Raw genomic sequence first — 69,509 nt, 5'->3', positions numbered from 1 at the left:
TTGCAACAATGACTTTGGAAACACACAGCACTATCTACATTTTCCTAAACTTATCCATAACAAATCAACACTGGCACTGTTTGAGAAATTTCTGATTTCAATGCCACTTTTCTGGCAAACTTCAAAGGAAGAAAAAATCATTTTTAAAACAATTGTTACCTTCCTTTGGTTCTGTTGTTCGTACACTGATGTTCCTACATGAATCAGTGTAGGATCCATGTTTCCCTGATGTGAGGTCAATTGCATGTTCTGGGTGTATTTGGAATTTACTAGAATGATGGTTGTTTCAGGTATGAGAATGAGTTAGCCCTGCGCCAGAGTGTGGAGGCCGATATCAACGGGCTACGCAGGGTACTGGACGAACTGACCCTTGCCAAGTCTGACCTGGAGATGCAGATCGAGAGCCTGACTGAGGAGCTGCAGTACCTGAAGAAGAATCATGAAGAGGTGACAAAATTTAACTCCTCCGGGAGGAGGGGCAATGTGCATTGTGCTCATGGTGCAATCATTGAATCTCTTTGTTCCTCAAACAGGAAATGAAAGACCTTCGAAATGTGTCCACTGGTGATGTGAATGTGGAAATGAATGCTGCCCCAGGGGTGGACCTGACTGAACTACTGAATAACATGAGGAGCCAATACGAGCAGCTGGCTGAACAAAACCGGAAGGATGCTGAAGCCTGGTTCAATGAAAAGGTCAGTTCCCTGTGCATAGTACAGTCCAGGCAAGTTTCCTCACCACGTCAGGCTTCTTCTCAGCTTTTCCCCTGTTTCCATACTGCAGAGCAAGGACCTGACTACAGAAATCGATACCAACATTGAACAAATGTCAAGCTACAAATCTGAAATTACTGAACTGAGACGCAACGTTCAGGGTCTGGAGATCGAACTTCAGTCCCAGCTGGCCCTGGTATGTCTTCTCAGTGACTTCTCCTTTACCGTTTACTAAGTTCCATGTTCATGAAGAGCTGGGGTCTGAAGGAAAACAATCGTGAGCACGGGTGTAAAGATGCTGGAATTGGGTGGTACCATTAAATATAAAACGAATTCCACCCATTTTCTTTATTCTGCCACATGTCGTCTTACTAAATAGATTTCCCTATCTGCAGCTAAACAAGGTCATAAACATTTTCTTTCCAGAAACAATCCCTGGAAGCCTCCTTGGCAGAAACAGAAGGCCGCTACTGCATGCAGCTCTCACAGATCCAGACCCAGATCTCTGCCCTGGAAGAACAGCTGCAACAGATCCGGGCTGAAACCGAGTGCCAGAACTCTGAATACCAAGAACTCCTGGACATCAAGATCCGCCTGGAGAATGAAATTCAAACCTACCGTAGCCTGCTAGAAGGAGAGGGAAGGTAAAGAGCAATACTGAGAATTTATCCCAGTGGCCTTCTTCACTATTCTGAAGAGCAAATCTCAAACCCAAACCTCAAGAAAATGCCACCAGGTGGGGAAAATGTGCATGTGGGGCGGTGCCCAGCATTGGACAGAGGAGGCAGAGTACAGAACAGATGATGTAGACAGGCTCAGGTTCTCCAGTATTGGGCCCAAAAATGATTCTTGGATTGGCTATGTATGCCAAGCTTTTTAAATGATGAGTGTTATCACATAGCTAGCAGAGTGGTAGTCCCTAAAACACGATTTATTTCCTAAAATGATGATCTAGAGAGCAACTCGAAGACTGTCAATGCTAAAGGTAACCTCATCTGACCTTTCTCTCCCTCTGTCTGGTTCCAACAGCGGCCGAGGCGGTGGACGGGGAGGCGGAAGTTCCAGTGGCGGCCATGGAGGAAGTTCCGGTGGCGGCTATGGCGGAAGTTCCGGTGGTGGTTATGGCGGCAGTTCCGGTGGCAGCCATGGCGGAAGTTCCGGTGGCGGCCATGGAGGCAGTTCTGGTGGCGGCTATGGCGGTGGCCAAGGCGGCAGCTCTGGAGGAAGCCATGGTGGTAGCTACGGTGGCGGCAGCTCTGGAGGCGGAGGCCAGAGCGGAAGTGGCGGCTTCAAGGGTCCCTCTTCCGGTTCTCCTGGTGAATCATCTAAGGGACCAAGGTCAGGGGACACTAGTGGGGTGACCAGAGGCAGCTTGCGTTTTCTCTCCCCTGTGCTTGCTTTTTAAATTACCGAGCTGCTTAAAACGAAAATCTTAACGATGTTTTGCATTGGCATCTTGCAGCCATCTATAAGCTTTGATGCCAGTCTTAAATAAGTGGGCTGTTCTAAATGCCACCCACAGCTCCCATAGTACTTGGATTCCATAGTATTTATTTTAAAACAACATGAAAAAGTTGAGGATTTTCTTTGGAAATATTCAATGTATTTTTAATTAACAAGCATTCCTAAAAGTGGCTTTATTTGAATTCTGTTTTCTGATTGATTTTCACACAGATACTAGCAAAGCCAGAGTGATCAAGACAATTATTGAAGAGGTGACCCCTGATGGCAGAGTGCTTTCGTCGATGGTTGAATCAGAAACCAAGAAACACTACTACTGAGCTTTTCACAGACCATTACATACAGAGGCAGGAAAAGAGAAATGTCCGAGACAACCCTGCCATCTTCATGCTCTATGAAGACAGGTTCACCCCTTGGAAATAAGCTGTCTAAAAGGTGTTTGATGATTTACTTATTTCTTCTTTTTTCTTCTCCAGAAAGTGTTCCTTCTCGGAAAAAAAGGAAGTCTTTCTGTTCCCATTCACTAAACTTTTCCCATTCAATAAACTTTTCTTACTGATGCAAACTATCCAAATTTGTCAGAATTTTTATTTAATAATGCGGGTATGCTCAAGCCAATATGAGAAATTTCAGTTTAAAGTTGTCCAATGCCCATATCCCACACCTTGTAAATGTTGTACTTTACTTAAAAAACAAGACCCCACGGTGAAAAGCGGCGCAAGACCCCAAGATGACAAACGGGGCAAGACGTCTTTTTTAAAAGAAGCGCCTTTCTTTTAGCTGGCCCAGCAACACAGTGCAGACGGAATTTGCAAAGCTGTGCAAGTGAGTTAGAGTTTTGACTGATTTTTATAATTCATTTATGATTAGCTCATTGATCATTAAGTACATAGTGATGAGAAACAGAAATAAGGTGGGCCTTTGTTCCCCTTTGCTCGAGGTAAGAGGCATTTCACAGTGGGTGGTTAGCCAATTCATAGCCCTTGGTCTTCCAATTCCAGGAACATTTGTCTCTCATAAAAGGAACAATGGTTGACACAGCATCATTTGTCTCTTACAAGGGGAACAAAGGTTGACATAGCACACAGGTCACTAAGGTAGGGGGGGATGACGCATTACAGAACAGCAGAACGACGCGGTCAGTTAATTTATAACTGTGGTTGGTGCTTGGTTACTAGGGTAATGAGCTCAGTACAGAATGACAACATTACTAATAACTATATTTTTAAGTAACTGTTTTTGTTAATTATCTTTTAACCAATTATTTTAATTTTTAGCATCTTAGTATAACATTCTCCACTGATTTTTGTCAGTGACCCAACTTATTGGCTCCTGGAATTTTCAAGCAGTGGTATTTGTTCATAAACTTGTGTCCTTAAAACCATGAGTTTTATTGTTTGAACCTGGTCTTTGACATAATTTACTAATCTGTTTATAATGCAAGGTCCAATTGTTAAACAAGTAAGTAAGATTAACAGAGGTCTGGAGGCTGCTATGATTAACGTTGTCAAGCAGGGAGATAGAGAAAACCATCGCTCAGACCAATTCTGTTTAGCTTGTCTGGCTTGTTGTTGATTCTGTAGCCGCCTTTTAAGGCTGGTCATACTTTGTCTGATAACCCCAGAATGATTGGCATACAAACAACAATTTTTTTCTAATGCCAGACAGAGGCCTCCTTCCTTTAGGAACAGGAGATCTAGACCCCGCCGGTTTTGTAAAACCATCTCAGTCAGTGAACTTAAAGAATCGTCTAATTTGGAGACAGAGTCTACTAAGGGCTGCTAAATCTTGGTCAATGAGTGCATGTAAGTGTCTATAATTTTGGTCTTTTGACTATCAGGCTGGACACTCTTAAACCTATTGACCTTGTTATCTCAATTTTTAGTAATACAGGTAGTAACACAGGATTTTTTTCGTTCTTACTGGACTCTTTAAGTCAATGCTAGGGAACAAGTGACTCCTACCATTATCTCTAGAGTATCAATACACTTGGGAAAAGATATGGCTAATATGTAATGCTCAGGGCACTAGGGGAACAGGTGATGCATGGAACAAGGAGTTATATTAGAAGTACAGGCAAACCAGGCTCCATTGGGAGCAACAAGGTATTGATTAGCAGGATAGGAAAAAGTATAAAAGCTGAAGAGGCAGGATTACAAAATGCAGCATAAGGGGAAGTGTGCAAGGAGTAGGAGGCAGAGTAAACACAGGTTCCTGGAGCACCCTGTACATTGTCCAGTGTGAGCAGGGGCTTAGCATCCCACCAACAAAAGGTGTCGTCTCTACAGGAATTTAAAGTTGATTTGCCATAAGCAATGTCTAGAGGCAAGAAGGGGCTAGAGATGTCACAGAAATCGCAGAGGGCAAAAAGGTCTCAGGAGCAGGAAGTCTAGTGGAGGAGAACAGAAGATTGGGGTCTCCAGAGTGAGGAAAAAGGTAACGACCCCCTTTATTTTTTTGTCAAGGAAATAAAAATTTACAACCCCAATGTCTACAAAAGTATTTTATCTCTATGGACTGTGAACACCTATGATCAGAGGCTGGCTGTTGCTTTTGGGGACAAAGATACCAGCCAGTGGACTGTAATTTTTTTTGAATACATAGGTCCCTATAAGTCTCTATTAGCAACCAATCAGGCAGCATGACATGCAAACCCAACAACATTTTTTGTCTAATTTTTGCGGGGATGTTATCTAATAGGGAACATAAATTTATCTTAATTATCTCATAGACAGTAGCATTGGCTACCAATAATTTACCAGTGAAATAGTCAGTAATTTTGAGTTTTAAACAGTGGGTTACAAGGTATCTCCTTGGGGTCTCTATAAGGCATAGCACTTAAGAACAAGATTATCAGATACATTTGGCAATCTTAAGATTTAAAGAATCCTTGGAGGGAACAACAGTCCACTTATCTGTAGGTTGATTGATGTCAGAGGCCAGAACTGGCTTGAGGTGGCAATGATGAACCAAGGCAGGCTTTTTCATGACTTTGACGGCAGTCAGAGTGCTGAGGACCCTGGTGTAAGGGTCTTTTTACCATGGTTTGAGAGGCTCACGGTGATGTCTCTTGATGAGTAGTGTCCTAGGTTTTACTGCAGGACATTTACCCTCAGGATGGGCTGCAGGCAGAGGTTGTTGTTCTCGGAATAACTGGTGGATGAAAGTCAGAGCTAGCTGAAGGGCCTGCAGGAACTTAACAAGATCTTGATTAGCCCAATCAGCTAATTTTTTTTTCTCAGAAATCTTAGGAATAAGAGGAGGAAGTCTCCCACATAGAACTTTAAAGGGGAAACAACTATAACATAGGGGGTACATTGCACATGCAAGAGGGCAAAAGAAAGGAGACTCACCGAGTTCTCACCAGTTTTTAATGCCATCTTAGTTATTACCATTTTTAAAGTCTGGTTTATCTTTTTTTACTTGTCTTGAAGTTTAAGGCTGGTAAGCACAATGGAGTTTTTAATCAATCTGCAAAGCTTGGGTTAGTTTTTCAGTTATCTGGTCTATAAAAGCTGGGCCATTGTCAGACCCCATAGATAAAGGGAGGCCAAATTGGGGAAAATGCTATCAGGGCTGACTCAAGACTTAGTAGGAAAAGCTATCTACCAGTACTCATTCCCTTAAAGTTCAGGCTTTTTTATTTTTGTGAACTCTATTTTTCAATGTTTTTCAGGCATAGCCCCACAATACCAAGTGGTTTCCATTTGTTGTGGTTGCTTAGGATTTACCAACTGGCATTGAGGTCTTCTAAGGCTCACAGACTGAGTAAGCTTCGATAACTGAGGGATAAAGGAATGATCTCAAAAAGAGCAGCAAGTTTTGATCCTCCCATGTGAGTGGACTGATGAGCTTGTTGGATGAGTTTTTATCTCAAGCCCTCGTGGAGGAGGACCCGATTATCAGGCAGTTGGTACCAGCCCCCAGGGATATCAGACTTTGCTTGGAGTTGAGCTGCCAAATGTAAGTCTTTTTGAGTGTAAAAGGGCTCTGACAGAGTGGGTGGAATCAGTAGCAATGCCGGGATTGTCTCAATCCCCACTGATTTTTTGGCTGCTTTTTGGGTAGCTGCGTCTGTTAGATTATTTAATAGCCATATTCCTTGGCATCCAAATGGCAGCTAACAAATCCAAAACTTGGGGAGCATTTTTATCTTTTGGCCCCCTTAAGTCAATGAACCTCATTCCTGATAAATGGCCCCATGAACATGGGCAGTAGCAAATGCATATCTGCTATCAGTCTGACAACTTGAGGGCCTCAGTGAGGGCAATGAGTTCCCATTGGGCCGATGTTTTTGGCTCCACGGTTTGTTCCCATAGAATCTGAGAGTCTGTGACAGCGGCTCCCACAACCTACTTACCTTGATAGATGTGACTGCTTCCATCAGAGAAATATGATGGAACTCCGGACAGTGGCTCATCTGTCAAGTCTGGTCAAAGCCCCATGAAATGATCAGAGGGGCAAGAAGAGGTCATCATCAGGCAGCTGAGTATCTGGGTTTAAAGACACTGTCCCCTTGAAACTGATGGTAGTCAGATCCAGAAGTAATGCCTGATAGTGCATGACTTGGGAGTTAGGCAGCCATCCTCTGGTGAAGCTTTGATGAGAGTCTCCAGTGAATGAGAGGAGATAATTAGAAGTTTTTGTCCAAATGTCACCTTTTGGGCCATTTTCACCAGGAGGGCCACCGAGGCAATCATCTGCAGGCAAGGCAGCCATCGGGCTGCCACATTATCAAGTCTCTTGGAAAGATAGGCAATAGGCCTTTGCCGTGGTCCTAAACTCTGGGTCAGTACTCCTTTTGCTATCCCTTGTTTTTTATCAACATAGAGGGAAAGAGGTTTTTGCAACTTTGACAGAGCCAGAACTGGAGCTTCTGTTAAGGCTGATTTCAATTGCTGAAAAGCCTGGTCTCGTGAGTCTGTAATCTAAGGCAGGCAATATCCTATGGCTCCTAGAAATTTTCCTATTTGCTTTTTAGTCACAGGAACTGGAATCTGTTGAATGGCTTGCATCAGCTGGGAGGAAAGAGTCAGTTCTAAGCAAACTCTAATAAACTAACTGAGGGGCATTTTTTAAAATCTCTCAAGCCTTTGCAATTTTTGCTTAATATCAGGTGCCAACAGTTACAAAGCTATTATTAATGGCCCTTGCCTTTTTAGGTGCTACCAGATCTACAGGTGTACAAATGTAATAGGCCTCTATCAATCTCTCCAGAAACCCCGAGGGAGACACATCATCTAATTGTCTCACCTCTGTTACCTTGGACAAATTGGTAGGTTTTCTGGCAGCTCTTAAAGGCTTCTGAGAACAACTGGCAATACTGAACGAGAGCCTTCTTACCTCTGGTTGTCCAATCGGGGTGGGACAAAGGGAAAACACAACTGTTTGGAATGTACACTTGCTTTTTATCCCAAAACATGAATGGTTTTTTTTTTTCTCTTTTACTGTAAACAAAATCTGCTGGCAGTCATCCCAAGTGGGGTGATGAATGGAGAAGACAAATTCCAAAAGAGAAATAAGGCCCTGAGGGTCCTTAGAAAAAAGGTAGGTGAGCAAGAGGAGTCCAGCAATTCTGAACGCTGATGGCTTCTAGTTCAAATGGGACTGAGAATTACAGCCTTTTTTAATTTTTATTGTTATAGGCAAATATATTTTATATATGGTCAACACTGACTTTTTACCATTATATAAACTTGGGATGACAAAGGGTTCCAGTTTGTCCTCCCCTTTTTAGAATATAATCTTATTTTAATGGAAACATTTTGTAGTAAAAGTTTACTGATCCAATATTGTCAAATTCTGAACACATTTGTTTTTCTGTTTTTCTGTTCCTGTTTATTACCCATCAATTAACTTTTTCCTAGCTTTTTAGACAACATTAAAACTTTTAACAAAATCCTTGAAGTGACTTTCTTAGTAGTCTAAAATATATTAAATCATTTTATGTCTTTTTACCACCTTAAAATGTTACACTTTAAAAACTGTAACTTTTTAAACTGGCTCAATAACAGTATGACCTGGCTTTATTTGGTAAAGCCAATATGATCCTAAAAACCATAAACATATATATGTATTGTTATATATTTATATTTTAACCAGAAAAATACTTTTAAAGGCATGCCAAGGTTGTACATAATCAGTTGAGGACTAAAACATTAAATGAGGCGCCACAAAAGACAAGACCAACATTAAAGACACAAACAAAGGATTTTCTGTCCATGGTTCGGCGACCTAAAGGGAAATAAATTTTCATTATGACCCTTAAGTTCAATAAGCCGCATGGAACCTGCAACAGTAGTTTAAGAGAAAAAAGAAATCTAAATGTTAGTACTGAGGTAACAGATTCAAATGAACAAATGGCTCCACTGGAAAAATATACCAAGCATAAAACCAAATGGATAAAAAAATTCCAAATCACAAATGGGCTAGAAGCTCTGTCCCGGAGGGCATCCCACTCTGGTGCAGAAGGAGCCAGCCAAGCTCCTCTGCAACTTCAAAGGTGCACACTCAAATTACAAAGAACAAAAGATCCAAATACTTACAGATGTTTCAAGCTGATTGATCGGTGAAAAAACGTAGGGAGGGGTCCCCATGTAATCCCGGACGAGCCCCCAAATGTTGTACTTTACTTAAAAAACAAGACCCCATGGTGAAAAGCGGTGCAAGACCCCAAGATGACAAACGGGGCAAGACGTCTTTTTTAAAAGAAGCGCTTTTCTTTTAGCTGGCCCAGCAACACAGTGCAGATGGAATTTGCAAAGCTGTGCAACTGAGTTAGAGTTTTGACTGATTTTTATAGTTCATTTATGATTAGCTCATTGATCATTAAGTACATAGTGATGAGAAACAGAAATAAGGTGGGCCTTTGTTGCCCTTTGCTTGAGGTAAGAGGCATTTCACAGTGGGTGGTTAGCCAATTCATAGCCCTTGGTCTTCCAATTCCAGGAACATTTGTCTCTCATAAAAGGAACAATGGTTGACATACCATCATTTGTCTCTTACAAGGGAAACAAAAGTTGACATTGCACACAGGTCACTAAGGTAGGGGGGGATGACGCATTACAGAACAGCAGAACGACGCAGTCAGTTAATTTATAACTATGTGGTTGGTGCTTGGTTACTAGGATAATGAGCTCAGTACAGAATGACAACATTACTAATAGCTATATTTTTAAGTAACTATTTTTGTTAATTATCTTTTAACCAATTATTTTAATTTTTAGCATCTTAGTATAACAGTAAAGGGTTGCAATATGGGGGAAAAAACCCTCCCTCGCTTTTCTGGCTTCAATTTATTTCAATCCTGGAACTTTTGAAATATCTCAAATAAGATGTCAAAAAATTAAATTGGGAATTCTGTATGTTTTGGTTACTGGACTTCTCACAGTCGCCTGCTTTTATTTTTCCCCAATTACTCTATTACTTCTTCCCAATTGTTGTGCTGCTAAGAGATACCTTCCAACACTAAGTCAGTAAATCCTATCACAGCCAAACAAAATTATTTGGTTTTGGTCAGGAAAAGCCCTGTGACCAAGGGACATTGCTCAGGCTCTGCTTTCTCTCAACTTTTCCCAGTGATGAAAACTAAAGGCTTGGTGTATTCAGGGTCAATGCTATCATATCCCTCAGCCAATAAAAGTCTCACTGATGTTACTTAGTACTATTACTGTGCTAAGGAGTTCTGTGAGTGGACCTGGGAGAGGGTGCTGGTAATATGTTCCTTTGCGATTGTGTTCTGTGATGGTTTCCTGGCTTACCCATGTCTGCCAAGTAGCAAGTTCTCTCAATACCCTTCTTCATTTGCCTTCCAGTTTTTTCCCCAGAATCTGAGTCCTGATTCCCATGGCATTTGGTTGAACTCCCTCTACTGGGTAGCCTCTGTCTTCTAAAATTAATTAAAGAGCCATAATTCAAGCAGATGGACTTCCCTACAGTCAAGTCGCCACAACCAACTTCCCAGCTAAACTGCAATAGCCTGAGATGCTCCATTCTAGTTCACACCTCTTCATGTATGCATTCTTACTTGTACCAGCCCCCTTCCTGGGACCAGTCTTTCTTGGTCTATTGAAGTCTCAGTATACCCCACTGTAAAGCTCTGAGTACAACATTGTGGGGTCAGGACTTTGAGTGCCTATGGTGTACATGGTGTCATACTGGCAGCTGTTCAGAAATGGTATCTTTCAAGTTATTATCAAATACAGTTGCCCAAGTCCTGGGAATCTATTGTATTTTCCACAATTGGAGATAACTATTCTTCTTATTTTTAAGAAATAAAACTTTTCATATTCAGAAATGCTGATGTGAGACAAATACAAAGGTATTACGAAGTAGTTAAGCTTGCTATTAAGGTTTTTGTCTGTTCTATATTTTTTTTCTCTCCTCACCTTATCTAGGATTTCCACTGGTCAGAATTCTTTATCTGACTAGAGTTCAGTGGCGTTGTTCTAAGTGAAAGAAGCCAAATTCAAAAGGCTACATACTCTATCCCATTTATATGACATTCCAGAAAAAATCTAGTTAAAGTGCTAGAAAATGTCAGAGGCTGCCAGAAGGTAAGGGGAAGATAAAATTACCACACAGGCGTATATGAGAACTTTCTTGAGTGATTTAAGTATCCTCTGTCTTGTTTCTGGTGGTCATTATACAACTGACTTTTTCAAAATTAATAGAACTGTACACTACAAACAGATAAGTTGTACTTTACATACATTAATTCTCAATAAACATTTTTTAATTTTGAAAATATAAAAAGTAATGACAAACCATTTAGACTTGGCTGGGGATTTAGCTCAGGGCATAAGCACCTGCCTTGCAAGCAGGTGGTCATGAGTTCGATCACCGGTACCAATAAAAATGAAAAAGACAAAAAAAAAAAAAAACATTTAGACTTTTGTTTTCTGGTGTATTAAATGTCATCAGTTTTTACCGTGCTTTTGGCTCTAAGAGACCATTTGTACTCTAAAGACTGTATAGTGTGGACATTTTTTTAAAGAACATAATTTTTGTGGTACTAGAGATCAAATCCAGGGTCTTATACATTCTAGGCAAGCACTTTACCACTGGGCTACAACTTCCAACTCTTGTAATGATTTTTAATGATCACATTTTGTTAATCATGCTCTTAATCTACAAAATCTAGGGATTAATTAAAGTTGCACCATAATCTGTCTATAATCACACAAGTTGATACTTGTATACCCTGTTTTGAGGAACACAAAAGACATAACACACAACCTTTAAAACTAAACTTCTTCCTAGGTCTCTTGGAGTTTTATATTACTAGTGGGTTTGGAAATGTGGGTGAGTCATGTTTGAAGAACTAGGTTGCTTATTGTGGGAAGGGATAAAGGGAGGTAATTGTTGCCTGACAAAAAGCCAAAAGAAACATGAAGACTCAGGGCAGTGCTTCCTCTCACTACACATCCTCGCCTTTCTAAGCTCCACGTGATCTCCCATCAAGATCTTTCTCTAACAATAAGTCCCCCTTCCAAATCATCCCTTTGGAAAAAAAACAAGATAACATCCTCATGACTGCTGGTTGCCCACTTTCTTTTATCCACTTGTCCTCCGATCTTTCTGCCTTTTTTAATAACTGGAATAAATGTGAATTAACCCAATGTCTGTCATAAACCCGAGCTCATGGTATGCATTAAAATATTTATTGGTTGATCGCTCATCCATTTAGCAGGCAAATAGGAACAAAACAATGAATGAAGCATAACTAATGGCTTTGGAGAGCAAGATTTTCAAGTAGTAGAAAGCACTTCTTGGACACCAGAGCAGAAAGGGCTACAGTAGAAATAAGTTCATTATTTCAGTTGTGAGAGCTCTTTAAGCCAATGCTTCTTGTACAGCAGAGATTCTCTCTAACAACCTGTGCTTTCTGAAATGTCTATAAGACACACGTTTAAGTTAAACCTCATCTCACCTGGTTTTTCTTTTTTTTTTTTTTTTTTTTTTTTTTTTTTTTTGTCTTTTTCCTTTTCATCGGTACCAGGGATCGAACTCACGACTGCCTGCTTGCAAGGCAGGCGCTTATACCGCTGAGCTAAATCCCCAGCCCCTCACCTGGTTTTTCTTTACATTTTTCTCATCTGCCCTGTCAGCAGGGTTGATTATCCTCTTCAAAACTGATGGCAAGGCTGGGGATTTAGCTCAGCGGTATAAGCGCCTGCCTTGCAAGCAGGCAGTCGTGAGTTCGATCCCTGGTACCGATAAAAACGAAAAAGACAAAAAAAAAAAAAAAAACTGATGGCAAACACCAAGATGAACATGTCAGTGGAAATGTCATGCTTTGTATTTATTCATTGAGGAAACTATTAAGATGGGAGATAGGAAATACTGTACTCCAGTGAAACTTCTGCTGTGTTCTAAATAAGATAAAGTCATGTAGATGGATATGTATATAAGTATGCTTTAGAATTATATATATTCAATTATCACTGTGTAGTAGGTTTTGCAAAAGAATAGATTTAATACAGGACATATGATAATAGGATTATTTTATCATGTTCACCCAAAAATTCAAATACAGAAGAGTGCAGGAGATCTGTCCATGCACTAGAGACCCAGAGAATCCAGCTGAGGACCTGGATCACAACAATGTTCTGCATGAGTCCAGCTAAAGACCTAGTCCTGGTGCCCATGGCAATGTCTCATGCAAGTCTTTTTTGAAGATCTGCACTGGGAAGACGCAAAGGTCTTTGGTGTTAGCTAGAAAGTCTGTGCCAGTGGAATGAAGGATCTGTGTCAACGGCTAAGGGATCTGCACTGGAGCCAGGAAGCCACACTCAAGGTAAGACCCAGAGCTAACTCCAGAAGAACCCAGTCATGTTCAGCAGTTGTGAGAACTCAAGCTCCTCCAATGATGAGAACAGCTGAATTTGTTTCAGGGAAACCAGCATGACTTGCTTCTCCAGAAGAATCAGCAAAACACCATCTTCCCCTCAGTTTTCCTTATATGCTATTGGCAACAATTCTCGGGTGGGCCTTCCACCCAGAACCACACTGACTCAGTTCAATTGGGTGTTATAAACTGACCATGTTAATCCACCACGTACTATATGACAGGTGCTGGGTTGTATAATGAGGACATATCACAGTAAGTCTTCGTTCAGGTTATCAAATGCTATAAAACAACTGCACCTTGATCTTTCCAATGCTCCAAATGCTTACACCTCAGTATCAAAACAGACTTGGAATTCAGAAAGCCTTAGTGACTTTCCCAAAGGCTTCAGAGCAAGAGATATCCTCAACCCAAGAGTTCTGATTTTGAGCCTGGAGCTCTTTCCTTTATAGCAGTGGTTGCTAGACACTTTTATTACAGATGAGTAATCAGTAGAAATATTTTGAGCATGTACTGCCAAGTTATACAGACTTATTTTTGTATAATATATAATATATGCCTGTATATCTCTATATCTGATCTTTCCATGCATAATATATATTTAACACAAAGACAGTGGAAAATTCAGTTACAACCATGCAAAAAAAAAATCCTTGTGTTTTCACACAAACTGGTTTCCATACAGATCATTATAAGGTTTTCTTTTTATTTGTGCTCATGAATGTCCCATAAGAAATGTAAAAACCATGGGAATGTGCGACAGTTCTTTATGCAGGACTACAGCAGATATCTACGGATACCTGGCATCCATCCACAGCCCCAAAATAAGCAATGAACCTATTATGATGAATACACCCAAGGCTTCCAGAAAAGCCTGAGGAGGGAGTCCTCCTCCTCCTCCTCCTCCTCCTCCTCCTCCTCCTCCTCCTCCTCCTCCTCCTCCTCTTCCCCCTCAGACCTTGAGAACTTAGCTTTTGTTCCTTGCATACCAAGGGGCCCCATAACAACAACAAACACAGAAGCTGTGTTAGCACGAGTGGCCAAGGAACCCTCTGGACAGTCCTTTTTAAACTGGACTGTGGTCCCAGTGATATGAGAGCTGTCTACATTCATCCCCCTGTAAACTCTGCAAACCTTGCAGAGTTTGCAACAAACAAATAGCTCAGGCTCAGTGACTGTTGGTGAGGTGAATGACTAAGTCAGTGAGTCACCTCCAAGGGAGAGAATGCCTACAACACCGCCCCGGGTGCACGCAGAGATGCTTGAGATGAAAAACAGAAAAAAGTCTTCACAGCATTCAAGGTCGTTCTTGGGCTGGGAACTTTGCAACTCTGTGTGTTCAATGCTTCTTTGATGGAAAAAGACCCAAGTTCTCATAAAGAGCACCCCCAATCTTCTAAAATATCCTCCTACTCTTCTGAAAATAGCCAATCATAAAGCCTCAGACCCTGGATGGTAGCGTGAAGAGGCAGCTAAGTGCGAATCTGAGCCACCCTCCGATGCCTCCCATCCTTTTACCCCTTCATTTCCTTATTTCTCTGGGACCAAAAGAAAAGACTGAGATCCACCACCACTACTGAAGGAGCTCAGTAGAAGTTGTAAATGCTGGTGCAAAGAAGCCTCCCTGGCCAGGAAAAAAGGAAATCATGGGCAAAGCAGCTGTGTCACAGGAAGGATGATGCTCCCCAGCCACAGCTAGGGCAAGGTACACAGCTGGGCATCGGCAGGAGCTTTGTCTCAGAATAACTGATCCCATGATCCTGCCAAGAGGAAGGGAAGGGCTAGAGTGCCTGAGAGTTTAATTCAGTGGATCAAATTCATCCATCCATTCATTCATTTGACAATCATGATTGAACAACAACCCTGGAAAGAAAAGTTAAGGAAGACACAGCCATTCCCTGCACTGGTGCCACAGCGGATGCATATGTGCCAGGATGAGGACCCCACACAGAGCACTGTGATGTCCTATGAGAATGCTGAGCCCGGGAAGGGTTATCAGGAGTCGTGGCCCTCGGCCTGGGATTTGGGGGATGCTAGAAACTGAGCAATCCAAGTGGGAAGGGAATTCTAGGCAGGGCACAGAAATTACAAATGGCGCATTGAGGCGCCAACTTCACAACTGCGAGTCATACACTGAACCTTGCTGGAATCTTTGTCTCTATTAGCTTAGCCACATCTGGAAATGCCTGCTTGCCAGGGAAGGTAACATTCCCAGGATCTGCAGATGAGGGTCGGGACATCTTCAGGGTCCGCAGGAGGCTTCTTGATTCTGCTCTTTTCCTGTCCCCTGCTGCCTGCCCTCTCACTGTGGCATCTGCACTCCCAACAGGCTTCTCAGACCTGCGGCTCTCACCTCCCTCCACCCATTCTCCACAAGGCAGCCGGGATGGCCTTTCTAAAATCATTCTATCCATGCGAGGCTGAAAAGAGAAACAAGAAGCCAATCTGCCTTTCCATGAGCCCACCGGCTGGGAGACAAGAAAAGCACCCCACCCCCCAGCAGCTGGCTGATTCAGAGGAACACAGGCTGAGTTGATAGCTACTGAGGTACAAAACAACTTAATTCTTGGGTTGTTTAATTGACTTTGCAGGCCTAAAACCTGAGCCACCCCTCTGATGCCTCTAGTCCTTTCACCCCTTCATTTCCTTATTTCTGAGACTGAGCATCTCTGTAAAAGATAACAAGATGTAATACAGCAGCCATGGGGGCTTCCTTCTGTCTTGTTTTTGAAATCCAGTATTGTTCTTGCTGTTTTGTTTTGTCCTGTTTTATTGTTTTCTTTTATTCAATGTTCTGTTTTGATTGGTTTTATTCAGTTCTGTTCTCTTTGATTTTACTATGTCTGATGGTTTGGGCAGCAGCTTGAAAGATAAGAGGAGGCATTATGGGGGCCATTGCTGATTTCCTATTATCCCATTTTGAAGTCCGGTATCATTTTCAATGTTTTGTTTCGATTTGATTGGCTTTGTTCTGTTTTATTTTGTTTGGTTTTATTATCAGGATTTTGTTGTTGTTGCTGCTGTTTGTTTTGGTACCGGTGCTCTCCGCCGGGGATTTAAGCCATTTCCACGGGAGCTCACCTGGGCCCAGGCTAAGGTTCAACCCTGAGCTGCATTCATTTGAAGGTGAGCACTGCCCCCTGGTGGAGGTAGTGCACTTGCCAGGCAGGCACTTATGCCACTGAGCTAAATCCCTGGCCCTGGTTTTATTTTCTTTAAAATAAAATTTCTTAAAAAATAAAAATAAAACGCTTCTTCTCTTTGGATGTCTCAGTGGGTTTCCTTTCCACACAAGGGGAAAGTCAAGACCCCTTCCCCTTTCAGGGCAGCCTCCACGGCACTCTCTGCCTGCAAACTCCTCACTCACCTCTGGCATACATTGAAGGCTTCATGCCTTTTCCCCACGTGGTGGTGTGGATATGGGGTGAGGTTCACATGTTGGAATCCTGGTCCCCAGGGCCCCCATGTGGAGAAGCAGGGAACCAGGAGGGAGTTGGTGAGCACGCCAGGGACAGTACCACGGGGAGGAGCTGCCGTGGTTCACACGGGACCCTGGTGAGTCCCCCAGCGCAGCTGTGATGGAAGCATTGGGCCCCTCCCCATGGCCTGGCTCTGCAGCTCTCCCCCGGACCTCACAGGAAGCCTCGGCACAAGGTCCTCCCCACATCCCCGTGGAAGCCAGGGCTGTGCCTCAGATCTCCAGACCCCTGACCTACAATAAGCCTGTTTTCAGTCCGCTACTCCAGCTTGGGTTCTGCGTAATAGAAATGACACGGAGAGGAATCCGCATTCTCAGGCCAAGTGGAAACCAGTTACTGCTCAGGCTCTTCCCCTCCTAGCACATCCTCTGCTCCTTAGCCTGGAAACCACCTCCTCAGTTGCCTAGTATCTTCCCAATGTCATGTCTCCAAAAGGGGCACCAACCTGGACTGGGACCTCCCTCCCCTCCCCTTCCACATCCTTTCCTTCCCTAATTTTCAAAACAATTTGTAAGGTTAGGGTTATTTACTGAGGGCCCACCTCCCACCAACCAGGAAGTCCCCAAGGCCTGAGAAGGCCTCTGTCCTCTGTTCCTCTGTCACTAGCCCCCAGCACAGTGACTGGCACACAGCGGGTGTTGCTCATCGAATGCTTCTTGAATGCGTAAATGAATAAATGACATTTGACGGGCAGCACAGCGGGAGCCAGCATTTTTAGTGTGCTGTTAAGTCGAACTTTTGGAAAGAGTTTCATAAGAAAGACTTTTTCACATTTCATCAAAGAGGAAATTTTTGCATTAGTATTGAAAGAGCCACCGCGTTGAGTCACAAGTCGGGGTTTTATTTCCGCGGTCCATGTTGTGCAGTCTTGGATGTCTTTTCCTCTGCTTCTTTATCTTCAAAAGAGGGGAGGGAAACCCCATGGCTTCCTAAGTCCCAGCTTTCTGATAAGGCCCACAGGAGGAAACGCCTGTGGAAGCGGCCGCCATCCCATCAGTGAAGTTCAATCTTGGCTTTATATTCATCATGCCCGGCCTCTCAAAAGAATAAACGCTGGGTTTGCTCTCCATCGGGATTTAAGCCACATGAGCTCACCTGGGCCCAGGCTAAGGTTCAACCCTGAGCTGCGTTCATTTGAAGGCGAGCACTGCCCCCTGGTGGAGGTAGAGTGAAGGACAAGCATGGTGGACAACGTTTTTATTTAATTGACAAAAATTATCTGTCTATGGTACAGAGCCTAATAATATCTTCAAACGTGCGTACCCTGTGAAACAGTTGGCTCTAACGAGCTGCATCCCACTTTTTTTCTGGTGAGGACACTCAAACTCTACTCTCTTAACAATTTTCAAGTATAAAATACATCTTCATTCTCCTTTCGGTTGTCAAATGCTCCTTTGGAAACATTTACTTACATATGAAAACGCAAGTATGTTTGCACCAATTAGTGGCCTGTTACTTAATAATAACAAGTAATTCAAATGAATAATTAGTCATGAATAATAACAGTAAGTAGCAATATTACTTGAAGAGCTGGGACCTAGGGGGAGGGGATTAGTTCGCTAGGTGGGTTCCCTTGAACGTAGGTTCCCCTAACGTAGGTCCAGTCTCTGGGCTCAGCCTTCTCTCATCCCCTCCGTCTGTCTGCTGCAAATTTCCCCATTCTCTACACACACACACTCAGTCTCTTCAGTTGTCTCTCAAGAGCACCAGACACTTCTCTTGCACTTTTTCTTTCTTTGAAATCCATCCCAAAATCCCCGTGTACATCAGTCCAATCACCGCCCTCTCTAGTCTTGCACTAGGGTCCCCTCCAAACAGCTAGACGCCAGTGCAAGAGACAAGTGGCCTTCCTTCTCCCTGCCATTCCCTTTCCTCACTGTCAGGCTGGTGTTTTCCCATTCACATTCACTCCTCCTCCCAGCCCCCTTCATCTGGGCCGTTCCTTCCAACCCCCAAACCTGGCTGGTCCAAAACTAAGCTCAGCATCTTCCTGTCCCTGCCTCAGTTAATATTATAAATCAGCAGCCTCTGTGATCAAATAGCAACTTGTCGTCACCAGTTTGTCCCCACACCTCAGTGTCCACTGATACCCACATCCTCCCTCCTTCCCACCTGAAGCTGTCACTGGACGTCCTGTTTCCATTCGGCCTGACAATGGTCTCTGTGTTTTACCTGGTACCCATTCCCATCTCCCGAGACCACTGCATGGTACAGCCCAGCTAGATCAGAAAATGAATTTCTTAAAGATTTAACCACACCTTTTCCCTTCCACATTTCTTTAGCAGCAGACCTTGTGTTTTTCATTTTTCCTGTGCAAGCCACAGCACGGGATGCATGCATGTTAAGGGAGATGACGACAATACTTGTGTCGCCATCCAAGATAAATAGATGCTGTGATCGTGGCAAGAACAGAGAAGTTACCAGCAATCTGTATTTTTTAAATAACACGTTTTTTGTTTTGTTTTGTTTTCATGGAGTAAAATATCTGTTTCTGTAGAGAAGAATCTTTTCTGTAACTCAGCGGTAGTTGAGACCCTGCTGTAGCCAGCGCTGCCTTATCACACGATCTCACCTCTGAAGGCTTGATCATGCCCAGGCCGGGTGATGAAGGCATAGTCGCAGGGTCCAGATGAAAGTGAAGGTTTACTCACTCGAAATTAGAAGTTACATTAGAACAAGCCGTTTTAGGTGAGATAACAAATACCCTGAAGCGATACCCAGGGATGCGAGACAGTCATATATTTTTTAAATCACCCAATTATCTGTAATCTCATGCTAATCTAAATGATGCCCTCTTTTCTTTTGGCATCTGTAACTCACCGCGGACACCCCACAGCGCGTATAAAAGCTCAGGGAACCCTTCTTCCCTGACATTTCTGGCCTCCCTGAGCATCTCTGGCGACACCATGGCTCTCCGATGTCCCAGTGGATCCAGGCATCGTGGCTTATATTCCGGCGCTGGATCCATCAGGCCAGCCAGCAGGGGCACTGGCCTGGTCAGCAGCGGCTCTTGTGGAAGCGCGGTCTTCGGGAGCCCGTTCTCCTGTGCCTTTGGAGGAGGACTGGGCGGTGTTCCCGGTGGGAATCCCGGTGGCGGGGGCTCTGGACATGCCTGCACCAGCTTTGCAGGAAGCGAGGGTGGCCTCCTGTCTGGCAGCGAGAAGGTGACCATGCAGAACCTCAATGACCGCCTGGCCTCCTACCTGGACAATGTGCGCGCCCTGGAGGAGGCCAATGCCGAGCTGGAGAGGAAAATCAAGAGCTGGTATGACACATACGGGCCCGGGTCTTGCCGTGGGCTGGACCAGGACTACAGCAGCCTCCACCTAACAATCGAGGACCTCAAAGCCAAGGTGAGAAAGCCAAATGCCGGGAAGAAGCACGGGACCACAGCAGGAGACGCTTCCCAACTGTCATCTGTGACCTGCCTTTATGATTTATTTCACTCAAAAATTCTTCCCATTACTCAGAACGGACACTTTTATTCGTGATTCGATGTAGCTAACATGCTGTTAGTTCCATGACTTATTTTGAAATATGTTAACAGATAAGAAAGTATTATATTTGAAGTTAACAATGATACAAGAAGTAAAACTAGTTTGGGGTTTTTTGGTTTGGTTTGGCTTGGTTTTGTTTGGTTTGGTTGTTTTAGTCTGGCTTAGAGTTTTGATGCAGGCTCTCACTATGCAGTCCAGGCTGGCCTGGACCTTGCAGCAATCCTCCTGCCTCAGCCTCTTGAGTGCTGGCATCACAGGCCTGTGACACTGTGCCTGGCTCTAAAACCACTGAATTTTTTAAAAAGCAAATTTGAAACATTTTGGTTATTATAGAAGGAAGTAGTTTTACGCACAGCTTAATTGTGTAACACTAATTTTCTGAAATAATCAGTAATAACCAAAGCTCATCTGTTGCGGTCTCTCTGGATCCTCCAGATTATCTCATCGACTGCTGCTAATGCCAGGGTCATTCTGCAGATTGATAATGCCAGACTGGCCGCGGATGACTTCCGGCTAAAGTAAGTGACAGAAAATAATTGTGCACCAGAGAAAACTTGAACTAGTTAAATAGAATTTTGACTTCACCCCAAGAAGAATGAACTACAAATTAAAAGGTTAAAGGAAGCAAAGGATTTGTGTCCTAATACTGCAATCAACCATGCTTATACTTTATACACACTTTTTTGGTTTTTTTTTTATTTGTTTGTTTTTGTCTTTTTGAGACAGGGTCTCGTATGCAGTTCAGGCTGGCCTTGAACTCACTTTGTAACCCAGCTGGTCTTGAACTTGCAACGATCCTTCTGCTTCAGCCTCCCGAGTGCTGAGATTACAGGTCTGCCCCACCCCGTCTGGCTTTCACTCATTACATTCTAGAACAAGTAACAGAGTAACCCTCTGCCTGCTAGAACAGTGCCCAGCACCAAGTAGATGAACAGTTAACGAGGCATCAACTATGTAAAAAATCATTAACTACGAGAAAGTTCCAAGGAGGTGTATTCTTATTTCCTCGCGATGTGTTGCTGGAATTTCTGTGATTAAAAACTGCAGGTTAACCTGAACAGAACTCAGGGAAGGGATGGGGGAGGTCTTGGTGTGTTTCTCCATCCAGTTCCATTTCTAGCCTTGGTTTGATCCACTTGAGGTTTTCTTTGCCGCTCTGGACGTAATCTAACTCACACCAAAATTCCCCCAGGTATGAAAACGAGGTCACACTGCACCAAAACGTAGAAGCGGACATCAATGGGCTGCGGCGGGTGCTGGATGAGCTGACACTCTGCAAGACTGACCAGGAGCTACAGTACGAGTCCCTGAGTGAGGAGGCGTCCTATCTCAAGAGGAACCATGAGGAGGTAGGACAGGCTGCACTTCCGGGCCAGGAAACCTGAGGATTCTGCACGTTGCAACTACAGGAAGGGTGCGAGAGCTCAACAGCCATTCACACCCAATAACGTGCGTGTGGAGGGATGGAAAGAAAGAATCCTCTCTCTACTCTTTTCTAGTCACAAAGGAGCAAACAGTAATGATTTGCTCTGTGCCCTTCCAGTTTTCTAGGCTGATAGGTTTTATCGGTATAAAAATAATAGTTAAGTTCTGCCTGAAGAAGCTGCTAGGTCACGTGTTTCATCTCTCAGGCCCGCTGCCCTCAGGATTCTCACCCAAGGACTTTCCAACTAGGAAAAGCAATGGTGCCCTCCCCCCACCCTGGGGGCCCAGGTTTAGTTTAATGTTGAACACTGCACAACTGCAAACCCATTGTGTGATGCTTCCTAGGAAGCTTCGACCTGCCCTGAATATCTATTTCCAGATAGATAAATAGAATACTAGATGAATAAATAGACGATAGGTAGGTGGTTGGTAGACAGATGGATAGATCACTCTGTCTAAATGTATTTGTATAAGTCCCAAAACAATGAGTGGCAATTTCCAGAGAACAACCTAAGACCAAACATATACGTATGTTTAAAAATGGCACAGCCCTCAAATCTAGTTGCCTCCAATGAGAACATTTAGGGAAAGAGAGAGAGGACAATTAGAGAAGGCAAAGAAAGGAGAGGGCAGGGCACAGAACTGAGCACTGGAGAGTTTGAACATCGGAGAGTGTTAGCAAGACAGCAAAGACAAGCCATGCACTCTAGGGAGTGCTTTCAAACAGGAAAACGCCCGGGCACTCTGGAGGCTGAGGCAGGAGGATCTTAAGTTTCAGCCCAGCCTGGGCAACTTAGTGACTTAGCAAGACCCCATCTCAGAATTAAGATAATAAAAGGACGGGAGACAGCTTAGCTCAAAGGCCCTGGATTCAGTCCCCAGCATGGAAGGAAGGAAGGAAGGAAGGAAGGAAGGAAGGAAGGAAGGAAGGAAGGAAGGCCCTGGGAGAAGAAATGGTGATCACCGCAGGCCAGCCAGCTAGGGACACCCAGGGAAGATTGGGGATCACAGGCTGGGGACCATAGCAGGAATCACTGTACCCCTTAAAAACACACCAGCGGCAAGAGGAAAGTATTGAACATCTTGAATATAAGAGCAAAGAGTCAGGCAGCCTCGGTTCCCACACCCACACTCCCTGCACCCGGTGCCCCTTAGGGTAACTTCATGCCATCCAGTTTCCAAACTCGGGCACCAACAGGAATTTTCTGCACGTGGAATCCTACACAAACCACACACTATGGAAAGAGACGGGGCTTCCGCAGGCAGTCTACGCTTTGCCCTTTGGACACTGGGGAAGGTCACGGCTTTAGCACCATGAGAATAGGTTGGAGAAGAGATGTCCACCCTCCCACAGCAGTGAAAGCGTGAATGTCAGTGAACCAGAGAAGCAGATTCAGGACACTCATTTGCCTATTTGTCAAGAAATCCATTTTCAGATCCAGGGGGAAGCCTCACACTGAGGCTGTGGAGCACAGGCGGGGGGGGGGGGGGGGGCACAGACCATGCTGGGCAGGGTGGGAGGAACAGAGGCCACAAGCTCAAATTCTCTCTGTTCAAGTCTCCAGAAGTAGCTCAGGAATATTCCTCCCACTCCCTGTGCCTCAGTTTCCCAATACAGAAATACACCTACCTCAAAGAGGTGGTCCGCAGGGCTGAAATTTTTATTTGATTTTTTTCTCTGTTCTCAGTGATCTGGTAATTATGTGGAGAAGGAATCTGGTCTTTGTAACCAGAAAACAGTAAGAACACTGCCTTGGGACGCAGTGACTGGCTGTAGGGTGATGCCGGGATTTTTAAGCAGAAAGCAGTTCCTGGAACAGGTGATGGGTGAAGACATGGGATGAGTGAGTCAGTTTTAGAAACTGGGGCACTTACATTATTTACCCTCAATCTGGGAAGATGAACTAACACCTCTGAGCACTCAGACTGCGTGTGGACACCGTCATGTGTCCTGAGTCACACTCATGACCCCCGCAGGACATGAAGGCTCTGCAGTGCGCGGCCGGGGGCAACGTGAATGTGGAGATGAATGCGGCTCCCGGCGTGGACCTCACGGTGCTGCTGAACAACATGCGGGCCGAGTATGAGGCACTGGCCCAGCAGAACCACAGCGATGCAGAGGCCTGGTTCAGCGAGAAGGTAGAGCTCTGGAGGGCAAGGTGGAGGGCATCATCTGCCCCAGGTGCTGCCCAGGTGCAGCCCAGGTGCAGCCCAGGTGCGGCCCAGGTGCGGCCCAGGTGCGAGGCAGCGTGCACCCTGACTTGGCCTGCCCCTTGCAGAGCGCCTCACTGCAGCAGCAAATGTCCCACGACGCTGGCAAGGCCACTCGGGCCAGGACAGAACTGACAGAGCTGAAGCGCACTCTACAAACCCAGGAGATCGAGCTGAGGTCCCTCCTGGCCACGGTAGGGCAACCTGATTCCAAAAGGTGGAAGACGCCTTCCTGTCTTCCCTGTACCACTTTGCTGCAGGTGCTTCGCAGAAAGGCGGGCTTTGTGGAGGCGGGGGAGGGGACTCTCAGAGGAGGGGAAAGTAGAGATGATCCCCATGCTGGGTGTGTGTGTGCTAAGGCCCCACAGTCAGAGAAATTAAAGCTGGAGGCGCCCAGCACACCCCACCCTGACCCTCCCCACCTGTTACCTCCTGGCACCCTCTCCTCAAGCACTCCAGAAGCACCCAGCACCCTCACCTAATGTGTTGGTCAGCCAGGGCTGGGGCCTACATCAGTCCTGGTCAGGTGCTCTAGTCCTAAGGGACCCTCGGACCAGTGTCCTCCGAGGATGCTGAGTATTTTTTAACTGCCTCTTTGCAATCCTAGAATGAAATCAGTACAGAACATATTTAGCAACACAAGAAACTATTTTTAAAAACAGGATATCACCCCGGCAATTTGTAAAAAGGGAAAGTGTTTTCAAATAAAATGTATTTATTATGTAAAAACTTAGGCCCACCCACGCTGGGAAAGGCCCCACAGTCTTGGGTGTTCTTTTAATAAATGTAAGATCAGAAATTGCTCCAGCAAAAAAGCAAAGAGAAGCGAAGAGAGAGGAAGGGGCCGGCGATGCTGGTGATGCCTGACACCAGGAGAAGTAGGCACCGTGCCGCCACAGTCACCTGTGACAAGGAAGCGGGATAATGCTCTTAGGGATGCAGGGATCCTGTGCCCTGCCCAACACAGATCACAGGAGTAGAAGAGGAAGAAACGTTCCGAGGTCCTTGCGGCTTTGAAACCCCCGTCCTTCCCCATCGTGCCTTCAGTTGGGGGTGCATGAGGCAGAGGCCTTGGAGAGGTGACAGGAAGTCGGGGGATTAGAGAAGAAGACGATAGCACAACGGACCTTGTGATGGGCTCGGGTCACAGCAGAGTGAAGCCGAAGTCCAGCAGACACCCCAGAAATAAACAGCCGATTTTAAAATATGTTTTCTCACATTGATTTTTTACTGTGTTACTCCTCCTCCTCCTCCAAAACAATGCTTTCACTTCCAGGTAAGTCCTCACAGGATGTATTATCTAGATACAGTGGCTGCCCGTGGGCACCGAGAAAAGTCTTGTGGGCCCAGGGCCATGCGTTCATCCCTTGGCAGGTCACCCAGCAGCCGGGTGGCCACCTAAGTGATCAGGGTCAGATGCCACACATTTCCGTAACTGAGGACCATGGATGGTCCTTGGTGGTCCAATCCCTTACGATGCCTCTCTGCCGTCCCCAGAAACACTCGCTGGAGTGCTCCCTGAGCGAGACCGAGGGCAACTACTGCACGCAGCTGGCCCAGATCCAGGCGCAGATCGGGGCCCTGGAGGAGCAGCTGCACCAGGTCAGGACCGAGACCGAGGGCCAGAAACTGGAGTACGAGCAGCTGCTGGACGTCAAGGTGCACCTGGAGAAGGAGATCGAGACCTACCGCCGCCTCATAGACGGGGACGAGGGGTGAGCGAAACTCCTGGAGGATCCACACTGTTGCATCCCCCACCACCCCATGCCTTCTGCGCCTCTAAGCCTCCCTCTTTTACTCTGGCTGCACAAAACACCCTCCTCTGACCTCTGGACTCCTCTCTGCACGCAGCACAGAATCCTGCAGTGATCCCTGTCCAGGTCCGCAAGCGTGGTCCATGCTAATCACTGCCATTTCCAGCTTTTCTTGGGCTTTCAGTGGATTCCTAACATCACTGCACCCCCTTAAAATAAGCCCCCAGCATACATCATCTTAAATTTCACATATATCTCAAATTTTGAAATGTGTATGTTTCCTAAGTCTTAAACTCTTTGGGCTTAAGACAATCAAATAGGAATGATTCTGTCTTCTCTTTAGATAACATTTCCTGCACACAGAAATCTTACTATTTTTCCCCATTGTAAAGTAAGATCTATTTCTGGTGAACACATTTCATATCAATCATCAGCTCAATGGATGCTTTTTATGCAATAGAAAGCAGAGATGTAAAAACTAAATTTTTTTTTACAGGTCATGCTCCAAATCAGAAGGCTTTGGATCAGGAAGCTCAGGGCACTCACCTAAAGGTAATAAAATCAGTTCTGTTTGTGTTCTGGAAAAACTTCTACAGTGGTGGCGGTGACTTATGACAATGGTCTGTCCTTCAGTGGCTTTAACTAAAATGCTCTGAACTGGAAGTGTTTTCAGCTTTATCTGACTGCTCCAAATTGTTACTATACAACTGTACTCACTTCTTCCCCCCAAATGGTGCCTAATATATTACCACCAGCAGGGAGCGATTTTACCACTGGGCTTCCTGGCTGAATCCATGCGTTCACACACATCTTCCTTCTAGATTTACCCAAAACCACGCTGGTAAAGACGGTGGTTGAAGAACTGGATCAGGGTGGCAACGTCCTCTCATCCAGGATTTACTCCATCGAGGAAAAGACATTGACTCTGATCAACAAGACAGACCAGAGGGTCCCCTTCTAGCTGCCATTCGGGGAGAGAGGAATCTGGGGAGGGTCTGGCACACTGCGGCCTCAAGATCAGGATAAAACACTTCCTGTGCTGAAAGATAAGTTGCTTAGCCGAGATACCCGCTGTCTCAACAACTTTTGCAGGATGCTGGATGCTTGTTCCAAAGAAATAAAAAAAAGTTGATAAGCATACAGTTCCATTCACTGACGTCCAATGGACAATGCACTGTGATTTCTTTTTTGCCATAAGGAGACACTTTCATTCTAGTTTCAAATAACAGGCAACAGCAACACAGGACCTCAAAGTAGGGCACCTTCACCGGGCATCACCTCTAAGTACCACCACGTCTACACAGGCGGGCACGGGAACCTTTGGGAAGTCCATATCTACCTGCAGCGACAGGGAAGAAGAGGAGATGGAGAGAGAAGCAGACAGTTAAGGTGTCATAGGTGCTCACTATCGCCCCAAGAAGAATGTGATTAATGTGTGTCACAAACATATCCTGATGAGAAAAGAAACTGAAAATAATTTTGGCTGCAGAACAACTTGAAGACTGAAAGACTCCCATCACAAGACTTCAAAGGAGACTTTTTGCGCAGAGGAAGGAAGGGATGGAGGCATCAAAAAGTTCCGCCGCTAGGTGGCGCCTGTGAGACTCCTCTGGACGCCTGGGTCCTGCTTAGGCCACCACGCCTCATCCAAACTGGAAAATCCCTGGACAGAGCCTCAGTTAAAGCCGTCGGCCTCGTGCTGCTTCCTTTTTTTCTAGCGTGGAGTTTGGAAGCTTTTTTCATAAAAGCCTAGAGAGGCTGCCTATGAATATACCCTAAGTCTGTCTCTCCCAAGTGCTAAACTCAGTCGTTGGAACAGAAAGTGGCCACAGGGAACAGGCAAACCAACAACAGCCAGGAGAGGTGTAACCACTAGCGCAGGTGCTGCAGCTCAGCTCCAGCTCTCCTGCAGCCGCAGCGGGCGAGCGCTTCAGGCTCTGGGTCTTCCGACGACACAGGGTCATGTTGCTTCCTCTCCTGCAGTTACACTCTCCATTCGTCCTTGGTTTTTCTGGTTTTCTTTTTGGCTTTTTGGGGTTTCGTTTGGTTTGGTTTGTTGGGGGGTTGCTATTTAATATTGTGCTAAGGAAAGAAAAAATAAAATTTTAAGTTGCTGCCTCATTTTAACACCCATCTATTGCACAATGTCTGTTTTAAATCCTCATGGAGACCACTGAACTCGTACGTGTAACACTGAAGCGCTATGATTTCTATTTCATGGTTCACACATGCATTTGGGCGCACTCTTACCAAAACTGTGGAAATGCTGTGTGAAGCAAGCTGAGTCGTCTGTGTCTGACCTCCTGATTCCTGCCTTTCAAGGCAACGAGCTTTGCCTCTGGATTCCTAGAAAGAAGAGGCCGAAGGAAGGGACTGGGGGCTGCCTGACTTCTGGGCTTGACACAGAGGAGACACAGCTGACTCGGAGACATCCTTGTACATCCTGTGGAGACCGCGGGAGCCCCTGCATCACAACTGTGTGACACGGTCCCCGCAGGCACTGCAGGTGCCACGCGTCAGAAGTCCATGAACTCTAGTGCATGTGAACACATCTCACACACTCCAGAGCTCCGGCCACACACGTGGTCTCATCAGAATTCACTCTGAGACACAAGTTCCAAGACACGACACCAAGTATCTCAGGAGGGCAGCAGGACATTAAACCAAATAGGGAATCTCATGCAGCTGCCCAAGTGTCACACCCATGAAGCCAGCCCTGTTCATGACATGGATTTTTCTTTATCAATGCATACTAATATACAGATTAATGGGTTTTGTGGTAACGTTTCCATACATGCATACGTTGTGCATGGACCATGGCCAGCCTCCTCCTACCCTGTAGGGCCTTCCCTCCTTCCCTTGCTGGTCCCCTTCCTGGTCCCCTGCCTGGTCCCCAATTTCAAAAGCCACATGGTCAGCTGCATGCTAAGCAGCTCCCTACAGCAAGCCCCTTCCATTCAGACTCGTGTCTTGGTTACTTTTCTCTCCTTACTGGGACAAAATATCTGACACCCCAAATGGAGGAAGGAAAGGTTTATTTAGCTCACTGTTTGTGGAGGTTTCAGTCCATACGCAGCTGGCTCCAAGGCAGGGTGACATGGCACAGGGGCAACAGTTCATGGCAGCAGAAGACAGCAAAAGCAACAAGAGCAAAAATTGGTGGGAGAACAAACTTTTTCTCCTCGATTACATTGTAAGCACACCACTCCCTCCCCCACCCCACTCCACCCCCCACAGGGCAGATGTAGCACTCACAAAATCTCCTTCCCCTCCTCCTGCAGAGGCTGAGGATGTTTACAAAGAACTCTGGCTCCCTGCTGAGCCTCTCAGTTAAACTTCTAAACTTCTCAAGTTGACACAGTGTATCAATAGTACACCCAACTTTTATGCCAAGGGCAGGGTAGAGTTGAGCAGATTTTAAAGAAAAACAGCCCAGATGCAGCACTTACTGTTGAAGAACCGACCAGAGTTCACTGTGTGTGTATCCAGCGAAGAGTGAATGCATTACTACGTTCTGGGTACATTTGCTTTCATTTCGGTTAAGTCCCAGAGTGGGAAGAAGCACCCCACCTGCTCTAGCTTCAGGGTTCCATCTGTCCATCCCTCCTGGGTGTGTGAGAACGCACAGTGCCCCTCAGGTCTCTGGTTTTCTTGTGTGAGTCAGAATCATAGCACTCCTGTGTATGTCCTTCCTCAAGCCCTGAAGAGTCACCCCCATCTTTGTAGGGTCAGACCCTAGGGACTGAACCCGGGCCTTCGCTATGAGCGACATCCCCAGCACTCCTTGTGATTTCTTATTTTTGTTATTTCTTATTTTGATACAAGGTCTCACTAAGTCGCTGCATTGCTAAGGCTGGGCTCAAGCTTGCAATTCTCCTGTATCAGCCTCCCATGAGCGGTGTCCACGCATGCGCTGCCATGCCCTAAGTCACTCTGCTTTTTTGCTGGTAAACTGACAAGGGAATCACCATCCCTGGGAAAGAGAAGGAATTCAAACGCATTTATAAAAGTGGAAATCACGTACTGCTGACCCATCTTGGCAACAAACACCTTCAGTATTTGCATAATTTTGAAATAATTCTGCCTTGTCTTTATCCTTACGGAGACACGGTTTTCCTGATTTGGTATTAACCTCATTTCCTCCTGCCTTAATCTTTCCTGCCTCTCCATAGCCATGGATAGGTTTTCTTTTATCATCCTGATTAAACCACCAAGCAATCATTTTTCCCTTTACCTGAAGACGTGAAGCTCAGATGCCCCCGTCCTCACAGGCAATGAGCCATGTCTCCCCTCTGAGCCCAGGGCCTCTGCACTCCGCTAGCTCCCAGCCCTTTTGATTCAAATATCCCTCATTTCATGACCTACTTGTCTAGTGACTGTTCAGAGTGACAACTGACACACATTATCCAGACTGACAAGCCACCACGCGGACTCAGGAACGTCTTTCCTTTGCTTTGCTTTTCTTTACAGTTCTGTATATCTTCTTTATAGAGCCTCAATGTTTTGTTTTTTGTAGCATACAAAAAAAATCTATATAAGTGCTGTGATTTTTGCTGATTGTACTGCACAGTACAGCCCTGTCATTTTACGTTCTGTCATTGTTACGGTTGACACACTGTGTCCACCTGGGAAATCTAGAAGCTTACCTAGGGGACCCGGCAGCTGTACATCTGTAAGGACCAGCGTCGCAGGGAAGAAGACCCCAAGGACTCAGCTCATAGTGAGGAGTAAAAAGTTTATTTCCATGAGCATGGGGTCCCCCAGGCAAACAAGTACGGAGGGCCCCAAGGGGGAATTGTGCAGGGTTTTTAAGGGCGCACGCGGGAGGCAAGCAAGTTTACAGAAGCAGATTGCATTGGTTAATTTTGAGCAGCATAGGACTTGGCAGAAGTTGATTGGAGGGGTTTGGGGTTGAGTAACCATGGAGACTGGGGGTCCTAGCCCAGTCACTATGTGCCCAGAACAGAACAGTTACTTGTCTTACTTATCTCGTTGAGACAGAACAACCTTGCAGGTGCATTCTTTTTTGCTCCGTTCTGATAGCTCTGGGGAGTTAGGCATTCCTTTCTGCTCTGCTCTGATAGCTCTGGGGAGTTAGGGAGTTAACCCTTTCATCCTCCCCTTCTTCTTGTAAATGGCCTTTAGGAAGTTAAAACTTAACCTAGTTGGATTTGAAGGGAGAAGGGGAGGGGAAGCAGCAGATAGAACAAGCTTTCTTGGTCTCTTCACATCCTGGGTATAGAGGACAAGCCTGACCTCCCTAGGATGTTGTTCATTGTGTCAATTTGTGAAGGTCAGAAGTTCAACTAAGTGGCTCAGCAGGGGGCCAGGGTCCCTAGTCTGTGACATCTGCAGCCTGTGCAAGAGGAGGGTGGAGATGGTGTGAGTGGTGCTCCCGCCCCAAGGTAGCAGCCTGCAGTAAAAGGCAAATGCAGAGGGACTGATGGCTGCTTTCTTCGGGGAGCTCCGGTCTTCACCTGCAGCGTGGACGTTGTCTCCTGGCTCCTGGCACAGACTGACTGTTCAGCTTCTGCCTGGGACTTGTCAGCCTTTGCCACAGACCCCTTAGCCTTCCGTTATAGATTCTTCAGTGTCCATCACAGACCCATTGGCCTCCTGGTACGGACTTGCACGGGACGCTGCAATGAGCCCCAGCCCTTGGGCTGGACTCCTCAGCCTCCAGCGTGCAGACCCCCTCCGCACACCCCCTCACCCCACTCGGTGACTGACCACGGTAAACTGATCTTGCAATTTTGTCTGATCTTGCACACGTGTTTCTCTAGTAAACCCTGACCAATACAGTTATATGTTACAGTGCCAGGTGTTAGTGTTAAAGGCAGACTCTTTCAGTGGGAGTTTCTTTTGACATTTCTTTGTTCTGAATATGGTAATATACACACTACACGTAATTCCTCACTTCATGACCAATTTACTCAATAATCTAGTTGCAGGAACCCAGTCGTAAGACAAGGAATTTTTGTTCTGTTTTTTGTGTTTTGAGACAGGGTCTCCCCAAGTTGCTGGACCCAAGCTTTCATTCAATCCTCCAGCCTCGGCCTCCCAGGGGGCTGCCCCTTTTGCAAACGGCTCTGCAGCTGTCAGTGAAGGGTGTTCATATGGTGCCTCACACCGGGCCACCTTGCCCAGATGCATCCAGAGATTTCCTGTGTCATTGTTTTTTTGTTTTTTTTTTTTGTTTTTTTTTTTGTTTTTTTTTTTTTTTAGTTACTTCCTAGCAGAAACACAAAGGAATTGGAGGCACTGAGATGTGTGGGTGCATTTTTACTCCATGTTCTCTTTGTGATTATCAGAGGAAAGAACAGTAGTTCAGGCATCAATGCGCATTAAGCCTTGAAAGTGTTATCGACTACAACCCTGGCTCCCCACTGTTGAATGTCAGGCTTCCTATCTTGGTTACTTTTCTCTCCTTGCCGGGACAAAATACTCCACACCCAAAATGAAAGAAGGAAAGCTTTATTTAGCTCATTGTTTGTGGAGGTTTCAGTCCATAATCAGCTGGCTCCAAGGCAGGGTGGCATGGCACCAGGACAACAATTCAAGGTGACAGCCGGAGCAAAAAGGCAGAGCAAGCCGCTCTTCCTCCTTTATATTGTACACAGGCCACTCCCAGCCCCTAGAGTGGGCGTAGCACTCACAAAACCTCCTTGCCCTCCTCTCACACAGGATGAAGATGTTTACAAAGAACCCGGGCTCCCCGCTGAGTCTCTGGGTTAGCTCTAAACTTCTCAAGTTGACACAACTAGCAACCATAACACTTTGGCTTCCCCACAGTTTGTTTCCACCCTGCTTGTGCTTCTTGGTGGTCTCTGTAGACACCTATCTTTCACTTCTCCAGAGGACAGAACCAGCATAAAGTCTCTGTCCTACCTCCCTTCATAATTCCAGAAAATCTGCCTAATCAGGTGGTCTTCTTGGAGAAAGATTCTACTTCCCTGCACTTTCCCTTTATCCATCTTTTTTATCTGCTTGATCTACTTTTTGAGAGACACATTTTTAAATTCTTTGACAGCTCCTTTACTGAAGTTTTGTTTTGGACTGTTTCTTGTGCTTCTGTAGTGATATTCAACCCATGTTTTGGATTCAGGGCACTTTAGTGCTTCCTAACAGAATTCGAGGTGTGTTCACTTTTAGGGTTTTCTTTTACTTTATCATCTCCATTTCCTGTTAGTAATGTTTTACTTGTTTCTGTGAGTTTGTTTGTTGTGTTGCATTGCTTCAGTGTATGGTGATCTTGCAAATTCTTCACTTTCAAAAGTAAAGCAGCCTTAGGTATCTGGAAACTCAGTATGCAACATGTATGTGTGTGTGTATATGTGAGTGTGTGTGTGTGTGTGTGTGTGAGTGTGTGTGTGTGTGAGTGTTTTATTCCAAGGTAGATGTGTAATCAGCTTCTTTACATGAGGGAACTCAGTGATGTGCATCTAGAGGTCTTTTCTCTAAGATTCTCCAGAGTCCCAAGAGAAAAACACAACAATCACAACCACTCCATAGTTTTGGGGCCCAGCGCAAAATTAAAATGTGGAGCCCCTGTGCAAGAGTCAGGAAAAGATGGGCATGATGATGCATACCTGTAATCCCAGCACTCATGAGGCTGAAGCAAGAGGATTGCTACAAGTCCAAGGCCAGCCTAGGTTACACAGTGAGATCAAGGCCAGCCTGGACTATACAGGGAGACGTATCTCAAAAAAATAAAAAATAAAAAAAGATAGGAAAATTTTCAGTTAAAAAGTACTAAAAAAAAAAAGCATTTTCTTTTGAAGGCAAATTGTGGCTCACAGAATGTAATGGGGAGATAGAAATACCTGTAAGCATAAGGCTACAAACTGAAAAATATAATATTTTGGTGCCATAATTTTAGGTACTGTAAAAAATTATAGTACCTTAATAATGTCATTTCTTGGTTGAAAAAATTTTCTGGCCTTGTTTTCTGCAAACTCATTTATTAGGTGATGAACATTTATATTCTTAGCAACTTCATTTTAAATCTATAAACTAAAAGTGATGGCCTGTGCTCCTGGCAAATGAAACTTAGCAAATCATTTTCATAACACATTTTTTTTTTTGTCTTTTTCCTTTTTATTGGTACCCGGGGATCGAACTCATGACCTCCTGCTTGCAAGGCAAGCGCTTATGCCACTGAGCTAAATCCCCAGCCCCCAATTTTCATAACACTTTTAAGAAGAGGAAAAATAAGCAGAAAGAGTCATGGGAACAAAGGCAAAGATCGGGGCAAGGAAGTAATGAAATAGAGGAGGAGGGAGTCCCCTCACCGTAGAAAGACGTAGGCTGGGAGAGAAAAGGCTACAAGAGAGACAGCAGGATTTCCAGAAAGCAGTTGTCTGAAACTCATTCAGATCCAGTTACAGGAGAAGAAACGGAAGGAACAGACATCAAACAAGATGTTCCGTGCTAGGCAACCTCAGTAACAAAATCTCTCAGCTGAGGGAACCAAAATTCAAGAACGAGTAGGAGGAAAAAGCAGCAGAGGTCAACACTGCAACAAGTATTCTAGAGCTAGCAAAAGGAAGAAAAGGAGAAACAGGAGAAGGCTGGAGAGAGGAAGGGCATCCAAGGGGCTGCAGTCCGGCCCCTTCAGGGAGAGCTGAGGAAGCTGAGAAGTTCATCAATTTCTTTGCCAAACCTGATTGGCAACCAAGCTTAGCTGGAAACTCGGTAGAGATAAGATGACAGCTCAGGGAGGATCACAATCAGGGGAAGACTCTCTCCTAAGACAATCCCATTTCATTCCTTGGTTTTCACCTAGGACCTGACCTCCTTCCTTTACGGTAGCGTGAGTCCGTGGTCCTAAAATTGTTTTCAACACATCTGATGGAAACCTATGACCACGATGCTGTGCTTTCTGGAGAAGATACGATGTTCTCAGTTTGGAGAGAGAAATATGTCTATCACACATTTTTAGTCTTGTAGGAATTTTACGTGCCTGACGCCTGGAAGACAAGAAGGGGTGCTGACACGCAGTCCAACAGGCACCCCTATAATGACCTTGATGATACTCCACCCTGCCCTGCTCCAGAGATAACAACCCCTAGGTAACTCCCCACCCACGGAAGTGGAAACAGTGGGGCAAAGACATTCATTAAGAAAAAAATCACCCAATTATGGCTAATTTGCAATGAGCTGGCAAACACCATTCTGCTGTGAGTAGTGCAGTTTATCCAGAAACACCCTAATCCTGTGTATATAAAGGGGAAGAAACCGAGCGGGAGGGACATTGACAACAGGGCCTCGGCTCCAGTGTGGACACCACCATGTCTGTGCGCTTCTCTTCCGCATCCAAGCAGCTGGACTCCCCTGGGCGGCTCTCTGGAGCTGGCACCAGTTTCGCAGCTGGAAACCCCTGTGGGGTCCCAGGCATTGGAAGTGGCTTCTCTTGCGTATTTGGGGGCAGCTTGTCAGCAGGAGGCTACGCGCCGGGCATAGGAAGTGTCCCTTATGCTGCATTTGCTGGGACCGAGCACATCCTCCTGGCCGGCAACGAGAAGGTGACCATGCAGAACCTCAACGACCGTCTGGCCTCCTACCTGGACAAGGTCCGCGCCCTGGAGGAGGCCAACGCAGAGCTGGAGCAGAAGATCAAGGGGTGGTATGAGACATTCGGGCCTGGCTCTTGCCGAGGTCTTGATCACGATTACAGCAGATACCTGCCGATCATTGATGACCTTAGGATCCAGGTAATGACACAATGTCGAGGGTTGTAATGCTGATGGCAGTGTTCACACACACACACACACACACACACACACACACAGATGTGTGTACTGTTAGCCTGACCTTTGGACTCAGCTTCTAAATTTTGGCAGCTCGTTACCTACATCAAAAATCATTTCTGTTAAAATTCTACTCTTTGGACATGACTGTCCCACCATCTAGTATAAGGCATACATGTGTGTTTCTAATAACATAAAAATACCAAAAACTGTTCACTGCCTCTGCCTCTCTATTCAGACTTTCCAACAGAAAGTTTTTGCAGGGCTATCGCAGGGAGTACAAGAAAAGCCAGAGACCCAGTTCTCATTTTCAAAACCAACCCCCTGCTATTAGACACAGATGCTAAAAATATTACTATCACTTCCCAAGTAACTTTATTTCAAAGAAATTCGAATTTGTAAAACTATGTCCTCACTCACTCTCGACTAACGTTCCACTTCTCAGATAATTTCCGCCACTGCCAGTAACGCCAACTTGGTGCTGCAAAATGACAACGCCAGGCTGACAGCCGATGACTTCAGGTTGAAGTAAGTAGCCCTGAGGGCAAGGTGAGAAAAGGTCACCTCAGAGAGTCCCTCTCCTGTGGAGGCCAAGATCAGGGCTAGTTTGTTTAGTTCTATTTATTATTCGCTTTAAACCAAAAGCCTATTAGCACAACTTCCTGCTGAGGAATCTTTTTTTTTTTTTTTTTTTTTTTTTTTTTGTCTTTTTTCTTTTTATCGGTACCCGGGGATCGAACTCACGACTGCCTGCTTGCAAGGCAGGCGCTTATGCCACTTAAATCTCCAGGAATCTTTTTACTAGGGAAACTTGGTGGGCGGGAAGAGGGGTGTACCCAAAGGAATGTCAGGGTCCCAGAAAGGTTTGAATAATTCCGTTCTCTAGCTTCTAGGAAATGTATGGATCCAATGCACTATGGAAACTCTAACCGTGTTTTCTGCATGGTTGCAACAGTTTCAAGCTCAAAGTTTTGAGTTTTATGGTGATCTAGAAACCCAATGTGACGCGGTAATAAATGTGTGCCAGATACGAAAACGAACTGGCCCTGCATCAGAGCGTGGATGCTGACATCAACGGGTTACGGCGAGTCCTGGATGAGCTGACCCTGTGCAGAACCGACTTGGAAGTCCAGCTGGAGATGCTCACCGAGGAGCTGACCACCCTCAAGAAGAACCACGAGGAGGTAGGCACCCACCTTCCCTCCCCATGGGAAACTTCAGACAATAAGCACCAGATCTTAAATGAATGCCAAGATTATCAATTTCTCCTGATGACTCAGATTATTTAAAATGTTTCTATGCATCCCTCTCCAAAGAAACAAGTCCCACGAAAAGACTAAGGACCCTGGCTACTGGCTCCTTTAAACAAACAGATCCTAAAGCAGGGAACCTTGGCATACCTCTAAAATCCTTGCTCTTGGGAGGCTGAGACAGGAGGAATGCAGGTAAGGTAGTGGTCAGCCTGGGCTACAGAGTGAGCTCAAGACTGACCTGGGCTACACAGTGAGATCATGTTTTGTTTTGTTTTGTTTTGTTTTTTAAGAAAAAATGAAAGAAAGCAAGGAAAGCAGGAAGGAAGGAAGGAAAGGAATCTTAATGTGGTTAAACAAAACTCTTTCAGGAAATGAAGGCTCTGCAGTGCGCAGCCGGGGGCAACGTGAATGTGGAGATGAACGCAGCCCCTGGCGTGGACCTCACGGTGCTGCTGAACAACATGCGGGCCGAGTACGAGGCGCTGGCCGAGCAGAACCGCAGGGACGCCGAGACCTGGTTCAGTGAGAAGGTAGAGCTGTGGAGGCGGGTGGAGCTGGGCAGAGTGCATCAGCTGCCCCAGGTGCTGCCCAGGTCGTCCCCAGGTGCTCCCCAGGTGCTGCCCAGGTGCGAGGCAGCACACATGCCTGACTTGGCCTGACCCTTGCAGAGCGCCTCGCTGCAACAGCAAATCTCAGAAGACACCGGAGCCGCCGCATCAGCCAAGAATGAACTCACTGAGATAAGACGCTCAGCGCTAGCCCTGCAGATCGAACTGCAGTCCAACATAGCCTTGGTAAGCGAGAAACAGGTTTGCTTTAAGAAGCAAGGTGAAAAAAATGAAAGAGAACTTCCTCGTGGATAGCATCATATACTTTAGATTTTATCCATCACTGGTGACAATGACGTGAGACATTTGCTTTTGCACATATTTTTCCTTGCCTGAGAACTATACCTAGATGCTAATAACTGGGAAGCAACAGAAATTAGCTGACACAGCTGTGTTAAATTACCTAAAAAAGAAAATAGAGCTTTTGTGCTGAGTCTTCTCTCCCAAGTAAAAATATCAAAACCCACTGTCTGGAGAGCAAATTGTTTGTACATCTTCAGTTTCTTTTTCTAGTATCCCTTTCGACCACTTGAGAATACTTACGTCCCTTTTTAAGTGGCACAGACAAGAAGCAAATAAAAGGGTAAAGATCGATTCTGGGGCTACACTTGTGAAAACAGCCACCTTGTTCATTAGGAGCTGGTGAGACAGTTTCACCCCCATGTGTTAGTCCACAAGACCCTGAGGGCTGGACAAGGCAGACTTTATAACCCATCACTACTTCCAAAAGCAGCTGCTAAGAATTAAAGAAGCCAAGGGATCACCAAGGTTCCACCGCTGCAGATGAAGGAACCAGGCTCTTTCTCCAGATTTTCTAACTCCCAAGTCTCTGCCTTCCTGCTAGAGTTTATCCACAAAAGCTGCTATGGAGGTCCATGAGCAACGGCTTCTGTAAAAATACCTGGCATAGGAAGGGGTGAAACACCCTCCTCTCCATGCTGTGTGAAATCTAACAGGCGTTTCCTCTGCGGCTCTACATAAACCTTTTTGTATTCACATGCCAATGAATCAGACTATTGAAAGCTTAGAAGGAAATTAAGAATTCTACTTACATAAAGTTTGCGCCAGTGACAGGGAACAGTTACAACCCTCACCAACCAAGGTTGTCAAATGATTAGAAATGAGGGAGCAAAGGTAAGGGAACTCACTCCCTGGGAAAATGGCAAGTTGGGCCCCGAGAACCCCCAAACACAGAATATGAGTATGGGAGAGAAGGAGCTTTAGACTCCGCCCTAGGGAGAAACACCTCCATCTTTGTAACCCTCCTGAGCCCCTGGCAGTGCAGCATTAGCTTCCCTCAGTGTGGTTCTCACACAGAAGGGCGTGACAGCTCCTAAAGGCAAAAATTCACAGAGACAAATGGGACCTGTGGGTGCATGTGATGATTTGCATCCTGCAAAATGAACTCTTCTTGCCTTTGAAGGGACCTGGCCTTTCTGACACAGTGCAGTGACACCTTTTCCAACCTACAGAAACACTCGCTGGAGTGCTCCCTGAGCGAGACCGAGGGCAACTACTGCACGCAGCTGGCCCAGATCCAGGCGCAGATCGGGGCCCTGGAGGAGCAGCTGCACCAGGTCAGGACCGAGATGGAGGGCCAGAAACTGGAGTACCAGCAGCTGCTGGACGTCAAGGTGCACCTGGAGAAGGAGATCGAGACCTACCGCCGCCTCATAGATGGGGACGAGGGGTGAGTGCCCTTCCACTCACACAGCTGGACATTCTCTGTAGTAAGGAAAGATCGAATGAAATCAAATATGAAGTATCCGTGGGCCAGATCCTACGCAGCTAAACTCCCTTCTGCTGTGATTTCATCATCCAGTGAATGCCTGCCTTCAATCACTGGTTAGACTTCCTCAGCAAAGCTCACAGTGAAATAATTAATGCAAAACCTGTTTTTACAGATCTCACTTCAAATCAGAGGCCCAGGGAGGACGGGAATATCAGCTAAAAGGTAAACACAAACTGTGCCAAGCATTCCACTTTTTTCTCATGGATGTTTCAGAGGATGAGTGACTTTCCACTTATGGGGTTTATAAATTCTAACCGCTCCCATGCACCATTTCAGATCTACCCAGACATGTCATTGTGAAAACGGTTGTTGAAGAAATAGATCTTCGTGGGAAAGCTTCACCAATCCAGAATTCACCCCACTGAAGAGAAACCCAGCAAAATCAACAAGAGCGAGCAGAGAGTGCCTTCCTGAGCCGTACCCCACTGAAAAGGGGTGGCCCCGTAAACTAAGACGCCAGATTTAGCCAGACTCCTAACTGAGGGCCTCCTAGTTCGCTACTTTTCTCCAGCGAGCTCTGATAAGCTCTGTAGAACTGTAATATTTCTTGGGCTTTCTCTATGGTGATGTTTCAATAAAAGTTCTGTCTGTTGCAAGTACCCTGCAGGGCTCCGACCAACCCCTCTTTGTGTTTTAAGTCTTCCCTCCTATGGGAGCTGGGTTTGCCTTCCATTCCTTCTGTCTAACGTAGTGGTGTTCAAAGGTAGAAATGATTTGCCACATAAACTAGGTGGAATCATCTTCACACTTCTATAAAACGTTGTCTTCCTCCCAAAATTCAGTATTTATTGACCACATGGTAAGCACCAGAGGATGAGACTAAAACAGTTAACCAAGCTTAGTTCCTACCCCGGGTGGTGAGCACGCCTGTCATCCCGGCACCCTGAGAGACAGAAGCCGGGGATCACAAGTTTGAGGTCAGCTCACTTAGTGACTGACAAATTAAATTAAAAATAAAATTAAAAAGGGTCCCTGAGTTCAACACACCTGGGGAACAGGAAATAATTTTTAAAAATTAAAACATCATCAAAAACTCCTAAACTATACAGGAAATGCTGCCGATGGTGATCTTTCCTGAAGGCATAAAAGGGAAGGAGAGATGTGGGAACGGGGGTGAGTGGAGACCCCAGAGGGCATCTAAACTGTCATCTCAGTCACTCTGCCATGGGGGTGGGAATTCGGGGCTTATCCAAGACTGCAAGACACTGAGTCTCTGAAGTCAAACACGCTTCGAATGAACTATTTAGTGTTTAACCTCCATGAATCTATTTCTCCACCCAGCGGCTCAAGACATCTGAGTAATAGGAGGAGGTATATGGTGTGCTTTTCTGAGGAGAGAACGTGGTTTCCTAAAAAGCAGGCTGTTTCTGCTAAGGGTTCAGCCCGGGTCCCACCCTGAGCTCTGCAGAACTTGTTCACGTCAATAAAAGTCAGTTTCCATCTATCTTCCCTTCCCTCTTCCTTACAAGCATTTAGATACTGTGTGAACCTAAAGCAAACACACTTTTCACTTACATTCCTGATTCACTGGTCCTCACACCCTAGCACTCTGTGTCAAAATTAGGAGAAAACATCCACCCACATTTCTATAGTCAGAAGGACTTAGCTTATGGCCCGATTGGAGGACAGGTTGGAATTTCCACCCAAAACTAAACAAAGCCTTTACCCTATGACCCAGCAGTTGATGGGCTCACTCTTTTTTATCCAAAGAGGTCAAAAGTGTGTGTTCACACATAACCCTACACTCAGGTCTTGACGATGGCTTGATTCACTATCTGCCAGAATCTGGAAGCAGTCCAGGACATCCATCCCTAGATGAGTGGCTTAATGTGGCAGACCCAGGCGATAGAGGATCGCGTGATACTAAAATGAGCTGTCAGGCCAGGAAGAGACGTAGAGGAAGCTTGGATGTGTGTCACAAAGTGAATGAACATAATCTGGAAGGGTTGTGTGCTATACTGTTCCAGCTGTATGACATTCTGGGGAAGGAAAATCACGGAGATGCAGAGCGTGTTTGACTGGGGTTGGGGCTGTCACTAGAGGAAGAAGAACCAAGGCCAATGAAGACACTCCATGACAACCCAGGAGAAGACACATGTTGTTATATGGTGTCCAACCCTGAAGCGCTGTTCTGAAGTCAGAAGACCTGCAAAGCACAGCTTCAAGGCTGACCTCAACCCAGGTCCTTCCAATCCCTATGTACTCACCAGGTCCCCCTTGAATACACGGTAAATTCTCAAGCAGTGGTCCGTGACATGTGCTGGACACTGGTTTCTTACTGACAACAAAACAACCACTCTCAGGTGACAAATATGTAAATAGAAGTGGCCCGGGAATTTGTGAAGTCTCTCCTCCACTTCCAGAAAGGACAAAAGCCTACCTAAACTTTGAGAGTGTTAGTTTAGGAGTCTGTGATTCAGCTAACCCAAGAGACTTGCCCTGCCCTTGAGGAAGTGGCAAGGACACTCCAAGAGAGGTGAAGCACCCTGAGGTGCTGGTTGCTTTGACAGATAAGTGGTCTGTGATCTCCATGGGCACCTTAGTACCAGGGTCAACGCATCTCCAGAGTCCCTCTAATAATATATGATGAAGTTATTTCACAAAACACCGTAAGTTAATTAGCATCTGCAAGTTATCTGGAGATCAATAGATTATGTTAATAACACTTTGCAGTCGCCTAACACTTCTTATCTAAGAAACTGAAGCTTTAGAAACTATTACGCTGACCACATATTCTGTTTCCCTTATTTTATTCATGGGAAACATAGGCGAAAGATTAACATCAGACCCGGCTACAGCAAAATCAGTAGCAGATCTCCGTGCATAAACTACACTCCTTATCATGCACTGTTCTACACATGAGCTGAGAATCTGAATTAATATATTCTTTCCAACTATTTGTGGTATTTTTACTATTTTAATATGACTTATAAATATGTGGATTTTTAAAAATCTGATTACTCTTCAAATCATATAAATCTTTTGCCTTTCTTTTTTTAATTCACACAGTCCATTCCATGAGAAATTCTGTATCTTTCCATGACAATAACATTGGGTCTTTTTTTTGTATTCTCATTTTTGTAACAGGGTCACGTGTTTCACTTTTCTAATTATCAAAGTGAGTGGTTTCCTTTTTCCATTTATCTCCATCAGCACTTTAAACATAAACACCAAAATCTCAGGAGAAAAAGAGGGGAGGATAAAGTTAAACAACCGAGAGCATGGACAAAAAGGCGGGTCCCCTGACTTTGCAGAGTCATCTGAACGCCTCTGGCCTCCGACTGACCTGGCATCCAAGCCGTCTTCAGCACGCTGTCCAGGGTTGTCCTTTGGGAGTCTAAGGGTGGCAGCCGATGGGTTCTGCCATCTCCGCTCTGGCCCTCAGGCAGAACCACCCACAGTCGTCTGGATCACCTTCAGGACCTCTGTAAGAACACCTCGGCAAAAATTTGCCTGGACCAAGAACTTTCTTTTCCTCCATTCGCCTTAGCGTTGGAGGGAGTTTTGGCCACTTGGGAAGCAACTTCCCACTATTCCACTTTTTAATTTGAATTTGCATCCACGTTTTCATGGCACCAAAAAGAGGCTATGGAAGCACCTTTGTGAACTTTGTTCCCTGGATCTTCAGGCTGACTGTCGGTCTCTTTGGTTCAGGGATCTCGACCGGCTTTCTGATGTTTATTAACTCTTTCAGCCTCTGCTGTGCTTTCTTTAGGTCAGAAGTTCTCAGGTGGAATGTCTTCCGGGACACATCATCTAAAGCATTTCCTGATTTAATTTGTAACATGAATCCTGAGATGCCGACTCTGAGAGAGCTTTGCTTAAAGCTTTGGGCCTCTCAGAAATTTCAGAAAATTCCTTTTTGCTATCATTTAACTTCGTAACCAGTGATTCAAAGGTCTCTGGCTTCTCGTCAACCTCCCCAGCCTTTATCATTCGGTTCAGATGCTTCTTCTCAACCAGGCCAGTCTAATCAAGGACTGTGTCAGCATCGCTATCATGAAAGCCCTCATCTTCTCAGGTCTTGGTTTTCCTTCCCTGAGATGCTGCTTCCGCCACAGCAACCCCAAAATGTCAAGAATCCAACAGGCTTCCAGGGAGCACTGATCACAGCTTCCTTTTTCTTTCCTGAATGAATGACCTTTGCCACCAGTTGTTTTCTGGCTGAATCATCCATGGGTAATCTCACCCTGCAGGGCCAACTTCTCCATCCCTAACACTAGGTCTTTTTAAAACATCGTCTCACAGGAGCAACCAGAAGAAAAAGAATCACTATTTTAAAACTAAACCTGAAGCCCGGCATAGTGGCACACACCTGTAATCCCAGCACTCAGGAGGCTGAGGCAGGAGGATCATTTTTGATCAGTGTGGGCTACAAAGTGAGCTCAAGACCAGCCTGGACTGCCCAGTGAGATCCTGTCTCAAAAAGACCAATAAATAAATAAATAAACAACAAACAAACTAAACCTGTAATCAGTTCAGGAACCAGTTTGTAGCACTGCAAGTAATAGAGGGCTGGCCCTGTCTGGCATGACCACTTTATTATAATAATATCAATAATGGACACTTATGAAATGTCTGTGTCCCTCGGACAGTCTTACAGTCATTCATTATTGTGTCTGGTGAACACTTATTTGAGACCGTCCAGGGCTGTTATTCTCATGTGCCCAGCAGGGAAATAAAGCACAGGACTGGCCAGTTTCCCTGGGGCATCATGACAAGAGCAGGAAGTCTGCTTCCCTGGGAAGCTAATCTTCTGCTGAGACCCCATAATGAGGGCCTCAACACGGGTCCCCTTCAGATGCCTCACCCTCCCTGGCCAATGAAGTGATTCCCTGTCTTTCTCTCCCCTTTCTCTCTCTCTCTCTTTCTCCAGGATTGTTGCTATTTGGCTCCCAACAGCAAGAGATTATGAAGGAGATCTCAGCTGCAGAGGAGGGGAACAGTGCAGAGGAACCCTCAATGCAAATGAGAGTAGAATGTAGGGAAAAGTGCAAAACTGTGTAGAAAACACCCCCCAAATAAGACTGCAGCCATGCAGGAGGTGAATCTATTTAATGAAATTGCAACATCCCATTTCTGCAAAATCCTGAAAAGAAGGCAAATGCAAGTGTCACAGAATGGGTCCCTTGTTAAAGATATGCAAAAAGGGAAAGACGCCATTGAGGAGCCAATAGATAGCAGTGATTCCATTAGTGACAATGAAATCTCCAGCACAATGGCCCTCCTCCCTCTTGTCTCCCTCACAGCAGCCATGAAGGTTTTCAAAGCTAAGTGTAGGTTCATTTGTTTCTTTCTATGTTGCATTTTCTTTATTATTTTGTATTAAGTTACAGTCTTATTATCATTTTATATGAGTATTTTTGAGTTGCAGAGTGAATCATCCGAGTTTCTATTATTTCTTATTGGGAAAATTACTTGGATATCCAAGTGTTTGGATTATAACCATGTTTCCGGAAGAGAGTATGCTCACAAACCAAGGTTTCACTGAACTCTACATGCATCTGTAGAACAAGAATAGTAAACATTTCTCGTGTGAAATATTAACTCTTTTTCATAGGAGAGAGAAGACTAGATACTATTCCAGAGATGAGAATGATGTACATTGACATCTTTTGATTTAAAAAAAATTCTGATTTCTTTTCTCTTATCTGTGAGACTATGATTTAGAATTACTAACCCTTGGAGGCTATGATTTAGCATTACTCTGCCCGGCACCTTTTTCAAGTATAAAAAGCACCCTGAGGGCACTGTGCCACCTACTGGAAACTATTAAAAACCTCTGATTGGGAAAAACAACAATTAACATGCAAGGGGTGTTTTATTACAGATCAGCATAGGAGAGACTGAAATGACAACGAACCCTATAAAAGGCTGCGGCCCAGCCTCTGCAGAAGGTGACCAGCCAGGGTGCTCTGGGGAAGAGTGCCGGGCTGTGCTGTGGCCATGTCTTTCCGGTTTTCCAGTGGCTCCAGGAGGATCTGCTCACAAGCTGGGTCCCCCCGACTGTCCAGGGGAGGCTCCGGCTTCGGGGCTGGAACCACGTGTGTCGCTCCAGGAGCAGAAAGCAGCTTCGCCTGCACGCTTGGGGCTGTTTCTTCTGCCGGAAGCTCCTGCCAAGGTGGAGGTGGGTCTGGCAGCGGCATCTTCACTGGTTTCCTGGGAAACGAGCAAGGCCTCCTGTCCTGCAATGAGAAGGTGACCATGCAGAACCTCAACGACCGCCTGGCCTCCTACTTGGCCCACGTGCACACACTGGAGGCCGCCAACACTGAGCTGGAGCAGAAGATTGCAGACTGGTACGACAAGTGCGGGCCAGAGCACCTCCCAGGGCTCGGTCATGACTACAGCAGATACTTCTCAGCCATCGAGGACCTGAAAAAACAGGTAAGAAATACAGACTTGTGTCCTGTAGCCAGACTTCCTAGTGTGCGTCGCTTAAAGCAGAGAAAATATAGAATGGATGAGGGTTAGAATTGTTCACTCTGTATTCTTTATGCTAAGAGCAGTGCCTGGTGATACAGATTTGTAAAATTAAATAAGGATGGAGAAGTGGTTTCCAAATGAATGGAATCGCATCGTTTCGACGTTTCTGATCAAGAGAAATTGAAATACCCATGTGGCTCTTAGGGGCTGGATATTTATTATCCGAAAAAAAACCCAGATTAATGGGTAAATTAATGATGTCATGGGGCTGACGTAGAAGAAGACAAAGGATGTCACCAAAACCAGAGGGTCCTTGGACTTCTGACCCTGACCATTTTGCCCGCTCTCTTCTCTATAGATTATTTCTGTGACCGCCTATAATGCCAGCATTGTTCTCCAAAACGACAACGCCCGGCTGACTGCTGATGACTTCAAGCTGAAGTAGGTACAAATAATTAATTCCATGAACAAAGGTAAAACCACTAAGTTGGACTGAAGAACGTCTCTTCTGCTCTTCTCCCAGCCCTCTTTTGCCTTTGTAACCAAAACATTTTCATGATACCCCACTAGATAAATCGAGGAACCAAATTAAACATGCCCTCCTAAGGAGCGACTATGAATTTTTAAAATATTTTGTTCAACTGCTAAGCACATCAGAGGGCAAATTGCCCCTGGAGAAATAACACCTCCGAAGGATCCTCACAGATCGGTAGGCAGCGCAAACTGGTTTAACTGTTCAGGCAGCTTCAGAAATGTGTGCAGAGCATGCGTCCGTCCGCAAGTGCGTCCCCACGGTCCCAGGTCTCAGGCTCCTATATGACCTTTCAGGTACGAAAACGAGCTGGGCCTGCACCAGCTCATGGAGGCCGACACCAGCAATCTCCGCCGGGTGCTGGAGGAGCTGACCCTCTGTGCCGCCGACCTGGAGACACAGTGTGAGAGCCTCACGGAGGAGCTGGCCTTCCTCCAGAAGAACCACGAGGAGGTAAGGAAGCCTGCGCGTGATGTCCCAGTTCCCCTCTTTCTCTTACCAATGAGAATCCTCCCTTGAGGATGAATCCCGGCTCTTCCCAGGAAACCCGAGCCCTCCAATGCGCGTCTGGAGGGAACGTGAACGTGGAGATGAACGCGGCCCCCGGCGTGGACCTCACGGTGCTGCTGAACAACATGCGGGCGGAGTACGAGGACCTGGCCGAGCAGAACCGCAGGGACGCCGAGGCCTGCTTTCACGAGAAGGTACACGTGGGCTAACCCAGGAGGGCCTTGCACCGGGTGGCTGCACCGGCCCCTGACCTTCGGACCGTTCCTTTACAGAGCGCGTCTCTGCAGCAACAGATTTCGGATGACGCAGGCGCGGCCACAGCAGCCAGAAATCAGCTGATGGAACAGAAACGCAGCCTGCAGAGCCTGGAAATAGAGCTCCAGTCCCTCCTGGCTATGGTACACGGGGCTGCTGTGTGTGTGCGTGTGTGTGTGTGTGTGTGTGCGCACGCTCGTCTACTTTCTGTTGCTCTCCCCAAATACTTGGGCTCGATGCTTCCTGCTGGGAAGGACTTTACTCAATTCACAGCATTGGAGGCTGAAAGCCTAAACAGCCCGGCGCCAGTCTGACCACGGTCCCCTCTGAAATCGTCCTGTGCCCCTTAATGTCACCACACCTGCTTGCAACACATGCACCCAGGGGGAACACACACCAGCAAATCCGAAATACGACGGTGTTTACACATAAGCATGTGTGTTAGAAGTGTATCTGTAAGGGTACGGACAGAACAAGTGCTAAAAATATAAAGTGTATTCAGTATTAATGGTTCCACCCTTAAATGTTACTTCTGATGCCTCCACCCCAAAATCTGAAAAATTACTTTTTTCAATAGAGAGGAAAGTGTGTGTGTGTGTGCGCACCCACACATGCGTGTGCTTTTGAGGAACTGAATAACCAACCCAGGGCCTTGCATGTGCTAGGAAAACACTCTGCACTCAGCTACACCCCCTTTTCAAAATTTTATATATCGAGACAGAGCCTTGCTAAATTATCCAAGCTAGCCTCCAACATGTGATCCTCCTGCTTCAGCCTCCCATACAGCTGGAGTTAGAGTTAGGCACCACCACACCCAGCTAAGGGGAAATTTATTTTTTAAACCTCGTCAGTTTTGATTTTCAGGAGAAAACACTTAGCCTGCATATTTTTCATCTTGGGAGTGTTTGCAGTGTGAGCACACCCTTCTCCCTCATGCACTGAGGACTTCACTGGGTTCTTCCAGAAACAATCCTATGAACACACGCTGGCTGAGACCGAAGGAAATTACTGCGTTCAGCTCCAGCAGATCCAGGATCAGATCGGGGCAATGGAGGAGCAGTTGCAGCAGATTCGAACGGAAACAGAAGGCCAGAAACTGGAGCACGAGCAGCTCCTGGACGTCAAGATGATTTTGGAAAAAGAAATTGAAACGTATTGCAACTTACTAGACGGAGAGGAAGGGTAAGCGTGAACCTGGGAAAAATTATACACAAGCCAGTATGGTGCCATAGAATTTCCTGCTGTGGGGCTGGGGATTTAGCTCAGCGGCATAAGCACCTGCCTTGCAAGCAGGCGGTCGTGAGTTTGATTCCCGGTACCGATAAAAAAAAAGAAAAAGACAAAAAAAAGAATTTCCTGCTGTGAAGACCACTCCCATATGCCTCCTTGGGATTGTGTATTATGCTTTCAAGGGAAAGGAAACCTGGCAGGAAGCAGCCAGAAATTTGAAAATCATAATATATTAATCTATTGTATAGATTAATATAAAGGACAATAAAGTGTAGAATATTTAACAGTTCTAGTACTTTAATCTAGGGAAAATTGCTTTCTGTGATCTATATTTAAACGCATTTCTTATAATAAGTCATTTTTTTGGCCTTGCTTTAGATTGAAGCCAGGGTGTCATCCACCCTAGACAAGGGCTCTACCCGCGGGCGACACCCCACCCAGCACTTCCCAGCTATGGACTTTCCATAGACTTTCTGTTCAAATGGAGCAGTGATGACTAGGGAGATTTAAGTGGAGAAGCAACCATAATTTGTTAGACAAGAGCCGAAAAAAGCCCTAGAACTGCAGTGTAAATTCCATACAGGTGAACTTGAGCCCATGGTTAGCTCTTTGGACCACAGTTTGGTCCTCATTGATAAAACTGGGTTAAGATGCAAGCCACACTCATAACCGGTCCCAGCCTCCCTCTGTGTGTGAAGTAAGTGTGTGTGACCGTGCCTTGCACGGTGTTTGGTGACCAGTGCCTGTGACCAAGTGCTTGGCTGTAGCCACCCTACTTTTTGCACCTCCAAGCACAGGGTCAGCTCTGCACAGCCAGTTCCCAGAAGAATCAAACAGCGATGGCTCCCCGCTGCTTTTAATTATAATGTCCATTTCAAACCAAATGGACAGCACTCTCCACTCTATGTGAGGGATACTTTTTGCATGAATTTGCTGTATTTCCAACAATACGACCTGTTTGTGTCTCTCAGCTCTATATTTTCTACAGACCCAGCCTGGTTTAGTCCCCCAAATGTGTTCTTTGCCACCTGAAAGAAAAGTCACCCTAAGATAGAACACAGCATCCCCACACTGTCAAGAGAAAGAGAATCTCGTTTGAAGGAAATTTCCAATCATAAACACCTATTTAATCTCCATTTTCACTATGGGGAAATCACGGAAGGCTTCCTAATATCCCTTACACATAAAAGCAATTTAAATCTTACTGAAATTCGAACTTTGACCGTTTTATCTCCAATTCCTTGCTATGAGCTCTTTTTCGGAGGAAAAACTGCAGTTAAGTACTCTTTCCCCCACAGCAGGAGCAAAGCCACGTGCCACAGAGCAAAAGGAGCCAGGCCCGTAAATTCTGGAAATCAAGTCAAAGGTACATAAGGGTTTATATTTGATAATCGCTAATTCACTAAGACTCGGGGCTGAGTTTACCTCTGGAGAACAGAGAGACAAGCAATCCTGACAGCAGTTCTTAGCATTTGTATTTGAACTCCTTGTAGAACAGGGGTGACCTTATGAGGTTACTGAAATGAGGACTCAATCCCCCCAATATTTTTTACCCAGAACATATCTTTTCACAGTTTCTGTGCTTGAGAAGTATTGTATTATAAAGCACGAAACAAGGACAAGTTATAGTTTTTCTTGCGTTTTATTTTTCAGGCATTGATTCTCCAAGCCCACCCTTGCCTGGCATTTAGTTTTATTTTGCAATATTTGCCTTCCTGCACCTACTCATGTAAAAAAAAAAAAAAATGAGCAACAAATATAAGAACGATTGATCTCAGTCTTGTTACACATGTTATAAATATATTATTTTTCCACCGGGGATCAAACTCATGACCTTGCGCTTGCCAGGCAGGTGCTTACACCACTGAGCTAAATCCCCAACCCCAACACTGTTCTATATTGACTGTCTATGAGCTCGCTGAAAAGAATTTTACAAAGCAAATTGTGGAGTCCAGATTCTTTGCAACCTGTTAAGAATGCCCCTGCACTTATGTTGATTTATTTCTTTCTGTTGTTTTTTTAGACTTAACTGAAGAAACATTCGTCAAAACAATGGTGGAAGAGCTGGACCAGCTCGGCAGTGTCCTCTCCCTCAGGGTCCACTCGGTGGAAGAAAAATCCTCAAAAATAAGCAACATCACCATGGAACAGCGCGTGCCTGCCAAGGCTCTGTGACCAGGGCAGAGTTATTTTAGGAAATTATTTTGCAAATCCTGCCTTTGCAAGAGCCCATTGGTCAGAGATCCCAAAATACTGTCCCTTAGATTTATCTCCAAATTGGGTTTCTCCTTCTTCCTTTCTTGTTTTTTTTTCCATGTAATTCTTTTCAACAAGACTAGAAAAAGGGAAAACCTCGCTCTGCCTAGTTTTGTGTCGTTCTCAGGGGTCTTTTGCCCTCTCATTACAGACTCTTCTGTTGCAAGGGAATTTTTGTGTATAAATGGGTGTCTTACATGCTAATAAAATCGAGCGCTTCACTTCATGGTCACCTTTACCTCGGTTAATAACAGAATAAATCGGAGAGACCCCTAGCCCTGCTCTCTGATCTCAGATCTGTCCCCAACAACTGTGTAAATGACCCGACCTCTTCAGGCATGGGCCTCTGTGACGCTGAAGGACAATCGCATCCCTTTAAGCATGAGGATATTTTCATCCTGGAAACAATTGGTCAGCCACCGTTACTTCACTGACTCTGAACCCAGATCGCTACTTTTCCATTTGGATAACATGCTCTCTGCTCCTACCGTGGCAGTCGAGTGAGGCAATCCTGAGAGGAGTTTCCCACCCTCCTCACATCCACCAGCACACAAGATTGGGCCTAATGTCACTACTTAATTGCTTTAGGAAGTGCAGGTGGGGCTGGGTCGCAGTAAAGTACTAAGCTCAGGAGGTTTGGTCACTTGGGTGGAATAAGGCTGGGAGCTCCCTTATTGCCCGATTCTCAGCCGAGGTGCATAGGTCAAGTGTGCACTGCAAATGTGTTGCCACTGCTGACTATGGCTATTCCTAGCTCCTACAGAAGGCAGGCAGCTGCCCGCCACCCAAAGAAGGTAGCTTCTAAGCTGGAGCCGCAGCGGCAAGTCACCTGTAGGGGCCTTCTTGTGCTGAGTGGCCCCACCCGCGATGATCAGGGCTGTACCTGGTGGTGTGGTGTTGAATAAGTCGGGTTAGATGTGCTTGATGGCAGAGCTACAATGACATCTCCTGGATATTGGTCTTCTTGGCTCCTTTTACTGAGTGAGCTGGAATTACATGTGTTCAGCTATTTCATCTTGATAAAAGCTAATGAGCTCGATGTTTCACCTTTTATGGGAGGAAACATATTCGGAGAAGTTAAGACTTTTCCTGTGTCTGCACAGCTGATGTGCAGTGGAGCTTACTTAGATCAACTCCAGGTCCCCTCCCTACCGGTATCAAGAGTCCCACTGCGTGTAACTTAACCCGGGCAGGAATTTCACTGTAGCACAGCCTGTGTCCTGAGATCCCACTGCCACCAAAGAGGGACTAGAAGCAGACACGTGGCTGTGTGCACATCCACTGCTGACACTACCAGGAGTACAGCTTCTCCCGAAGCTGGCTGCTCTCTGCCTGGCTCTTTTCTTCAGTTACCCAGCCCACTCCTCTCCCAGCACCTGCCTTCTGTGTCCCCAAGTTAAGACCTGGCCAGTGGATGGCCCCATGCCTTAGGCTCCAGTTTCCCTCATTATGTTTCATTACTGTCTCTCGAACCGACTATAAGACCCTACAGAGAGGCTCCATCGCCTACAAGTTGGAGGAGTATGGCTCAGACTCAGCCCTCTCAAAGGCACAGCTTACTAACCATCTCCCAAACACAGCCCTGAGCCATCTTTCTCTTGTAACTATCAGTGCCAGCCATTCCCGCATTCTTAACAGAGTTCCTTTTTCTTTTTCTAAGAACCATCTAACTTCCATTTCTAAAAGTTCACTTTTTCCTAAAGAGCTAAACTTGTCTACCTATGCACGACATTTACAGTTAATACAAGAAGAAATTATTACTCCCAAATGCATGATTTTAATGACTGATCATGCTTCTTGAGACAAAAATGACTAAATTAAATGTTCTTCCTTGTTTCCAAAAAGCCAGTGCATATTTGCAAAAAAAAAAAAAAAGCAAAAAGAAAAGGCAGTTACTAATATTTGACAAATCTCAAAACATTTATTGAACATCTTTAATGCTGAACTCCCCATTGTGAAACTGCAGACAAAACCAAAGGAAGTGTACATATATAAAAATCATGGTAAGGCATAACACAAAAGACAGAAGACGTTAAAAATCAACCATGTGGGGGGAAAAGTGATTCCCTCCAAATTACTGATAGTGAAAATGCATGACAATGTTTAAACAGGAACAAAAGAAAATAGATTTATTCCATGTACAGAAAGAAATTCTAAATGTTCAATTTAAGTTTGTAAGATGTGTAAAATCACAGTATCTAAAAAATAAAAATTTAAACTACATGAAGTACCATTACACACAAAACAACCTGGTAGCACTTTTAAATATTTGACACAAATTATGCAACAAATTATGCAATTACGGAACTGTCTCAAATCTGAGACTACCATGAATGGTACCCTATAAATACTTCTTACGTGTTACTGGCACAAGTGTGAATTTAGTCAACTAAAAAACAGACATGAAAGAAAACAGAAAAGCGAAGAAAGCATAATGAGACCTATTAAAAGCACTCAGCATACAAATTTTGGAAGATTCAGGAGAAAAAGAGAACGAAATAGGTAGAATGCTTATTTATTTAAAGAAATACTGTAAACCTTGCAAAAGCTTGGGGAAAATATGGAGGATGTACAGATTCATAGAAATCAAGAGACTCTAAGAGAGATATACCCAAAGAGAAATATTCCACAGCACACTAGAATAAGTTGTCAAAGTCAAAGACACAAGTGTGAAAGTAGTGTGAGATAAAAGACACATCACATACAAGGGAGGTTCTATAACACTATTGGCAAATATCTCCAGCATAACTGGAAGGCAGGCAGAGACTATGGTCAGAGCTTTCAGAAAAATAAAAACTGTCAGTCATGAAGAGCGCAAAGCTGTAGTTCAGAAAGGAAGGAAAATAAATACACTGTCAGACAAACAAAACTGGGGGAAGTGATTGTTACCAGGCCTGCCTTACAAGAAATGCTAAAGGGAGTTCTTCAGAATAAACAAAAAGGCTTACTAATGACAGGACAGACTGAAGACTATTTTTAAAAAAAATTCACAGAAGGGAAGCAAGAGATAGAGGAGGAGAAAAGGATGAAAAAAGCATGAAGATGTGTTATGTACATTCACCAGTCCTCATGAAGAATGTAGTCATTATGTACTACAAACACAGACTAATAAAAATTTTAAAAGTTGGGGCTGGGTGTTAGCTCAGTGGCATAAGCACCTGCCTGGCAAGCACAAAGTCATGTATTTGATCCCAATACCAATAAAATAAAATAAAATTAAATTAAATTAAAATTTAAAAAATTTAAAAACTTGCTAACAAAGGCAAATATACAGTTAGGTCCAGAATAATCCCATAATAATGGCATGTAGATAACTTCTGTATAATATGAGGTTTAAAAGACAAAACTGGGATGGGAGAACAATGAAGAAAGTTAAGCCCCTGCCTGTGAGCCAGCCAGAGTGCAAATCAGGGAAAGCCAGAAAGGGAGCTGAGCCCCCATCCCTCTGTGAGCAACCAGCTGGTTTGGAGGAACTGTACTGCTGACTGGCTTTGCAAGCCTAAACCCGACAACTATTTAGAGAACAATACGCAATATGGTAACCTTTGTCCATTTCCTACTGTCCTATCACTGCTTCTATTAGTGTCACTGCACTGTTTTATTCTCTTTAAAATTAATTAAGAATAAATAAATGATGAAACTATTGACAAGTACTATAACCATAGCAGTTTGCTTAGGGATACACAATATTAAAAAGGTATAAACTTCACCACTAAAAAACATAAAGTGGAAGGGGCTGGGGATTTAGCTCAGCGGCACAAGCACCTGCCTTGCAAGCAGGCGGTCGTGAGTTTGATCCCCGGTACCAATAAAAAGTTTTAAAAAAGCATAAAGTGGGAGGATAGCAAAGTGTAGCTTTTTGTATGTAATCAAGTTTAAACTGATAATAGCAAAACCTAGTAAGCAGAAACCTATAGCAGACACACAAAAGATAACAAAAAAGAATCAAAGCAAACTGTCAAACTACAGAGTAAGATAAGAAGAAAGGAACAAAAAATCTACAAGATAACGAGAACAATTCACAAAGTAACTGTACTAGGTCCTTACCTAGCACTAACAATCGGTAAATAAATTAAATTCTCCATTCAAAAGGCACAGAGTGGCCAAGTGGATGGGCAAACCGTAAGCTGCCTGGAAGAGAATCACTTTGGCTTTAAGGACACACATAAATGGAAACCGAAAGGATGGAAAAAGACATTCCATAGTCCACAAAAATGAAACAAAATAAGAATAAGGGAATTTATACTTAGATGAAATGGAATTTTTAAGTCAAAAGTCATAAAGTGAAATAAAATATTACTATCTCATTATAAGTAAGATGATATAAGTTTATTGCAAATATGCATGTGTTATGGTTTATGTCAGTGGCTCCCCAGCCTTATAAATAATGGATTCAACCAAATCTAGCATTTGTGATTGGTTCATTGTCTAGCGCTCAGATTGGTAATGTGAGTGCCACACCCGCCTAGGGGTGGAGCTGGCATACAATGTAGCAGCGGGAAGAGGGTATGTTTCTCTCTTGCCAGTTTGTACCTTGCTGTTTGCAGCTGGCCATGAATGGCGGTCCCGCCATGCCACCCTGCCTTGGAGCCAACTGAGTATGGATTGAAACCTTCAAGAACTGTAAGAAATAAACCTTTCCCACCTACATTTTGAGTGTTGGGTATTTTGTCCCAGCAACGAGTAAAAAGTAACTAAGACAACAGGCATCTGGAACACCTAAATAGATAAAGCAAATATTAACAGACCTGAAGGGCAAGATGGACAGCAGTGTGGTAATAACAGGAAAAATCAAGACTTCGCTCCCACAGAAAGTCAGTAAGGAAACGTTAGGCTAAGGCTGTAGTTCAGACCCACGGACCTGACCCACATGTGTAGGGCACTACAGCAGGAGCAGAAAATCAGTTCTTCTCAAGCATGCAAAGTGCATTCTCTACTAGAGATCATCTGTTAAACCCCAAGACAAGTTCTCAACAAATTTACAAAGACTGAAATCTTATCAAGTATCTTTTCTGACCACAACGATGGTATGAAACTGGAAATCAAAAATAGGAGGAGCATTGGAAAGTTCACAGATATGTGAAAGGTAAATAACACGAACCTGAACAACCACTAGGTCAAAGAACCAACTTTTTGTAAACCTTGAGACAAGGGGAAATGGACCCACAACACAACAAAATATATGAGTACAGTAATAGTCATGGTAAGGGAAAAGTTGATAGTGATAAATAGCCACATTAAAGAAAAAGAAAGATCTCAAACAAAGCAACCTGCCATTACATCTCAGAATCTTAGAAAAAAAAAAAAAAAAGAATAAACTAAGCCCAAAAATACAGACAGGAACAACAATTTACAAGATCGACAGAACTAAAATTTGGTTTTTTTAGGAAGATAAACAAAATGGACAAGGCCTGGCCACAGAGGGAGAGAGTGAGACAGAGAGAGAGAAGGCAGAGAGAGAACTTTCACAGAAGTGAAAGTTAAGATATTCAAGTTATTCCACAGATGCACAAAACCATAAAACACTTTTATGAGCAAGTGGACAAATTCCTGAAACATATGACATGCCACACTGAATTTTGAAGAAAAAAAATCTGAACAAACTAGTAGTGAATAAGGTGAATCAATCAGTAGTATAAACTCTTCCACCAAAAAAAGATCCCTGGATCAGAGAGCTTCACATCTAAATTCTTCCCAAATGTTTAGTGAAGAATTAATATCAACCTTAGTCTAACTATCCCAAAAAGTTGAAGAGGAGGGATACTTCCAATCTCATTTTATAAGGCTGGCATTACCGTGCTACCAAAGCCAAAGATGTCATGATGAAGGAACTATTGACCAATATATATGAGGAACACAGGTGAAAAATTCTCAAGAAAATGCTAAGTTCAACAGCACACTGGAAGGAGTGCTCTCATGGTCAGGTGAGATTTATTCCTAGGATGCAAAGACGGTTCCATCTGTGCAGACTGATGAATGTGATACACCACCAGGACAGAACAAAAGACAAAATAATCAGGTAACCATGCCTGTGGGTGCAGAAAAGCCCTCGGTCACATCCTTTCATGTTCAAAGCTTAGGGATGTAGCTAATGTACAGTGTATCTTCATAATAAAGCCACACATGACAGATTCACAGCTGCCATCATGACCATCAGTAGTGAGAGCTTTGCTTCCAAGGTCAGGAACCAAGACAAAGATGCCCACTGACACGGCTTCTACCCCACAGACTCCTGAGCATCCTAGCCAGAGAAACTGAGCAAGAAAAAGATGTTAAGAGCATTGAACTGGGAAGAATGTAGTCAAATGGTCTGTTAAAAGATGGTGTAATCTTGTATATAGTAAAACCCTGGACACCTTATTTTAAAAAAAAAAAACTCTTCAATGGTTACAATAAAATTGCAGGATAAGAAAATCAACATAGAGAAATCAGTTGTATTTCTGCTCACTACATAACAAATTATCTGAAAAAGAAATCAAGAAAGTCCTTTCTACAACAGCACAGAAAATACTTCAGAATAATTTCATCAAAAAGTGATAGATCTTTACACTGAAAATTAAAAAACACTGTGAAAGATATTGAAGAAGACTAAAATACAAAGACATCACACGCTCATAGATTAGAAGGTTTGCTACCACTAGCCTATACACTACTCAAAGTGAGCTGTGGGCTCAGTGCAATCCCTGTACAATCCCCTTCCAGCATAATTTTTCACCCAAATAGGGAAGGCAATCCTAAAATTTATATGGGACCACAAAAGACTGTGAATAGTGAAAAGAAAACAAAAGAATAAAAAACAAAACAAAACAAAAAAGTTGGAGACAATCATTTCACCTGATCTGAAAACCTACTATAAAGTAATCAAAACACCACCAATACTAGCACAAAAACACAACTGTGAACCGATGAACCTGAACATGAAGAGCCCCAAAATAAACCCGTGCACATGTAGTCTATTTTCAAAAAAAAACTAAAAGGTGCCAAGAACACTTGGGAAAGAGCAGCCTCTTCAATAAAAGATGTTGGGGAAAACCGGGTATTCACACACAGAAGAATGAAATTAGATCCTAGATGCAAAAGTCAACTCAAACAGACTAAAGGCTTACACAGAAGACATAAAATTGTGAAGCTAATGGAAGACAACATCCTGGAAAACCTTCTCGACTTTGGTATAGACAAAGTTTTTTTATGTAACCACAAAAGCACAGGCAATGAAAGCACAAATAGATAAATGCAACTGCACAACAGTAAAAAAATCCTCTTCCGAGCAAAGGAAGCAATTAACAGAGTGAAAAAAATCACCCACACACTGGGAGAAAACATTGTGACCATAGATGTGACACAGCTTCTAACATCTAAGATGGTTAAGGCACTCAAACAACTCAATAAGGAAAGAAAACCCTGATTTAAAAGACATTTTTCAAAAAGAGACACACAGATGGCCAAAAGATATATGAAAAAGATGCTCAACATCGGCAGGCAAATGCATTGAGAACTGTTAATCAAAAACTATAAAAATTTCAGCCAGGAGAAATAAACTCAGGAGGTCTATTATACAATTAGGTGATTACGGTTGATAATGTATTTTGTACCTGAAAATTGCAAAGGGAATAGATTTTTAAATCTTGGCGTCACAAAAAAAAGTGTGCAAGGTAATGGATGTGTTAATTACTTTGATTTAGACATTCCACAATGTATACATCATGTTCTATATTATAAATACACATAAGTGATTTTTATTTGTCAACTTAAAAGAAGTGTTCATGATATTCAGGGTTTTCACTAAATATGCGTGAATTCATAGCCACTAAAGAATTGGCTTACCTTTAACTTTCTCCTGGGCTAACTAAACCACATGACATAAAGACACATGAAATGTTTATCACCTCGTTTATTGCTAATTTTGTGGGGTCAGGAAATAAGTTAATGTCCCTCCAAATTCTCACATAAATCTACCAGCAATTAGGGGTGTGTTCCTCGTTACCAAAGTGGATCTCAGAAGACAAGTCATAAATTAAGTGTCAACAAAATACTCGATACCTCAGCCAACACGGAGGCGAATAAAGGCGGAGGAATTCAAAACAAATAAACAGTCTAGCCACTGCAGGACCAGGATGGGGAAATCAGGAATCCTCTCCTTCATGGATCTGCCCTGTGAAAATAAAAGCAGAAAAAAAAAATCTCAGAAACTCCCAAACCTGCCAAAACCATGGTGCTGAACATTTGCTCTGTAGGAAAGATGAGTTTCGTCTTCTCAGGGTGGAGACAAAGGCTGACTCACTGGCAAATTCACAAGGTAGTAATGAAGGGCACACCGCTCCACCCAAACCCATTTCTCAGATAACCACCAACCTGAGGGCAACCACCCTCCTACAGAAACGAGCCCAGCAAAGTTAGTTATTAATTAGGAAAAATCATCCAATTATGCCAACTTGCTGAGACCAGCAAGCCGGGTTTTACTCACTGTAGGCAGAATTCCACCCCAGCATCCCTGGGAGTCCCCTATAAAGGGACAGACGCAGCCGCGGAGGGGAGAAGGCGCTGAATCCTAGCTTGACAAGTGCCACCTGAGACTCACTTGTCTGCCCCCGTCATGTCTCTGCGATTCTCCAGTGGATCCAAGAGGTCTGGTGCCCGTGCCAGCACCGGGTCCTTGAGGCTGTCCAGCGGGGGAGCCAGCTTTGGGGCTGGAAATGCCTGCGGCACCCCCGGCATCGGCAGCGGCTTCTCCTGCGCCTTTGGGGGCAGCTCGTCTGTAGCAAACTCGGGGCCCAGCACCCACTATGCTGGCTTCCCGCTGAGCGAGGGTGGCCTCCTGTCCGGCAATGAGAAGGTGACCATGCAGAACCTCAACGACCGCCTGGCCTCCTACCTGGACAACGTGCGCGCCCTGGAGGAGGCCAACGCCGAGCTCGAGGTGAAGATCAAGGGGTGGTACGAGAAGTTTGGGCCCGGCTCTTGCCGTGGCCTGGACCAGGACTACAGCCGCTACTTCACCATCATCGAGGACCTCAAAAACCAGGTGAGAAACTGTATTTTTATTGCAATCCCGTGCATGTGCAGGTGTATGTCCAGATCTCTTTGCGCTGACTTCTGAGGTCTCCTTGTTTCTGATTTCTCAGAGGGAATTTCAGTGTAGCTCTGGGAAAAGCACTAAGTACTTTCCTTGAGTTAAACCGTAAGGTAAATGTCACCGACCGTGTAACTGTGATAAAGCAGGTCGCTTCCTTTTCCTGACCTCATAGAACACGCTTCGCGCCTTCTCATCACAAGCAAACTGCCTTAAACAGTCCCCACTTCCCCCTCCAGGTCATCGCCTCCACCACCAGCAACGCCAACACCGTCCTGCAGATCGATAACGCCAGGCTGACCGCCGATGACTTCCGGCTCAAGTAAGTCAAGCAAGAATTCACAAGGATTTGTGCAAAGTGCTCAATCAGATTTACTTTTAATCCTCTGTTAGGTATTACCAGCTATCACTGCAAAAAGTGCAAAAATGCTTGGCTTCACAGCAACAGAGTGAGATCACTTTTCTGCACTTTGGCTCATTTTAGTGAACTGCTAGGCTGGTAACGCCCAGGAACCTACTTCTTCTTTCTCTCAGATGCCTCAAAAGTTAAAAATTATTATGCTGATGACACCCTAAACTCTGAAGATCTCCCTGATAGCCAAACTGGCCACCTCTGCATTCTGGAATTTTGGCATTGCTCCCTGGGGAAGTGTCCCACCGGGTAACTTACTGGGAAGATCTTTGACATCTTTTCAGGTATGAGAACGAGCTGGCTCTTCACCAGAGCGTGGAGGCGGACGTCAACGGGCTGCGCAGAGTCCTGGATGAAATCACCCTGTGCAGGACAGACCTGGAGATTCAGTATGAGACCCTGAGCGAGGAGATGACCTACCTGAAAAAGAACCACAAGGAGGTAAGAGCCGAGTCCCGGCTGCCCTTTCCCATCCTCTGCACACACACCCCGGCCCACACACGAGCTCGTGAATGAGACCCGCTCTGGACGGCCGGCAGAGACTGACCCGTCTCTCGGGGACTGAGTTCTTCCTCCAGTCCACCTCCTTCTCGCATCTGATTTCCCATGGGAAAAAACACAAGGACCCCTGTTTTCCAGACCAATCAGGGCTACACATCAGTGTCTAGCTGGGTAATTAGGGCTAAGTTAAAGTGATCCACATGAGAGATTATGCATAATTACATAGAATGAATGTAATTTAAGGACTTCCTGAGAAACCAGATTTCAGTCTCTGTCAGAGAGAGAGATATCTCAGTGTTTCAGAGATACTCAGAGATATTTCAGAGATACTCAGATACTATCTCTGAAACACTGAGGTAGTAGCTGCATATGATGCCCAGGGTATGGATACTCACCGCCGGACATGTTCTCAATCAGGGTAGCTATACACATAAACCTGCAACTAAACGATCTTTCTAGAATTTCCCCTTCCAGTCACAGTATGATTCCAGAGGGTCACGTCTGGGTTTGTTTTATGATGGTTTTTGGGGAGTGGAGATGAAGTGCTGTCGAGGGTCCACTTATTAGCACATGTCTGTAGCTCCTGTTCACATTTCACGTGGGAAGTTGGTACACGGACACAGCACATCTGAATTCCCTCTGTCTATCCCTTTCCCTCCCCTCCTTCATCTGCCTGCATCCTGCATCCATCTCCTTTCTACTTTTTCTTTTTTCTTTTTTTTTTTTTTTTTTTGGTCCACGGTTGCCTTCCTCTTGTGGAGCCAGTGTGTGAACCCAGCACGCCCCAGCTCCTTCTCTTTTTCTTTCCATCCTTTATCCCTCTCCTCTCCCCCTCCCTCAGTCTCCTGCTCCCCTTTCTGCCTGAGAACAATCTACCTCCCCACTCTCTCTAACGGCATCTGTCTTTCCAAAATGGCTCGCTTCTGGAAGCTACATTCAAAATCAGATCGTGCTGAAATTTTTATCTTTGGGATTGTTTTGAGAGTCACTTTTTTTAAAGTCTTTTTTTTTTTTTTTTTTTTTTTTTTTTGTCTTTTTCGTTTTTACCGGTACCGGGGATCGAACTCACAACTGCCTGCTTGCAAGGCAGGCACTTATGCCGCTGAGCTAAATCCCCAGCCCCTTTAAAAAGTCTTTATCCTTTGAGAAATAAAACTTTTTTTTAAACAGTCCAGAACTTCCATAGTCAATCCAAATGTGTGTGTGTGTGTGTGTGTGTGTGTGTGTGTGCGCACACGCATTGTGCATGCGCATGCGGTCTGTGGAAGTTTCTCAACACATTTTTAATGAGCTAGAAGCAATTGATTTTTTTACTTGCAAGGGAAATGTTTAAAAAATCAATTGCCTCTAAATCACTCAAAAATTGTTGAGCAATCACAGTGGATTTTGTAGCCTCCGGAGTGAAACCCACACCCGGGCAGAAAAGGCAGAATCCAGCCAGGAGGAAAGGAGCTAAAAGCCAGATTTCCTGACAGGAGGAAAGAAGCCTCGGATAGTGATTCAGATAGGCCCTGGGCCGGAGGAAAGGGCACACAGCCTAGGTTACTTTGTTTACACAGATGCAGAGGTGATGCCTATTTGTAGGGTTAGAACCGATTCAGAGCCCAGATGGAGCCATAGGCAGCCTTTGCCTGAAAAATAGATTTATCTTCCTTGATGACAGCAATCTTTTTTACTTGTTTTTTTCTTTTTCATAGTACCAGACATTGAACCCAGGGCTTTGCACTGACCTCCATCTCTAGTCATTTTAATTTTTTTAATTATTATTTTGAGATAGGGTTTCACTTAAGTGGCTAAGATGCCCAGGCTGGATCTGAATTTTTTATCTTCCTGCCTCAGCCAATAGCATTTTTTAAGCCTTTATGCACCAGGCTGTATAACCAAATCTTACCGTGATTAGTCCTTTCATTTCTTTTATAACAACACAAAGAGGAGTTTTTAATTAGCTGCAAAATCTAGATAAGTATGTCAAAACTTAAATAGGTCGATCAGCTTCCCCAAACCCACATAGTCCCTGCGAGGCAGAGTTCACAGAGGCCAGGGGACCCCACGACCAGCAGATGCTGGAGTCCGTGCATTGGCCCAGCAGGCAGCTGGATTCTCTCTTGCCCGGACCTGTACATGTGCAGGTCCACATCTTTATCTATCTGTCATCACCCCAGTTGTTCCTTGATTATTCGGACTCAGCCCTCGGGCCACGTTCCCACTGCCGGTACTCAGGGTGCAGCGCACATCCGAGCTGGCCTCTTCCAGAAGGAGGACAGTCTGTGACAGCCACACATGCAGACTGACAGTGCAGGACAATTGGTTCCGAGGACTCTCCATTAGAAAAGGGACTCTAGACTTGTTCTGGGAGGCAGAACCACAGGAGTCGGAGTCGTAGGAGCCGGCTTTGGCCCATGGTTATGAAAACTCTCTGTGCAGGTTATGAAAACTTCCGAAACAGGCTGCTGGGTAAGGTGGAGCCTTCAGCATCTTTGAGAGGTCAGGGGAAGGAACAGGAATATGCAAATGGATGGAAGGGGAAACCAGATGACCCCCAAGACTCCTCCAAAGCTAAACACCTGGCTTTGTGGCCGCTTCCTGCGGGGCTGAGCTGACCCTTTCTCTGTCCCCAGGAAATGCAGGTCCTGCAGTGCGCGGCCGGGGGCAACGTGAATGTGGAGATGAATGCAGCCCCTGGGGTGGACCTCACAGTGCTGCTGAACAACATGCGAGCCGAGTACGAGGCACTGGCTGAGCAGAACCGCAGGGACGCCGAGGCCTGGTTCAACGAGAAGGTGACCCCTGTCCAGAGCCCCTATCCCCCACCCCTGTGCCCTCGCACGATGTCTCCCACTAAGCTTTGTGGCCTTGCCCTGTCATTTCAGAGCGCTTCCCTGCAGCAGCAGATCTCTGAGGACGTCGGGGCCACCACTTCAGCCCGCAATGAGCTGACTGAAATGAAGCGCACCCTGCAGACCCTGGAAATCGAGCTGCAGTCTCTGCTAGCCACGGTATGCGAGAGCAGTGTCTGACTGCTCCCAGGCTCTTTTCCATACCTAGAGGATGGTTTAGGAGCCCCTGGCCGCATTGAAAAGAGGTCCACGTCCATTGCTGTTGTCACCCTGAGGCACAGGCAGAGTGGACCTGTCTGTGCAGTAGCTCCAGCAGCAGCTGCAGGGTCTCAGAGTCTGTTCTCCAGAAAAGAAAGGTTTGCACGATTAAAGCACTGGGCAAGGCGGGTGAGGTGGCACATGCCTGTCCTCCCAGCACTCGGAGGCTGAGGCAAAGTGGGGATCACTGCTAGTTCAAAGCCAGCATGGGCTGCAAGGTGAGATCAAGGGCAGCCTGGACTGCACAGGAGACTCCGTCTCAAAGAGACTAATAATAATAGTAATAATGTTAGTAATAATAAAGCAGTTGCAAAGCTGTGCTTCAGTGTGAAAACTAAAACAACTATGAGTGACGTTAACAGACATCAGAGATACTCCTGCACACTTGTGCGCCTGACGCGGGTTCTCTGCTCCCCAGAAACACTCGCTGGAATGCTCCCTGAGCGAGACCGAGGGCAACTACTGCACGCAGCTGGCCCAGATCCAGGCGCAGATCGGGGCCCTGGAGGAGCAGCTGCACCAGGTCAGGACCGAGACCGAGGGCCAGAAACTGGAGTACGAGCAGCTGCTGGACATCAAGGTGCACCTGGAGAAGGAGATCGAGACCTACTGCCGCCTCATAGACGGGGACGAGGGGTGAGTGGAGAAGCGGATGTGCAGGGCGTCCCACGGGGTTGCCCTCTGTACCCCACTCTCCGCATCCTTAGGGTCAGTCAGTCAACCACCGGGGAAAATATTCCAATGGAAATCCTTGTATCAGTACTGAACTGTGCAGGCATCTCTCCTGCTATCAGCCCCTAAATAATATGACTGTTCACACAGTGTTTGTGCCGTGCAAGGTATTGTAAGTCATCTGGAAGTAACATAAGGATGTGGAAAGAGTCCATAGGTTCCATACAAAATCAATGCCATTTTATAGGAGAGACTTGAGCGTCCTAGGGCTTGGGCGTCTGCTGGGGTCCTGGAACTGACTGACCACCTATCCTAAGGGGAAAATTCATCTTCCAGTTTGCTTTAAACTTAGATCCCTGAAGTGAAGTTTACTCATTTTATTATCACGAGTGGTAAATGTTAAACATAACACTCTACTGCCAAGATATAAATTAGCAACATTTCCTAAAATAGAAATACAAAAGCCCTGTGTTGAAGGTATGGAGACTAAATGCTGCTTTGTAATGCTAAAGCCTGATGGGTTCCACTGTGTAATCCACTGAATATGTTCTCACCAAAGAACTAAGAACATCTGACAGCAGGCCCCACATCGCAGGGGTGGGTGGACACTCAGGTTTTTTTTTCTTTTGTGACCGGGAATCAAACTCGACCTTGACTCCTGTGGTGATGTTTTCACAGGGCTTGTAAGTCCGGAGGTTACAAATCCAAAGATTTTGGAGCCAGCATCATGGGAAATCAAATCAAAGGTAACTAAAGTGAAATTCCATTGTTATGCCGTACTATATGGCCGACACAAGTTGGTAGCTTTTGTATGACCACAGCTTAGCGGAACCAGGCATGGCACGGATTTCCAGTGGATGTCAATAGACATCTGTTTTGTGTGGCAGTTACCGCAGCTTCACCTAGCCACGCCCTCAAATTCCCCAAACGGGAGCCTAGCATTTGTGCTGATTGTATTTATTCTTTGATGTGATTTCCTTTTCAGCTCTCTTTGGCCTCTCTAAAATCTCCTTTTACGTTTTAATTTTTCAGATCCAATCAAGGCCATCGTAGTCAAGAAAGTCCTGGAGGAGGTCGACCAGCGCAGCAAGGTGCTGACCACCAGGCTGCACTCCCTGGAAGACAAACCTCAGAACAGCTAAGGGGAGCAAGTGCAGAGACGCTGAGGAGAAAGCGCACCGGGTGTGTCCGGGGAAATGAGCAAGTCTAAGAAGCCTGTCTGTCCTGCCGTCTTTCCGTCCCTTTCTCTTTCTGGGCAAACGACCCATCCAGTCAAAGAATGTCACATACAAATATGACGGGTCGCTTGATGATGCCACAGAAATCTGTTGTCCATTCTCCCTGCTCAATAAACCTTCTTCATGTTGGCAAGTTATTACCGGGACATTGTCTTACTTTCAGATATTCATGACAGATAGGGACACAGGTTTACCTCGGTTCCAGCTTAATTCTTTCCGCGATGCTGGTCGTAAACCAAATAGGATGAGAACCAAATCCATGAGGTCAACCTTATTAAACCTCACCCCTGAAGTGGATTCAGTTCTCATTCGATTCCGTGGTGACCAGCATCTGGAAAGGATTAAGTTTGTGATGACAGGTGTGGGTGAGAGGCTGAAGTGGGAGGATTGCCATGTGTTCGAGGCCAGCCTAGGCAACAAAGTGAGTTCAAAACAAGACTGCACTATATAGCAAGACCCCGTCTCAAGAAAAAACCCAGGCAAGCAAATAAACAAAACACAAACCAAAACAAAACAAAAATAAATGAACAGAGACTACTCAGGCATACCTAACCACTTTTAATTTGTATAAATTTTTTTTAAAAAACTAACTCACTGGGCCAGAGATACAGCTCAGTGACACAGTGCCTGCCTGGCAAGCACAAGGTTGTAAGTTCAATTCCTGGTAACAAAAAAAAAAATTTAAATAAATATAAAAAATAACTAATTTACCCCCAGAATTTCACAAAAGTTTCCCATAATTCAAAATTGACAAATTCAGAAGGAAATTCAGAAGGACAAATTCTGCTAAAATCCTTGGTTTGCCACACTTTAACATAATAAGAAACCTATTTCCTTTCACATCTGCTAAAATGTAACCATTTCAGGTTCTTCATCTATAAATGAAGATCATGACAGTGTTTCTTTCAGATTATTATGATGATTAAACAAATACATTTTTATAAAGCTCCATGCTCAATCTTTATAATGGTTTAATATTGAAATATTATTTCACTTACATTCAAGTAATATTCCAAACCAGAAGACACTTTGGAGCCAAAGCTCTGGCTTAGAATGAAAGTGACAATAGGGGTCATCTATTTCTCTTACACAGCTGATATTTCCAGCGTTCTTGAGCAATGGACTCATCCCTGATAAAGAAAAATAAGTTAGATGACCTGAAAACATAACTTCTGCCAAGCAAATGCTGCATCTAGATACCTGGCACCATTCATACAAAGAAAATAAAAAATTAAATTTGCAATAGCATCGTGTAGATTCTGTACCAGATGAGACACAGTGAGAGAGAGAATTAGTAGAGTGGAGAGACTATCTGGACTTTAACAGAGAAAAACGGTAAAGAAGGTAAGAGAGCTTCCCACTCTCCAACTTGGCAACTATCAGAAAGTCTTACAGGACGGGAAGATGTGGAGCTACAAAACTCTTGACGGCCGTGAAGTTGTAAACACGGCCATCTGAAATGTGGTTGTTTCACCAAATGAAGTTGTGTGTGAGCACGTCCTACGCAATGGTGGAGGTGAACAGGCTCGTTCTCCTGCAGGGAGTCTGCCGGGTCACCGGCCCATCTCACCCATTCCTCACTCTGTCCTTCCCTCACTCGTCTTGGGACTTGACTGTCTGTACGCTCTTGACATGGGGGCCGTCTTTACCATCCCTGAATCCTCGAGGCCTACTGCAGTTCACAGCTGAATGGATAACAATATGACTCAGATGCGAACCCCAAACAATTTGAAGCTGCACCTAAGCCCTGAGAGGAATTTGAATCATTAGTTACTGAAACACTTATGTGCCAAAATAAACTCAGGCCACTCCACCCCGTAACATAATAAATATCCAAAGACACCTATTAAAAACAGTGCAAGGGAATCAGGTGATCCACTGGGGTGGTGGACTTTGTTCCTTGTCATCCTCAGATAACACAGGACAAAATTTTGACCCCGATGTGTATTGGAACAGGGAACCATGCCGTAGCAATATGGCCAAAGAGCCAGAATTGGCAACTGCTTTGGTAAAGTTATAAAGCGGTGATTCTCAGTTCTGTTCCATGAAAGTTCCCTTTGGGTTAAACAGCAAATCAGCCCCCTCCAACTTCTTCTAAGGCACAGGGTGCCAGGGGCATCTGTGGTATTTCAAGTACCCAAGCCTCTGGCAGGGTGAATCGGCCACTGCCCAGCAGCCCCGCGGTGCCCTGAACCCGGCCCCCGGCCTTGCCTGACGCCCCTTTTCCTCTATCACAGAGCTAACCGCGCTGGGTGAGGTCGCCTCCAGGATCCTGCTCAGACTTCCTGGCTGCCAGGGTTCTTTCTCACCCATTGATGCCCACACCATAGCATTGTTAGGTATTTTAATGTTATACCTACTTTTATCTGTTTTGTTTTGCTTTGTTTTTAATTTTCTGCATCTTTCAAAAGTTTCCAGCAGGCATTTATAGGCTTAGGACCAGTCTACCCAGAATTCTATTCTACAAGTCCAGAAGATCCATTCCCAGGTGTGAGAAACTGATCCCCGGGCACCTTGCGATGACCCAGACCAGAGCCAGGCAGCCCCAGCCCTGGGTGGTGACTTCATGTGCCACAGTTCAGACCTTCTCCTCCAACTCATCTGATTAATTAATCAAATGACACATCAAGCTAAAGAAAAACCCAGCCTCCAACTTACTTACTAGAGAAGGCAACATTGTAGAGAGGTTAAGGAAGATCGTCTGGGTCTTAGACAATTTCTACCCCTTTCCAGCTGTCTTTCCTTGGGCAAGTCATCTGGCTGCTTCTTCCTCAGTTTTTCCATCTGTACAATGGGAATACCAATGATTACAACTATCTCAGAGGTGGTTGCCAGGATTCAGTATCTAATCTATGCACTCTAGAGAAATTCTTGGTTCATAGTAAGCCTTCAGTAAATGTAGCAAGTGTTGATGAAGAGGAAATAAAACATTTGAAAATAAAGTTCACGTTATCTAAAACTTTGAAGATACGAGAGAGCTTAGAGGCCAACCAGATGCTGCAAACTCCGTGCGGAACCTACGGCCACTCATCTCTCCCACTGGAATCTAATGTTCTTCCCTGGGCTGCTGATGCTCTCAAGTCTTGGGCTGTACTGTAATTAATCAGGAGCTACTGACTGAAAGGGAAGGAAGAAAACACCTTCCCCCTCCCCCTTCTTCCAGTTCTGTTGTGCAGAGAGGTGTTGGGACCCAAGACCATATTAAGCACCAGCCCCACCCAATTCAGAAATGCTGTGACCCTGGGGAGAGGTCCCAAGAGTGACTGGGTACAAGCTTCTAATTGTCCTTCCACTCAGAATCATATGACACCGCACTTCAGACCCAGCTTGGTGACACACACCTCTGATCCCAGCACTCAGGAGGCTGAGGCAGGAGGGTCATTGCAAGTTCGAGACCAGCCCAGGTTATAAAGTGAGCTCAAGGCCAGCCTGAGCTGCATAGCAAGACCTCGTTTCAAAAAAGGCAACAACAACAAAACACAGCACTTAATTCTGTCCTCTATGTTATGCAACATTACATAGGAGTACTTCAAGCCAGGAAAGCTCACCCAGACTGGGTGTCCAGGGGTCAGTCACCTGGATACACACTGCCCATGTGATTCTGCTTTGCAGCTCTGTCTCCTGCCCCTCCAGAGGCCAGGCTGACAGAGTGGAGCACAAGGACTCCACCACACAGTGTTGGAGCAGCCCAAGGTCCTGGGTGTACAAGGCACTCCTGGCAGGTAGGACAACCACTGCTCCCAGGTCCTCCCTGAGAGTGGGAGAAGCCAAACTTCTTTTGGGATGTGCAGACTCTGAACACCTCAAGGCAGCTGCTTAGCCCTTTTCTAGGAAGGGTCTCAGGACAAACCCCCAAGCACAGCACAGTGGTCCTACACCTGCCCCCAGGGGCCAAGAGGGATGAGTCTCCAGACCTCCCCCCGGACCACCACACTCTATCTGTCATTCCAGCAAGTTCTCAAGGTAACAGTAGGCATCTGTCAGGTCCTCATCAATGCTACACACACAGAGAAAAGGTGACATCCTGTCACAGAAGGGCCCTGATCCCTACCTAAAGCAGGAGAAGAAAACAAGGATTCCCCTGGGTACCCAGATCTCTACTCCGGTTCAGAGACTTTCAACAGTGCCAAGAAACTTCGACCATACATGCAGGGTCGATTTTGTGTGTATGAAGAATAACAGAATCCAAGCAAGCTAAGCAAAAAATTATAATACATTTTCCCACAGGGATAATGGTAAAAAAAATAGTAGCTGAGTTGAAATTCTACCCATCTCTTCCCCTCCCTGGTACTTGGCTCACTCCCGGTGGCTGGATTTAATACAGACCAGATTCCCCACCCAGGACACTGCTGCTCGAGGACAATCAGCAGAGCCTGGTGCCCTGGGGAGGGTCTTAGGCAGCAGCTGAGGGCTGGAGGCTTGGTTTTAGCAACCAAGTAGCAGCACAAAGCCAACCAGACAGAGAGAATCTGGGTTGCACTCTGGAAGGCAGGAGAGGGCTGCAGGCTGTGACAGGAGGTG

The 69,509-nt window shown here is 45.1% G+C and overlaps 5 protein-coding genes across 8 annotated transcripts in view; all 5 read left to right on the top strand.

The window, feature by feature from the left end:
• LOC100732091 (keratin, type I cytoskeletal 10) overlaps positions 1-2,742 on the top strand; it is a 4,409-nt gene extending 1,667 nt beyond the window's left edge. The window contains exons 3-8 of one of the 3 annotated variants that reach the window (XM_063251521.1): positions 291-447; positions 534-695; positions 784-909; positions 1,140-1,357; positions 1,743-2,083; positions 2,400-2,742. In XM_063251521.1, the coding sequence (XP_063107591.1) occupies positions 291-447; positions 534-695; positions 784-909; positions 1,140-1,357; positions 1,743-2,083; positions 2,400-2,494 (1,099 nt within the window). In that variant the 3' untranslated portion in view covers positions 2,495-2,742. Of the gene's footprint in view, positions 1-290; positions 448-533; positions 696-783; positions 910-1,139; positions 1,358-1,742; positions 2,084-2,387 lie in introns of all 3 variants that reach the window. The other 2 variants (XM_063251519.1, XM_013149459.2) reach the window with 2 other exon arrangements.
• Positions 2,743-19,388: 16,646 nt separating this feature from the next.
• LOC100729248 (keratin, type I cytoskeletal 28) lies at positions 19,389-27,518 on the top strand. The gene is made up of 8 exons (XM_003466943.2): positions 19,389-19,855; positions 20,435-20,517; positions 21,192-21,348; positions 23,402-23,563; positions 23,704-23,829; positions 25,133-25,350; positions 25,886-25,941; positions 26,211-27,518. Exons 1-8 carry the CDS (start codon positions 19,409-19,411, stop codon positions 26,348-26,350), a joined length of 1,389 nt encoding a protein of 462 aa, XP_003466991.1. The 5' UTR covers positions 19,389-19,408; the 3' UTR covers positions 26,351-27,518.
• Positions 27,519-34,649: 7,131 nt separating this feature from the next.
• On the top strand, positions 34,650-39,390 carry LOC100729525 (keratin, type I cytoskeletal 27). Its single transcript, XM_003466944.4, has 8 exons — positions 34,650-35,102; positions 35,584-35,666; positions 36,166-36,322; positions 36,760-36,921; positions 37,060-37,185; positions 38,472-38,689; positions 38,904-38,953; positions 39,068-39,390. The coding sequence occupies exons 1-8, from the start codon at positions 34,680-34,682 to the stop codon at positions 39,154-39,156; spliced, it is 1,308 nt and encodes a 435-aa protein (XP_003466992.3). The 5' UTR covers positions 34,650-34,679; the 3' UTR covers positions 39,157-39,390.
• A 5,303-nt stretch (positions 39,391-44,693) lies between these two features.
• LOC100731822 (keratin, type I cytoskeletal 26) lies at positions 44,694-50,226 on the top strand. 2 transcript variants are annotated; one of them, XM_003467091.3, is made up of 8 exons: positions 44,694-45,178; positions 45,576-45,658; positions 46,046-46,202; positions 46,292-46,453; positions 46,532-46,657; positions 47,479-47,696; positions 49,043-49,110; positions 49,768-50,226. In XM_003467091.3, the coding sequence occupies exons 1-8, from the start codon at positions 44,738-44,740 to the stop codon at positions 49,917-49,919; spliced, it is 1,407 nt and encodes a 468-aa protein (XP_003467139.1). In that variant the 5' UTR covers positions 44,694-44,737; the 3' UTR covers positions 49,920-50,226. The 2 variants fall into 2 exon arrangements, with proteins under 2 accessions (XP_003467139.1, XP_063107588.1); XM_063251518.1 differs by lacking the exon at positions 49,043-49,110.
• Positions 50,227-58,537: 8,311 nt separating this feature from the next.
• On the top strand, positions 58,538-65,125 carry Krt25 (keratin 25). The gene is made up of 8 exons (XM_003466942.3): positions 58,538-59,022; positions 59,310-59,392; positions 59,767-59,923; positions 62,602-62,763; positions 62,854-62,979; positions 63,497-63,714; positions 64,429-64,496; positions 64,783-65,125. The coding sequence occupies exons 1-8, from the start codon at positions 58,594-58,596 to the stop codon at positions 64,890-64,892; spliced, it is 1,353 nt and encodes a 450-aa protein (XP_003466990.1). The 5' UTR covers positions 58,538-58,593; the 3' UTR covers positions 64,893-65,125.
• The last annotated feature ends 4,384 nt before the right edge of the window (positions 65,126-69,509 follow it).

The sequence above is a fragment of the Cavia porcellus genome, unplaced genomic scaffold (genome assembly GCF_034190915.1).
Source record: "Cavia porcellus strain 051 isolate PalLab524CR breed Dunkin Hartley unplaced genomic scaffold, mCavPor4.1 scaffold_6, whole genome shotgun sequence".
Classification (NCBI taxonomy): Eukaryota; Metazoa; Chordata; class Mammalia; order Rodentia; family Caviidae; genus Cavia; species Cavia porcellus.
The sequence above is the reverse complement of the archived record's forward strand: the minus strand, read 5'-3'. Positions and strand labels throughout refer to the sequence as shown.

Coding starts and splice junctions, on each gene's coding strand:
- LOC100729248 (XM_003466943.2), top strand. CDS start 19,409: ATGGCTCTCCGATGTCCCAGTGGATCCAGGCATCGTGGCTTATATTCC. Junction 21,349..23,401: donor TCAAGAGGAACCATGAGGAG/GTAGGACAGGCT, acceptor TGACCCCCGCAG/GACATGAAGGCTCTGCAGTG. Junction 23,830..25,132: donor TGAGGTCCCTCCTGGCCACG/GTAGGGCAACCT, acceptor TGCCGTCCCCAG/AAACACTCGCTGGAGTGCTC.
- LOC100729525 (XM_003466944.4), top strand. CDS start 34,680: ATGTCTGTGCGCTTCTCTTCCGCATCCAAGCAGCTGGACTCCCCTGGG. Junction 35,103..35,583: donor TTGATGACCTTAGGATCCAG/GTAATGACACAA, acceptor TCCACTTCTCAG/ATAATTTCCGCCACTGCCAG. Junction 38,954..39,067: donor ACGGGAATATCAGCTAAAAG/GTAAACACAAAC, acceptor GCACCATTTCAG/ATCTACCCAGACATGTCATT.
- LOC100731822 (XM_003467091.3), top strand. CDS start 44,738: ATGTCTTTCCGGTTTTCCAGTGGCTCCAGGAGGATCTGCTCACAAGCT. Junction 46,658..47,478: donor TCCAGTCCCTCCTGGCTATG/GTACACGGGGCT, acceptor GGGTTCTTCCAG/AAACAATCCTATGAACACAC. Junction 49,111..49,767: donor TTCTGGAAATCAAGTCAAAG/GTACATAAGGGT, acceptor TTGTTTTTTTAG/ACTTAACTGAAGAAACATTC.
- Krt25 (XM_003466942.3), top strand. CDS start 58,594: ATGTCTCTGCGATTCTCCAGTGGATCCAAGAGGTCTGGTGCCCGTGCC. Junction 59,393..59,766: donor GCCGATGACTTCCGGCTCAA/GTAAGTCAAGCA, acceptor ACATCTTTTCAG/GTATGAGAACGAGCTGGCTC. Junction 59,924..62,601: donor TGAAAAAGAACCACAAGGAG/GTAAGAGCCGAG, acceptor CTCTGTCCCCAG/GAAATGCAGGTCCTGCAGTG.